This window comes from Triticum aestivum, chromosome 2A (assembly GCF_018294505.1).
Source record: "Triticum aestivum cultivar Chinese Spring chromosome 2A, IWGSC CS RefSeq v2.1, whole genome shotgun sequence".
Classification (NCBI taxonomy): domain Eukaryota; kingdom Viridiplantae; phylum Streptophyta; class Magnoliopsida; order Poales; family Poaceae; genus Triticum; species Triticum aestivum.
Genome location: NC_057797.1, coordinates 145,873,205 through 145,944,049, shown reverse-complemented (window position 1 = coordinate 145,944,049; position 70,845 = coordinate 145,873,205). Strand labels below are relative to the sequence as shown.

At 48.1% G+C, this 70,845-nt stretch overlaps 2 protein-coding genes across 5 annotated transcripts; both read left to right on the top strand.

Moving 5' to 3' along the window:
• The first annotated feature begins 24,072 nt into the window (after nt 1-24,072).
• Nucleotides 24,073-29,013, top strand: LOC123188059 (EID1-like F-box protein 2). 3 transcript variants are annotated; one of them, XM_044600088.1, is made up of 4 exons: nt 24,073-24,798; nt 24,893-24,946; nt 26,718-27,552; nt 28,690-29,013. In XM_044600088.1, the coding sequence occupies exons 1-3, from the start codon at nt 24,129-24,131 to the stop codon at nt 27,530-27,532; spliced, it is 1,539 nt and encodes a 512-aa protein (XP_044456023.1). In that variant the 5' UTR covers nt 24,073-24,128; the 3' UTR covers nt 27,533-27,552; nt 28,690-29,013. The 3 variants fall into 3 exon arrangements, with proteins under 3 accessions (XP_044456023.1, XP_044456021.1, XP_044456022.1); XM_044600086.1 differs by lacking the exons at nt 24,073-24,798; nt 24,893-24,946 and adding an exon at nt 26,211-26,489; XM_044600087.1 differs by lacking the exons at nt 24,073-24,798; nt 24,893-24,946 and adding an exon at nt 26,211-26,489 and having other exon boundaries at nt 28,560-29,013.
• Nucleotides 29,014-30,111: 1,098 nt separating this feature from the next.
• Nucleotides 30,112-52,333, top strand: LOC123188058 (DNA annealing helicase and endonuclease ZRANB3). 2 transcript variants are annotated; one of them, XR_006494327.1, is made up of 26 exons: nt 30,112-30,563; nt 31,769-32,092; nt 32,431-32,563; nt 33,659-33,834; nt 34,213-34,286; nt 35,030-35,065; nt 35,140-35,230; nt 35,397-35,456; nt 36,319-36,523; nt 37,948-38,126; nt 38,519-38,620; nt 39,097-39,207; nt 39,650-39,715; nt 39,794-39,892; nt 40,271-40,352; nt 40,508-40,611; nt 40,732-40,860; nt 40,965-41,057; nt 49,759-50,064; nt 50,427-50,611; nt 50,688-50,790; nt 50,930-51,075; nt 51,296-51,375; nt 51,447-51,601; nt 51,753-51,824; nt 51,924-52,333. XR_006494327.1 is itself a non-coding variant. In XM_044600085.1 (25 exons), the coding sequence occupies exons 1-25, from the start codon at nt 30,222-30,224 to the stop codon at nt 52,020-52,022; spliced, it is 3,480 nt and encodes a 1,159-aa protein (XP_044456020.1). In that variant the 5' UTR covers nt 30,113-30,221; the 3' UTR covers nt 52,023-52,333. The 2 variants fall into 2 exon arrangements, 1 of the variants encoding a protein (XP_044456020.1); XM_044600085.1 differs by lacking the exon at nt 51,753-51,824 and having other exon boundaries at nt 30,113-30,563.
• The last annotated feature ends 18,512 nt before the right edge of the window (nt 52,334-70,845 follow it).

Below are 70,845 nucleotides of genomic sequence, written 5' to 3'. Positions count from 1 at the left end.
AGCACTGCCGCTGCCGCAGCTCACCACCGACGCGCTCCCCGCCGTCCCCTCGCCCCTCCGCAGAGTTCCCGAGCTCCGCCGCGACCCCCTCTCCCTCCTCACCGAGCAAGCAACCCGGGTGAGCTCCGCTTCATCGCAATCGCCGTCGTCTTCAAGCTCCGGCCGACGAGATCGCCGTCGTCGCTCCGGCTGCCCCAAGCCTTCCCCGAGCTCGCCGACGACACCGTTGGATCCGCGGTGAGCTCCGCCGCCGTTCCCCTCTCTTCTCCCCCTTGTTTCTGCGTCGTAGCGCCGTTCCCCACCACGGCCGAAGCCTCTCGCCGCCGTCCATGTCGCCATCGCCATCTCGGCCCGCCTCCGCCCAAACCGAGCATCCCATCGTGCTCCCAGTGCCACGAGGGTGCCGCCGAGCCCCTCAGGTGGCCTCCCCGTGCCCCGCAGCCCGTTCCCGCTCGAAGCCGAGCTCCGGCCGCCGCCGCGAGCTTTGCTCCGGCGAGCTCCGGCCTCCCCCGCTTCTTCCACCTGCCCCACCAGATGCGCGAGAGCCCGGGCTACGCCCGGGTGCTCTCCAACGCCGCCCCCGTGGCCTGTTTCACGGACGCCGCCGCGTCCAGCGGTCGCCGCCGACGACCTCGCCGGTCTGACGAGTGGGCCCCGTCGGCAGGTGATTAGCTTAGTGCTAATCACCGTTAACTAACCCCCCCTGCGGCTGACAGTGGGCCCCAGCGCCACTAACTTTTAATTAGAACTAAACTAACCTCGGTTAAACCCCCCCTGTCACTGACGTGCGGACCCCACACGTCAGGTTTGACCCCAGCCAGCCGCAGTTGACCGCTGACGTCGTGCTGACGTCATGCTGGCGCAATATATGATTTCTGAATTTAAATTAAATCAGAAAATTCCAGGAATTGTTTTAAACTTCAAAAATTCATAACAATTCAACCGTAGCTCAGATTAAAATAATTTATATATGAAAAATTATCAGAAAAATGCAATCTTTCCATCTGTACTAGTTTAATGCATGACAAACCAACTTATACATGCTGAATATGAGAAAACACATTATGGCATATATAGGAGCTTAATTTGGAGATGCATTTGAACCTTTGGTTCAAATGGACTTCAAACCAAATGATTACTAGTTGCATTAGCTCAACAGCATCACATCTACATGCCATGTTCATGCATCATATTGTTGCATATGATTGTGTTTGATTGCCGGCACTGTTCCTTCTCGATAGGTCCTGCTCCGAAGTCTGTTCCAGAGTGCCTATCTATGAAGTAGTGCCTTCCTTGCTGATCTACCAGGCAAGCAAACCCCCTTGTTCATTTCGATAAAACCCTACTCTCTCGCTCCTGCTCTCAGTTATTGCATTAGGACAACAACGGTTCATCTGCTACTTTGTGCTGCGGTAGTTGAACCCATTCCTCTGCATGACCTGTCATTGCCACAGTAAATAGTTGAAACCCACTAGCATGTGTAGGAGTTGATTGAAGCCATTGTTGTGTTCCTACCATGCTATGCCTGCTATTGCTTAGAGTTGTGTCAGGTCTGGTTCATTGGGAATGAATTGGAGTGTTACGATATGTTCTGATGCTGAGAGTGAGGTGTGTGTGAACACGATTTGGTAAAGGTAGGGGTGAGAGGCCATGTAGGAGCACATGGTGGGTTGTCTCACTGGGAACGTCCTTAAGCACTGAGTTCTATGTATGTTGTCCAATGACTCGATACTACCACACATTGGGTTCCGGTAACTCGACCCCTCTCGACTTATTAACCAACTTGGTCTCTGTCCAGGAGTCGCAACTAGTTTCTGGTGTTTGTAGGTAGTGCTATTTTTCTACCAAGTGGCACCCGGCAGGGTGGGCTTGGGACAGACTAGGCACACGTGGCCTGGTGTACCGAGTGGCACCCGGATGGTGGGCTCGGGAACCCTGTACACATCGTTTGGGGCCGTAAGCGACACCCCGGCCGGATCTCCTTGCGGATGGAACCCGAATAGGCGATAAACCTGGGCTAGAGTCTTGTGTGGTTAGTCAGGTCGTGGCCGACACCCTCGCCAGGCTTCCGCTTGAAGGTTGCCGAGATACATGACGTGTACATGGCGGTAAGTGGCGAGAGCGTGTGTGAAGAAGTACACCCCTGCAGGGTTAACATGATCTATTCGAATAGCCGGGTCCGCGGTTATGGACTTCTTGGATGCTTACATGGTACATAGATAACCTGAAGTGGATACTCTAAAATGCTCAAGACAAGTGTGAGTGCTATGGATGGCCTTCTCGTAGGGAGACGGGGATGAATCCATAGTAGTGTATTGTATGGTGATTAGTGGACTCGTGTACGTTGTCTCACCTCCAGAGTTTCTGGTAGTCGTAGAACAGGATAGCCACAGAGTCAAAGCTGGCTTGCTGCAACTAAACCCCACATTACCCTCTTGATACAAATGCATGTATGATAGGATCTGATGTAAGTCTTGCTGAGTACCTTTGTACTCATGTTGCTTCATTTATGTTTTTGCAGCGGAGACTTCGGTCTTACTAGTGTTCTCGTGGACTTCGACTAGTAGCTAGTACCTCAGCTACGATCTTGATCGGATGTTGTAGATAGTCAGGCTCTTCAGCCTTTTTCATTTGTAGATGTCTGTACCCAGACATGTAATGCTTCCGCTTGTTGCTTGTATGCCCTGTATGATGGGTTTTGTGACCCCTGTTTGCAATAAATGCTATGATGGCTCTTCTGAGCCTTTATCTATATGATTGTTGAATTATGCTGTGATGCCATGTTGTACAGCACATACTTGCATGTTATGCGTACGTGTAATGTGTATTGCTATGTGTGGGATCTGACTATCTAGTTGTTTATTCTTAGTAGCCTCTCTTACCGGGAAATGTCTCCTAGTGCTTCCACTGAGCCCTGGTAGCTTGCTACTGCTCCGGAACACTTAGGCAGGCCGGCATGTGTCCTTCTTCGATCCTGTGTCTGTCCCTTCGGGGAAATGTCACGCGATGAATACCGGAGTCTTGCTAGCCCGCTACAGCCCGGTTCACCGGAGTCCTGTTAGCCCAGTGCTACAGCCTGGATTCACTCGTTGATGACCGACACGTTCGATGCTGGGTCATGGATGCCTGTCCCTGTAAGTTAGTGCCACTTTGGGTTTACGACTAGTCATGTCAGCCCGGGCTCTTTATCATATGGATGCTAGCGACACCATCATATACGTGTGCCAAAATGCGCAAACGGTCCCGGGCAAAGGTAAGGCGACACCCGTGGGGATACCGTGCGTGAGGCCGCAAAGTGATATGAGGTGTTACATGCTAGATCGATGTGGCATTGAGTCGGGGTCCTGACAGTGCTGGTATCAGAGCCTGACTGCCTGTAGGATTACCAAGCCAAACCGGTCGAAGTTGAGTATAGAAAATCTTTAGTTACGTAAGGGAATTGATTGTGGGTTGGAACGTAAGGCTCTTTTTACTCCTTATACCTCATGACCTTCTGATCTGAGTCGTCCTATCTTTCCGATGGGATTAAGGAACTAGGCTTCTCTTCCGTCTATCAGGATCACGTGTTACTACTCCGTAGTCCCTTAGGATTGGTTGATCAGAGTCATACCCTAGTTTTCGAGTATTTCCGGTGTAGTCTGTTTAGTATGATCTCAGAACCTTGAGTAATGATGATGAGTATGTTACCACCCCATTTCTAGTAGGATGTCTCATCCTGAGCATTTTACTGCCGTTATGCTGCCGGAATTTTCCCAGGAGTTCGAGAGATACTAATTCCTTGTCCTACATTCTACAGTCCATAGTTGATGCTGACTCCGTCCTTGGTTCGTTTCTCAGGATGTCATCAGCTAAGCGAAGTTCCGTTGCTCGTAGCCAGAACCACGGAGATGGTAGGGATGAGGATCCTCCCGACCAGCCTTCGTTGACAGAGTTCATGTTAGAAATGGAGAGGAACAAGCGTGAGTCTAACCGTTTGTTGGCACATATCGAGGAGAACACCGCACATCAGTTCAAAGGGTCTGCTACCATTCATGATTTCATTCGCTTGCACCCACCTACCTTTCATCATTCCATCGAGCCACTCGATGCAGATGACTGGCTCCGTAGCATCACTCATAAGCTGCATTCCGCGAGCGTAGCTGAAGATGACAAGGTCACTTATGCCACATACCACCTGGAAGGTCCTGCTAGTCTTTGGTGGCAGAACTATGAGGCTTTGCTTCCAGCTGGCCAGATTCCTACCTGGAAGGATTTCACTGAGGCTTTTCGCGAGCATCACATTCCCCAGGCCCTCATTGATCGCAAGAGAGAAGAGTTCTGTAGTTTCACCCAAAATAAGATGGCTGTTGATGCTTACAGCCGAGAGTTTGAGAACCTCGCCCGCTATGCCACAGAAGAAGTGTCCACGGACGCTAAGAAGCAGGCTAGGTTCCGGAAGGGTCTCAACCCCAAGTTGCGTCATGATCTCCACCTGCATCATTGTGATACATTCCAAGCTCTTGTGAACAAAGCCATTAATGCAGAGACAGCTCAGCTCACTTACAAGGAGTCTCGTAAGCACACCCGTGATTTGGGATCCTCCTCTGGCTCTAGTTCCCAGAAGTGCCGGATTTGGGTTCCAAACTCCGCTCTTCCTTCCGGACATACACCGAGGCCATCCTATGTGGTGCCTCCCCCAGCTCAGTCATATGTTCCACCCATGCCTACTGGTAGACCGCTTGTCAGTGCGGGTCCACGTCCAACCTCAGGGACTTGCTTCACATGCGGGAAGCCAGGACACTATGCACGTGATTGCTCTCAGACTAGTTATGCTCCACCCCAGCCCGAGAAGACTGTTGGTTGTATTAAGCCATCACGCAAGATGATCAGTGTCAAGTCAGTTCCCACTGAACGTGGACGTGTGCATCACGTCTCAGCTAAAGACGCTCATGATGATCCAGATGTCGTTCTTGGTACACTCCTTGTCAATTGTCACCCAGCATCAGTTCTATTCGATACTGGAGCATCTCACTCCTTCATTTCTGAAGGCTATGCTCGTTTGCACGACATGTCATTTTGCGATATGCCAACTCCGCTTGAAATCCAAACCCCAGGGTCTAGATGGCAGACCACCAGAATCAGCCATGGTAACGAAATCCTTGTTGATAGACTTGTATTCCTTGCATCACTTGTAGCCCTCAAGTCCTCAGATATTAACATCATCTTGGGTATGGACTGGATGACAGCTCATCATGCCAAGATTGATTGTTACACAAGATCTGTTCAGCTTACACACCCATCTGGCAAGATAGTCACCGTCTCCACTAGAGTTGCAAAGCGTCAGCTCTATTCTCTTAATGCCAGCCCTCTTCCAGACCTTGAAGATATCCCGGTAGTCCGTGACTTTCCGGATGTCTTTCCAGAGGAACTGCCAGGTGTTCCACCTGACAGAGATGTAGAGTTCGTCATAGATCTTATCCCAGGAACAGCTCCAATCTCCCGGAGACCTTACAAGATGGCACCCTTAGAACTAGCCGAGCTTAAGAAACAACTTGATGAGTCCTTGCAAAAGGGTTTCATCCGTCCTAGTTCTTCTCCTTGGGCTTGCCCCGTCCTCTTTGTCAAGAAGAAAGACGGTACGGACCGGATGGTCGTAGATTATCGTCCCATTAATTTGGTCACGATAAAGAACAAGTATCCGCTCCCCAGGATCAACGACCTGTATGATCAGCTCGCTGGATCCTCAGTCTTCTCCAAGATGGACTTAAGGTTAGGCTACCATCAAATCAAGATCAGAAACGGGGACATTCCCAAGACAGCTTTTGTCACTCGTTATGGCCAGTACGAGTACACCGTCATGTCCTTTGGCCTAACCAACGCTCCAGCCACATTCTCCCGCTTGATGAACTCGATCTTCATGGAGTACTTAGATAAGTTCGTCGTGGTTTACCTCGATGACATTCTTATTTACTCGAAGAACGAGGAAGAGCATGCCGAACATCTTAGACTTGTGTTAGAAAAACTCAGAGAGCACCGCCTTTATGCCAAGTTCTCCAAGTGTGAATTTTGGTTGCCAGAAGTGACCTACTTAGGCCACGTAATCTCTGGTAAGGGCATTGCTGTCAATCCCGAGAGAGTTCAAGCCGTTCTCGATTGGACTCCACCTGAAATAGTCAAACAAGTTAGGAGTTTCCTTGGTCTAGCCAGCTATTGTCGCCGCTTTGTTGAAAACTTCTCCAAAGTAGCCAAATCCCTCATGGAACTTCTCAAGAAAGATAAAAAGTTCGAGTGGTCCCCACAGTGTGAGTACAGTTTTCAGGAACTGAAAAGACGCCTGACTTCTGCTCCCATACTTGTGCCACCGGATTTCACTAAAGACTTTATTATCTACTGCGACGCCTCACGACAGGGACTAGGTTGCATTCTTATGCAGGATCGTCATGTGATTGCCTATGCATCTCGACAGTTGCATCCACATGAGGAGAATTATCCTACACATGATCTAGAGCTTGCAGCCATAGTCTATGCACTCAAGACCTGGCGACATTACCTTCTTGGTAAACGTTGCGAGATCTACACCGATCACCAGAGTCTCAAGTATATCTTCACCCAACCGGATCTGAACCTTAGGCAAAGACGTTGGTTGGAGTTAATCACAGATTATGATCTAGGGATTACCTACACCCCAGGCAAAGCCAATGTCATGGCTGATGCTCTAAGCCATAAATCCTATTGCAACAATCTCATGTTGCAGCAAGGCCAACCACTTCTCCATGAGGAATTCTGTAAGCTTAATCTTCACATAGCTCCTCGCGGATTTCTTTCTACCTTGGTGGCGAAACCTACCCTTGTGGATCTTATCATAGAAGCCCAGAAACATGATACGGGGATTACCCGGATCAAGAGAAACATTAAGAAGGGAGTTGGTGGATGTTTCTCTATGGATGATCGTGGTGTTGTTTTCTTTGAGAATCGCTTGGTGGTTCCCAAGAAGCAACATCTTCGGCAGTTGATTCTTAAGGAGGCGCATGAATCTCCTCTCACGATTCATCCCGGTAGCACTAAGATGTATCAGGACCTACGCCAGAGGTTATGGTGGACTAGGATGAAGAGAGAGATCGCCGACTTTGTTGCTAATTGTGACGTATGTCGTCGTGTTAAGGCAGAGCATCAAAGACCTGCTGGCACCCTTCAGCCTTTAGCTATTCCTGAATGGAAATGGGATAAAGTTGGTATGGACTTCATCACCGGCTTTCCCAGGACCAAGAGAGGAAATAACGCTATCTTCGTAGTCGTTGATCGTCTTTCCAAAGTGGCTCACTTCCTTCCTGTTCGAGAAAATATCACTGCTAGTCAGCTCGCTGACTTATATATTTCTCGAATAGTATCACTTCATGGTGTTCCACTAGAGATCAATTCAGACCGTGGCAGTCTTTTCACTTCTCATTTCTGGGAGAGCTTCCAAACTGCCATGGGAACCCATCTTTCCTTCAGTACCGCTTTCCACCCTCAGTCGAGTGGTCAGGTGGAACGGGTCAATCAAATTCTCGAAGACATGCTTAGAGCTTGCGTTATCTCATTCGGTATGGATTGGGAGAAATGTCTTCCTTTTGCCGAGTTTGCTTACAACAATAGCTATCAATCCAGCCTCAAGAAAGCTCCTTTTGAGGTTCTCTATGGACGAAGATGTCGAACACCTTTGAACTAGTCAGAAACCGGTGAAAGACAATTCTTTGGACCGGACATGATCCAGGAGGCAGAAGAGCAAGTTCGCGTCATTCGTGAGAATTTGAAAACAGCCTAGTCTCGTCAAAAGAGTCAGTATGATCGTCATCATAAGGATATGACTTATGAAGTTGGCGAAAAAGCTTACCTTCGGGTTACTCCCATGAAGGGTACCCATCGTTTCGGTATCAAGGGCAAGTTGGCTCCTCGTTACATTGGTCCTTTTCGCATTCTCGCTAAACGAGGAGAGGTTGCCTACCAGTTGGAACTACCCCCACATCTTTCTCGAGTTCATGATGTCTTCCACGTCTCTCAACTCAGGCGTTGCTTCTCGGATCCCATCCGCGGAGTGGACCACGAAACGCTTGATCTCCAAGATAACCTCACATACCGAGATTACCCGGTTCGCATTCTTGATCAAGCAGAGCGTGTCACTCGACGTCAGAACATCAAGTTTCTCAAAGTTCAGTGGCCTCATCATTCCGAGAGAGAAGCTACTTGGGAGCGAGAAGATCGTCTTCGACTGGAGTACCCCGCTTTCTTTCCGTCGACCCCTGAATCTCGGGACGAGATTTTTTCAAGTGGGGGCGAGTTGTCACATCCCTAGTCTGGTATGACTTAGACTAGCTAGCCATTTGTGCATCATATTTAAATTTCATTTAAATTTGAAATGAGGATTGGTGGAACCCTCAGAATCATTTTTTGAAAATGACCCAAATAAAAATTTCTCCAAAAGGGTCCAAGAAAATGCTCATGTTGCCCTCTGAAAATATTGGACAGAGATAAAAATCAAACCAATATTTTTAGGAGCTCATGGATATTTAATTTTGGCCATTTGGATTAATCCGATAACTATTTGCTTTGGATATATATTGTTATATATATGAAATATGGTCCAAAAATTATGCCATTTATAAAGGAGCTCTGGAATAATATATCTAGCTCCTGCAAAAATTGGCATAAGGTAATAAGTTGATTTAGTATTTTATTAAATCAAAACAAATGTCAGAAAATTTAGAAAAAGAAATTAAAACAGGAAAACCTTACCTGGGCTTCTGCCTGGCGCCTCTGGCCCAGCAGCAGCAGGCCGGCCCAGCCAGCAGGCGACCCAGCCCGTCTCCTCCTCTGTCGTCTTCGTCCTCGACAGAGGGAGGGGAGCGTGCCCGGCGCGCGCGCGCGCCACCGCGCCACGCCACCAGTCTCCCTGCTTGCCTGGCGCCTCCTCGTCGCCCTGGAACGCCGGACGACGCCACGCAGCCACCCCGACCTCTCTCGCACTCTCCCTCGCCCTCCTTCTCTCCCCCTGCTCTCTCTCTCTCACCGAAGCACTGCTGCCGCCGCAGCTCACCACCGACGCGCTCCCCGCCGTCCCCTCGCCCCTCCGTAGAGTTCCCGAGCTCCGCCGCGACCCCCTCTCCCTCCTCACCGAGCAAGCAACCCGGGCGAGCTCCGCTTCATCGCAATCGCCGTCGTCTTCAAGCTCCGGCCGACGAGATCGCCGTCGTCGCTCCGGCTGCCCCAAGCCTTCCCCGAGCTCGCCGACGACACCGTTGGATCCGCGGTGAGCTCCGCCGCCGTTCCCCTCTCTTCTCCCCCTTGTTTCCGCGCTGTAGCGCCGTTCCCCACCACGGCCGAAGCCTCTCGCCGCCGTCCATGTCGCTGTCGCCGTCTCGGCCCGCCTCCGCCCAAACCGAGCATCCCATCGCGCTCCCAGTGCCACGAGGGTGCCGCCGAGCCCCTCAGGTGGCCTCCCCGTGCCCCGCAGCCCGTTCCCGCTTGAAGCCGAGCTCCGGCCGCCGCCGCGAGCTTTGCTCCGGCGAGCTCCGGCCTCCCCCGCTTCTTCCACCTGCCCCACCAGATGCGCGAGAGCCCGGGCTACGCCCCGGTGCTCTCCAACGCCGCCCCCGTGGCCTGTTTCGCGGACGCCGCCGCGTCCAGAGGTCGCCGCCGACGACCTCGCCGGTCTGACGAGTGGGCCCCGTCGGCAGGTGATTAGCTTAGTGCTAATCACCGTTAACTAACCCCCCCTGCGGCTGACAGTGGGCCCCAGCGCCACTAACTTTTAATTAGAACTAAACTAACCTCGGTTAAACCCCCCTCTCACTGACGTGCGGACCCCACACGTCAGGTTTGACCCCAGCCAGCCGCAGTTGACCGCTGACGTCGTGCTGACATCATGCTGGCGCAATATATGATTTCTGAATTTAAATTAAATCAGAAAATTCCAGGAATTGTTTTAAACTTCAAAAATTCATAACAATTCAACCGTAGCTCAGATTAAAATAATTTATATATGAAAAATTATCAGAAAAATGCAATCTTTCCATCTGTACTAGTTTCATGCATGACAAACCAACTTATACATGCTGAATATGAGAAAACACATTATGGCATATATAGGAGCTTAATTTGGAGATGCATTTGAACCTTTGGTTCAAATGGACTTCAAACCAAATGATTACTAGTTGCATTATCTCAACAGCATCACATCTACATGCCATGTTCATGCATCATATTGTTGCATATGATTGTGTTTGATTGCCGGCACTGTTCCTTCTCGATAGGTCCTGCTCCGGAGTCTGTTCTAGAGTGCCTATCTATGAAGCACTGCCTTCCTTGCTGATCTACCAGGCAAGCAAACCCCCTTGTTCATTTCGATAAAACCCTACTCTCTCGCTCCTGCTCTCAGTTATTGCATTAGGACAACAACGGTTCATCTGCTACTTTGTGCTGCGGTAGTTGAACCCATTCCTCTGCATGACCTGTCATTGCCACAGTAAATAGTTGAAACCCACTAGCATGTGTAGGAGTTGATTGAAGCCATTGTTGTGTTCCTACCATGCTATGCCTGCTATTGCTTAGAGTTGTGTCAGGTCTGGTTCATTGGGAATGAATTGGAGTGTTACGATATGTTCTGATGCTGAGAGTGAGGTGTGTGTGAACACGATTTGGTAAAGGTAGGGGTGAGAGGCCATGTAGGAGTACATGGTGGGTTGTCTCACTGGAACCGTCCTTAAGCACAGAGTTCTATGTATGTTGTCCAATGACTCGATACTACCACACATTGGGTTCCGGTAACTCGACCCCTCTCGACTTATTAACCAACTTGGTCTCTGTCCAGGAGTCGCAACTAGTTTTTGGTGTTTGTAGGTAGTGCTATTTTTCTACCAAGTGGCACCCGGCAGGGTGGGCTTGGGACAGACTAGGCACACGTGGCCTGGTGTACCGAGTGGCACCCGGATGGTGGGCTCGGGAACCCTGTACACATCGTTTGGGGCCGTAAGCGACACCCCGGTCGGATCTCCTTGCGGATGGAACCCGAATAGGCGATAAACCTGGGCTAGAGTCTTGTGTGGTTAGTCAGGTCGTGGCCGACACCCTCGCCAGGCTTCCGCTTGAAGGTTGCCGAGATACATGACGTGTACATGGCGGTAAGTGGCGAGAGCGTGTGTGAAGAAGTACACCCCTGCAGGGTTAACATGATCTATTCGAATAGCCGGGTCCGCGGTTATGGACTTCTTGGATGCTTACATGGTACATAGACAACCTGAAGTGGATACTCTAAAATGCTCAAGACAAGTGTGAGTGCTATGGATGGCCTTCTCGTAGGGAGACGGGGATGAATCCATAGTAGTGTATTGTATGGTGATTAGTGGACTCGTGTACGTTGTCTCACCTCCAGAGTTTCTGGTAGTCGTAGAACAGGATAGCCATAGAGTCAAAGCTGGCTTGCTGCAACTAAACCCCACATTACCCTCTTGATACAAATGCATGTATGATAGGATCTGATGTAAGTATTGCTGAGTACCTTTGTACTCATGTTGCTTCATTTATGTTTTTGCAGCGGAGACTTCGGTCTTACTAGTGTTCTCGTGGACTTCGACTAGTAGCTAGTACCTCAGCTACGATCTTGATCGGATGTTGTAGATAGTCAGGCTCTTCAGCCTTTTTCATTTGTAGATGTCTGTACCCAGACATGTAATGCTTCCGCTTGTTGCTTGTATGCCCTGTATGATGGGTTTTGTGACCCCTGTTTGCAATAAATGCTATGATGGCTCTTCTGAGCCTTTATCTATATGATTGTTGAGTTATGCTGTGATGCCATGTTGTACAACACATACTTGCATGTTATGCGTACGTGTAATGTGCTATGTGTGGGATCTGACTATCTAGTTGTTTATTCTTAGTAGCCTCTCTTACCGGGAAATGTCTCCTAGTGCTTCCACTGAGCCCTGGTAGCTTGCTACTGCTCCGGAACACTTAGGCAGGCCGGCATGTGTCCTTCTTCGATCCTGTGTCTGTCCCTTCGGGGAAATGTCACGCGATGAATACCAGAGACTTGCTAGCCCGCTATAGCCCGGTTCACCGGAGTCCTGTTAGCCCAGTGCTATAGCCTGGATTCACTCGTTGATGACTGACACGTTCGATGCTGGGTCATGGATGCCTGTCCCTGTAAGTTAGTGCCACTTTGGGTTTACGACTAGCCATGTCAGCCCGGGCTCTTTATCATATGGATGCTAGCGACACCATCATATACGTGTGCCAAAATGCGCAAACGGTCCCGGGCAAAGGTAAGGTGACACCCGTGGGGATACCGTGCGTGAGGCCGCAAAGTGATATGAGGTGTACATGCTAGATCGATGTGGCATTGAGTCGGGGTCCTGACATTTTTGCCAAAAATGTTGGGTGTACATCTGTACACCCATGACCAACTATGGATCCCTGGCCCGAACCTGGGTAAAATCACTTGTCTCTCTTACCATCACATCTAGACTACTAGCTCAGGACCCACTACCTGAGATCTGCCTGAATCGACTCCGCCGCTTGGCCCCTCTACCAGTTGCTTCCGACCGTGATACGGTCACGCGGCGGCAACACCGCCTCGATGGGGAGCTCACCAAGATCAGCAAGCAGTGACCTCTCAACAAGACCGCCATCGCCGCCACTGGTATGGGCAAGGGCAAGGTTCCCCGGTCTGGATCGACATTCGATCATTTAAATTATGACCGAACTTTACTGAATTCCATTGTGTTTGATGTAATTTGTCTATTTTGTTTAAATTTGGTTTGAAATCTATGCGGGCATGGTTCAATGTCCGGCTCCCACATCCATGTCAGCGGACGGATACCATGTCCGTTTTAAGGGTCTGTGCTGGAGATGCCCTTACCATCAAGGCATACGGTTTTTTTAGATTTTGCCAACACTTTATTGATCACCGATAATGTTTAAGGGAATACAAGTTGGGCCATGAGGAGAAATAAGCCACACATGGCGACCCAAGCATAGCAGCGTGTTTGGCAAGATTATGTGCTTCAGTATTCGAAGCTATATCGGGAAACTGAAGTTAACCAACATGAAAGTGCTAGTGATCGACTAGAGAGGGGGTGAATAGGCGATTTTTATGAAAGTCTTCAAAACATGGAGGTTTAGAAGACAAATGATAGAAATAAACCTATTCCCATGCAGCGGAAGGTAGACTACACTAAGCAAGCCATAGTCAAGTATTCAATGAAATGAAAGCATAGACTAATAGCAGCTAGGCAGTATAGATCAGGATGGAAGATAGCATGAAGCCAATCAGAACAAGCAGTCACATAGTGAAGACAAATAGATAATGCAAACAGGCAATGACTTCACAAGGACCAATCTGCAAATAAAGAGATGGGAAGGATAGAACCAGTGGCTCGTTGAAGACAATGCTTTGTTGGACCAGTTCCAGTTGCTGTGACAACTGTACGTCTGGTTAGGAAGGCTGAGATTCAACTCAGAAGACCGCGTCTTCACCTTATTCCCCTTGAGCTAAGGACACCCAGTCCTCGCCCAATTACTCTGGTAAGTCTTCAAGGTAGACTTCCAAACCTTCACAGACTTCATTCACCGGCGATCCACAATGACTCTTGGATGCTCAGAACACGACACCTAACCGGCTGGAGGATTCACAGTCCTTGTCGGTGTCAAAACCGGCGGATCTCGGGTAGGGGGTCCCGAACTGTGCGTCTAGGCCGGATGGTAATGGGACTCAAGGGACACAATGTTTTACCCAGGTTCGGGCCCTCTTGATGGAGGTAAAACCCTATGTCCTGCTTGATTAAATATTAATGATATGGGTAGTACAAGAGTAGATCTACCACGAGATCAAGGAGGCTAAACCCTAAAAGCTAGCCTATGATATGATTGTTGTATGATGAAGTTGTCCTATGAACTAAAACCCTCCGGTTTATATAGACACCGGAGAGGGTTAGGGTTACACAAAGTCGGTTACAATGGTAGGAGATCTTGAATATCCGCATCGCCAAGCTTGCCTTCCACGCCAAGGAAAGTCCCATCCGAACACGGGACGGAGTCTTCAATCGTGTATCTTCATAGTCCTGGAGTTCGGCTGAAGGTATAGTCCGGCTACCCGAACACCCCCTAATCCAGGACTCCCTCAGTATCCCCTGAACTAGGCTTCAATGACGATGAGTCAGGCGCGCAGATTGTCTTCGGCATTGCAAGGCGGGTTCCTCCTCCAAATTCTTCATAAAAGTTTTGTAAACACCAAGAGTAGTGTCCGGCTCTGCAAAATAAGCTTCCACGTATTGCCATAGAGAGAATAATATTAACACCAATCTAATCTGCTGAAGTATTCCGCAGCGTGACATCACACTATGGCCAAGCCTTTATTTGAATCGTTTTCACTTCTCCACCTCAGCGTGTTTTGCGAGGCGGTTTCCTTGGCACGTCTTGTCAAAGCAGAGATCGTGTCCCCTTTGTTTACGGGATTCTCGTTAATACGGACGTGGGTAACCCAACCGTGCCACTTATCACGGCGCTTGGGAGGCAAGCGAGTTTTACTAGGCTGGTGGGGACGCATAGTCGCATCCGCCCATATAAGGGGAAAAGGATCCACCTTTTTACCTACGCCTTCTTCCTCCTTTGCCTATCCATCTTCTACGCACCCGAGCTCCAGCGCCCAAGCCCGCACTTCCTACCTCAACCCTCTCCAACAATGTCCGGAGCGGGAGGCAAGTGGATGGTCTCCTCCGTCACGGAGGGCCATGTCAAAAGGTTAAGGAAGGCCGGATACTTGTCCAAAGACATCGCGCACCGGCTTCCTGAGGAGGGGCAGCTTCTCCCCACCCCAAGGACCCATGAGAGGGTAGTATTTCTTCCCCACTTCCTCCGCGGACTAGGTTTTCCTCTCCACCCATTTTTCCGCAGGCTCATGTTCTACTATGGACTAGATTTCCACGATCTGGCCCCGAACTTCATCCTCAATATCTCGGCGTTTATCGTCGTGTGCGAGGCTTTCCTCTGCATTCGCCCCCATTTCGGCCTCTGGCTCAAGACCTTCAACGTCAAGCCAAAGGTGGTGTGCGGCAACCAGGCGGAGTGCGGAGGTGCCATGGCGGGAAAAATTGCCAACGTCCTATGGCTCAAGGGCTCCTTTGTGGAGACCTTGAAGGGGTGGCAGTCAGGGTGGTTTTACATCACCGAGCCACGCGATCCGAAGTGGATCGCAGCCCCTGAATTCCGATCCGGACCCCCTACGCGGCTCACGTCCTGGAAGGAGACGAGCTTGTCATGGGGCGACGAAGAAGAGTTGACCGGACTGCAAAAATGCATCCAGTCCCTGGTGAACAAGCAGCTCAAGCTAGTCAACGTAATCCAGGTCATGCTCGTCCGCCGGATCCTTCCGTGTCAAGAACGGGACTTCAATTTGTGGGAGTTCAACCCGGTGCAGCACCGCACTCTGAGCAGGCTCTTCGACACGACGTACGAAGATGTCTGGAGGGGGCTAACCAAAGGCGCCGAGGCTCCCACATCCGCCTCCGAAGACCGCGGATTTAACTCGCAGCGTCCTCCTGGCGAGGTAAGATATTTCCATCCTTTACATGATGTTAAGTTTTTTCATAGTTTGACTCTATGCGAGATCTAAACTCCCTCACCTTTGACAGGATTGGCGGGAGAAGTCCGGACAGATTAACTGTCCGGCTCCCTTGCCCGAAGACCCAGCCCCTGCTCTCCTAGAGAAGCTGCTGGTTCCGGCACCTTATGTGGTGCCGGAGAAGAAGGCCATGGGGACTCTAAAGAGTTCCCGACATATGGTGGTGTCGGACTCGTCGTCCGACGAGTCCGAGGCGCACTCCTCCCGTGAAAACGAGGAGGAGGAAGAAGAAACCTCTCCCCCTCCAGCGGGGGGAGGAGAGAAGAGGAAGGCCGCCCCAGTAGGGGAAGCCGAGGGGTCCAAGAAGAGGAAAACCCCTCCACCGGACTACGTCCCCGACGCCGACGAGGACGAAGAGGAGTGGCCGGATAGGGCCAAGCGTCCAGTGAGATCGTAAGTGTTCGGATACCAGAGTAACTCGTGATATTCCTTTTGTTGCACAGCTTTCCCTAACGTCGGATATAATCATTCAGTCCACCCAAGAACGGGCTCGATGAGTCGTCGAGCGGCTCCCTGGATTCATCGGACGTGAATTCAGTTCCGCCCGCTGCTTCCCCCTGTGCTGCGAATGACGCTGAAGTGGCGTCGCGACAAGCTCCGGGGCGAGAGGAGGTGGTCCAGGAGGAGCCGCGAGGCGACCTCCCGGACTCCAGGAGTGAAGGGGACAAGACCCCCCTGGGCTCCAAGTCCGGCTTTAAGCCGGACACTGCGCCGGAATCATCAACGGTTCCGGACCGCGGTAGGCGAACTCCTGCCAAGAGGAGCAAGCCTACTGAGCCGGCGTCCTCCGTCCAACCGGAAGCGCTGGACAATCTGCTGGAGGAGCTCAAGGGCGCCTCCATCGACGAGGAGCACCGTGCCATCATGAGTACGGTGGTCCAGAAGGTTCGGTCCACCAAAAGCGGACTGAATGAAGCTTGTGCTAGCCTTCTAACAGGCTTCGAGGTAAGTAAAAATATGTAAAAATGTTACCGTATAGACAGTAGGCCCTGATGCTCTGTTTGGCATTCGAAAAGAAAAGCCAAATAGAGGATCTATTAAATATCGCAGGAGTCTAAGTAAAAAGGAGTCAATATACGTATGCAGGCTTCGCTGCTGGCCACCGTCGCACTGACTGCGGAGGTGGGTGCCCTGAAGCAGGGCCTCGAGCGGACCGAGCAAGAGCTCGGCCTTGCCAAACGGCATCTCGAGGAGAAAGAAGGTAAGAGATACCTTATAGAAAAAATGCCTATAGGAAGGCGCAATTGCAAAAAATGACAGGAGTATACTACTTATTGTAGGGGCCACAACTGAGGTGGAGACCCTCAAGCAGGCGCTGTCCGAGGCCGAGAAGAAAGCGGCCACGGAGCACGCCGAGCGGGAGAAATTTGAGGCGCACGTCGGCGAGGTGTGGCAAGAGCTTCAGGTTCTCATGCAAAAACATGAGAGTTTGGAGCTCAACTCGAAGACGCGAGCGTCCGAGCTTGCTGCGGCCCTTAAAACTGCCAAATTTGCCAAGGCCGAAGCCCAGAAGGCCCTCCAGGAATTGGATGCGGTGAAAAAGATAGCGGCGGGTAAGGCATTCTATATGCAAAGCAGACATATAAAAGTAAACTACTTGTTACTTACCCGAATCCGGAGCTCTACAGGGGCATTCGCAGATCTTCCCCACAGCGTATCCGATGCCGCCGCATTCTACCGAGCCGAGGAAGCCAGCTTGACGGAGAAGGTGTTCTGGTCTCAGTACGCTGAGGCCGGACACCCTGTGCCCTTGAGCGACCAGCTGAAGCAGCTGGTCGAGCTCCACAAGGCGGCCGAACAGGCCCTGAAGGGCTTCATAGTTCGGCTGTGGCCTGGAGAGGCCCTGCCTGGGAGCTACTTCGGACTTGTGCGGCGGCTGGTGGAGGCTTGTCCAAGGCTCGAGGTCATCAAGCGCTCCGTCTGCATCGAAGGTGCCCATAGGGCCCTTGCCCGTGCAAAGGTGCACTGGGGTAAGCTGGACGGTGAGAAGCTTGTGAAGGACGGGCCGCCGCCGGGGAAGGAGCATCGCAATCCAGAGAACTATTACAAGGATGTTCTTGCTGGTGCCCTCCTTGTGGCGGATGAATGTACCAAGGATGTAATTTTTGAATGAACTCGCTCGTGTTATCCTGTGCGCTGAAAACTTGTTCATATGCGCTAAGCAATGCTTGAATTTAAAATATTACTTTCTGTGCGGCCGTTTATCCAAAAATTGAGAGATGGCCAGTCGTCGGCTTCTGCCCCATGCCACTAGTGCTGGGGTGTTCGGGATAAACCTGAGCGCTCTTTTTCCCATGATTGGGTCCGTCGAGGGAGTCGGTCAGCACAACGAACAAGGCAATCGGACTATAATGCTTGAACACTCTCACTTAGCCATAGAACTCTATAATTTTAAATTTCGGCGAAGCCCCTAGTATTCGGAAGACCGAGTTTGGGGCACTATCCACGCCTTGGCCGGACAAAGTCGGTTCCTCGCTCGAAGCGGCATAAGCCTTTAAGGAATCGAAAAACCTCTCGAACAGCGACCGGTCTCTCGCCTCATCACGATAGTCAGTTTTAGCTTTCTCCACTGAGGTGCTCGGCCCAGCTCAACTGGGGCACAATCGTAGTGGTTCTCCTTGTGCTGCCTTAGCCGATATAGCGGAACGTAAGGCACCAAAACATAGGAGCCGAGCAAACCCAACTATTGACCCAAATCATGATTCGGAGCCGATGCATATAGTGCTATAAGTTCGGGGTGCCGCACTTGTGAAAGTGGACGGACTTCTCATGCCATATTGATGGGTACTGAAGCCCCTGGCGTATTTTGCCGTACCACAGTGTATGGATGCAACGTGTTATTAATAAACATATATATAAAAAGAGGGTAATGCAAAAAATAGACAAAAAGCTATGCATTGTTTGTAGAAAGGTTGCTATGAAAGAGGAACGATACAAATAGTGCGATAAGCGAAATAAATTGGACTATTTAACATGTCCTGGCCAGGGGCAGGCCGCGGAATTGTATTAAAAAAACAGGTATACTACTCGCAATAGAGACCACCTGGGAGTTCCATGATGCGGCGTGGCTTGTCTGCTTCCCTGGATCTTGCATCGCTTGTGCGGCAGTTGAATTGCCGAACGGGTCGTCCGAAGTATGGAGTCCTGAGAGTAAGAGAAAAAAAGAAGGAATCCGACAGCCCCTGGTGCGGTTTAAGCCGTATTTTGGGCGTGCCGTGATAGTGCCCCTTCCCCTGTGCCCATGGTATTTCAAGAGCGTAGTTATGTACGCGAAGCGCTGGTTTCGCTATATCGCGAGGGCTAGGGTTGGGGACGCATTGCTACGCTAGCTCGAAACGTGCCAGGCGGTCTTGTTGTAGGGTGCTCCGGGCGCGCTTGACAGTGTCTGGCTTTTTGAAGGCCGAACTGGAGAACTGCCTAGAGAGGCTGCTTTGTACTTCTGCTGCGAGCGCTGCCGTGTGCTCCTCCATTCGGAGGGAGCGTTCAGTGTTCCCATTGACTGTGATTACTCCTCTAGGGCCTGGCATCTTGAGCTTGAGGTATGCATAGTGCGGTACCGCGTTGAATTTTGCGAATGCGGTTCGCCCGAGCAGTGCGTGATAGCCACTACGGAACGAGACTATGTCGAAGATTAACTCCTTGCTTCAGAAGTTATCCGGAGATCCGAAGACCACTTCTAGTGTAACTGAGCCTGTATAGTTGGCTTCTACACCTGGTATGACGCCTTTAAAGGTCGTTTTGGTGGGCTTGATCCTCGAGGGATCTATGCCCATCTTTCGCACTGTATCCTGGTAAAGCAGGTTCAGGCTGCTGTCGCCGTCCATGAGGACTCTTGTGAGATGAAATCCATCAATGATTGGGTCTAGAACCAATGCGGCGAAGCCGCCGTGACGGATGCTAGTGGGGTGGTCCCTTCGATCAAAGGTGATCGGGCAGGAGGACCATGGGTTGAACTTTGGGGCGACCGGCTCCATCGCATATACGTCCCGTAACGCACGCTTCCGCTCCCTCTTGGGGATGTGGGTTGTGTATATCATGTTCACCGTCCGCACTTGCGGGGAAATCCCTTCTGTCCACTATTGTTCGGCGGCCTGGGCTCCTCCTCGTCGTTGCTATGCAACCCCTTGTCTTTGTTTTCGGCTCTTAACTTGCCTGCCTGTTTGAACACCCAACAGTCCCTGTTGGTGTGATTGGCTGGCTTTTCGGGGGTGCCATGTATCTGGCACAAGCGGTCGAGTATTCGGTCCAAACTGGACGGGCCCTGAGTTTTTCTTTTGAATGGCTGTTTCCGTTGACCGGATTTGTAGCCTCGGAATCCGGCATTAACTGCCGTATCCTTGTTGCTGTCGCTGTTAACGCGGCGCTTTTGTTTGTTCCGACGCGACCTGTCACTTTTGTCATTGGTATTCGAATTACCAGTGTTCTTGGTTAAGTTGTTATTGCGAGCTAGCCAGCTGTCTTCTCCCGCGCAAAAGCGGGTCATGAGTGTCGTGAGGGCTGCCATAGATTTCGGCTTTTCCTGTCCCAGGTGCCGGGCCAGCCACTCGTCACGGATATTATGCTTGAAGGCCGCTAAGGCCTCTGCGTCCGGACAGTCGACTATCTGGTTTTTCTTTGTTAGGAACCGTGTCCAGAATTGCCTGGCCAATTCTTCTGGCTGCTGAACTATGTGGCTTAGGTCATCGGCGTCCGGTGGTCGCACATAAGTGCCCTGGAAGTTGTCAAGGAATGCGGCTTCCAGGTCCTCCCAAGAACCGATTGAGTTTGCTGGCAAGCTATTAAGCCAATGCCGGGCCGATCCCTTAAGTTTGAGTGGGAGGTATTTGATGGCGTGTAGATCATCGCCGCGGGCCATGTGGATATGAAGGAGATAATCCTCGATCCATACCGCAGGATCTGTTGTGCCATCGTACGATTCGATGTTTACGGGTTTGAAGACCTCAGGGATTTTATGATCCATTACTTCATCTGTGAAGCATAGTGGGTGTGCGGCGCCTCTGTATTGGGCTATATCACGACGCAGCTCGAAGGAGCTTTGTTTGTTGAGTTTGGCCCGGCCGGATTCATTGCGTCCGGAGTGACGATCACCGTCACGTGCCGTGGGGCGCCTGCGCGATCCGTAGATCGATCTCGTTTGCCTTGCCTTGTCCTCCAGGATGTCACGCAGGTCGGGCGCATTTTCCCGTGCCTTAGTATGCTTGACGCGGTGCCGGGGCATGGCTTGAGTGGAGGGCCAAGAGGCCTCTCTGTCGCGGCCACGAGGTGGCCGGTCGGCCATGTCATGCGCTGGTGATGTAGGTGTTTTCTCCTCTAGTCGGGGTAGCAGCCTACGCTTTGGGTAACTCTTGGAGGGGCGTTCGAGTTCATACTCTTCGGCCGCAAGGACTTTAGTCCATCTGTCAGCTAGCAAATCTTGATCAGCTCTAAGCTATTGCCGCTTTTTCTTGAGGCTGCTTGCCGTGGCCATGAGCCTGCGTTTAAAACGCTCTTGTTCGGCAAGATCCTTTGGCACGACGAACTCGTCGTCGTCGAGGCTTGCCTCGTCTTCGGAGGGAGGCGTATAATTATCGTCCTCAACCTCTTGGTCCGCCGCCCTCTCATGAGGGCTGGCTTCTCTGTCCTGCTGTGCCGAATTTTGCTGGAGGGGGTATTCTTCGGCGCTATTCAGAGTAGTATTATCTCCCATGCCGGAATCACCGTTTTTTCTTTGGCGGGATTTAGAGCGGCACCGTTGACGCCGGCGCTTGGGCTGTTTCTTAGAGGTATCGTCCACCGCTGTTCCATCGCCATCTCCATCCTTTGGAGTGTCCACCATATATATGTCATATGACGAGGTGGCCTTCCAACGCCCTACAGGTGCTGGTTCTTGTTCGTCTCCTGCATCGTCGTCCATGCCGTCGATGTCTTCGAAGTCGAAGTCAAGCATGTCGGTTAAGTCGTCGACAGTGGCTACGAAGTGGGTGGTGGGTGGGTTTTGAATTTCTTCATCGTCCATATCCCAACCTTGCTGACCGTAGTCCGGCCAGGGCCTCCTGATAAAGAGAGAGACTTTAGAGAATTCAGGATGTCGCCGAAGGGCGAGTGCTGAAAGATGTCCGCGGCGGTGAACTCCATTATTGGCGCCCAATCGGATTCGATCGGCGGGGGCGCGGGGGGCTCGGAGTTCGGAGAGGAATCCGGCTCCTCGGAGTCACGGGCCATGCGGAGTGCGGGGATGGAGTTCGGCTCGATCGCCTCTGAGATCGCAGCCCCTGAGGCAGCGTCCAACCACTGATCCTCGATTGGCGCAGTGGGCTCCAAATCAATGGTCGGAACCGATGCGTGTGCGGCCTCCAAGGCGCTGTTCGGCGGCAGAGCTATATCATGCCCATCGAGACAGTGCGGCATGCTTGGCTGTGGCTCGAATCCGTCGAAGATCAAGTCCCCGCGGATGTCAGCTGTGTAGTTTAGGCTTCCAAACCTGACTTGATGGCCAGGGGCGTAACTTTCGATCTGCTCAAGGTGACCAAGCGAGTTGGCCCGTAGTGCGAAGCCGCCGAAGACGAAGATCTGTCCGGGGAGAAAAGTCTCACCCTGGACTGCATCGTGGTTGATGACCGAAGAAGCCATCGGGCCTGAAAGCGACGACACAGAGGAACTCTCAATGAAAGCACCAATGTGGGTGTCAAAACCGGCGGATCTCGGGTAGGGGTCCCGAACTGTGCGTCTAGGCCGGATGGTAACAGGAGTCAAGGGACACAATGTTTTACCCAGGTTCGGGCCCTCTTGATGGAGGTAAAACCCTACGTCCTGCTTGATTAAATATTGATGATATGGGTAGTACAAGAGTAGATCTACCACGAGATCAAGGAGGCTAAACCCTAAAAGCTAGCCTATGGTATGATTGTTGTATGATGAAGTTGTCCTACGGACTAAAACCCTTCGGTTTATATAGACACTGAAGAGGGTTAGGGTTACACAAAGTCGGTTACAATGGTAGGAGATCTTGAATATCCGCATCGCCAAGCTTGCCTTCCACGCCAAGGAAAGTCCCATCCGGACACGGGACAGAGTCTTCAATCTTGTATCTTCATAGTCCTGAAGTTCGGCTGAAGGTATAGTCCGGCTACCCGAACACCCCCTAATCCAGGACTCCCTCAGTCCTCAAGTGTAATAAGTCTTCAGATCACACAGACAGGTAGACTTCAGTGATGCCTAACACTCTTTGGCTCTGAGTGTTTAGGGCTTTGTCCTCACAAGGATTTCTCTCTCAAAGGCTTCGAGGTGGGTTGCTCTCAAATGACAAAAGCCATGCACTAACTCTGAGCAGCCAACCAATTTATGGTGTAGGGGGTGGGCTATTTATAGCCACTAGGCAACCCGACTTGATATGTCTGAAATGACCCTGGGTCATTAAGGAACTGACACGTGTTCCAACGGTCAGATTTCAAACACACACGACAACTTTAGTTGAGCTACAAGCAAAGCTGACTTATCCAGCTCTGGATAAGATTTGCTCTCATTATCTTCGCTCGAAGACATAGGATTTTGGTTAAGCATCACTTCAGTCATTCTGACTGGTTTACTTGGACCCCACTTAACAGTACGGTGGTTCCTATGACTCAACAAAGAAGAAAACTAAACAACTAAGTCTTCGTGCTCCATAGTCTTCACACAATGTCTTCTCTTGTCTTAGACCTTCACATACCACCTTTGTCTTCAATGTCTTCATACATTTTAAGGGGTCATCTCCGGTAGGTAAACTGAATCAGTGAGGGACTACTACCTGTGTTATCCTGCAATTCTCACAAACACATTAGTCCCTCAACTAGGTTTGTTGTCAATACTCCAAAACCAATTAGGGGTGGCACTAGATGCACTTACATAACAAAAACATTATATCAGCATGATGAACAAGAACAACATCTTTGACGTAGGATAATTATCTGTTGAAAGAGCTAAGGAATGCATAATTTACAGTTTGCCCGAAAGTTTTGATCACCTGTTGCTCCTTGATCTGACCCAAGCAATACGTTTGATAATGAAGGTTTAAACGTGAGTTTTCCCTCATCTGGGTGATCTGGGTGTTTGGTTGGTGACCATTTTTTTCAGCGGATACATGCTACTAGAAGGGAGTAGTAAGCGTCCAACACCCCCGATCGAGGCCCAAGCACACGTCGGCTTTAGGTTCGAACAGACGACTTTGAGCAGATTTGCAAGTCTCAGTTCAAACGCTGGTATATCCCGTGAACTTTACTCTTAACAATTTATCTGCAACCATAATGGCACGGTGATATCTTGTTATATCCCGTAAACTTGAGGAGTCCTTCGCTCCAACACCTGATTTTGCCGCTGCCGCCAAAACAAAACGAAGAGTCCCTGGTGATGCGATCGGCCAGCGCTGTTCAAACGCCCTATCTCGTCCCCATTCCCTCCTATAAAATGGCCGCCATGCACCCCGTTGGTTCTTCGCCAGACCGCAAAACCCAGTAGCCGATCGTAAGCCTCCGCGCAGCGCATGCACGAGATGGCGCCGTCCAAGCCCGCCGCCGCCTTGCTCCTCGCCTTGGCCGTCCTGCTCGCGGCCGCGCAGCCGTCGTCCGCCATCAGAGTCAAGCCCGCGTGCTCCCCGGTTGTTATTCCATCGCCACCTCCCCCCGCAGCTTCCCCACCGCCGCCGCCGACCCCGGTGATCAGCAACCCGCCCCCATCCGTCCCTGCTTCCCCGCCGCCACCGACCCCAGTGATCAGCAACCCACCGCCATCCGTCCCTGCTTCCCCACCGCCACCGACCCCAGTGATCAGCAACCCACCGCCATCCGTCCCTGCTTCCCCGCCGCCAGCGAGCCCAGTGATCAGCAACCCAACTCCATCCGTCCCTGCTTCCCCACCGCCGGCCACGGTCTCACCAGCTACCCCGCCGTCGCAGCCCACGGAGTGCCTGACGCCGTTGATGGGGCTGACGCCATGCATGGGCTACCTCACCAACACCGGCGTGGCGACGCCCCCGGCGGCGTGCTGCGGCGCCTTCAAGTCCCTGGTGGACAACGCCCCCATCTGCCTCTGCCACGGCCTGAACGGTGACATCAACAAGATCATGCCCGCGCCCATGGACTTCATGCGCATGATGTCGCTCCCCGGAAACTGCGCCGTCCCGCTGCCAATGCAGACGATTGCCCAGTGCGCCAGTAAGTCATCGTAGCCGGCCGATCGTCAGTATTTTTGGCACTGTTATTAGCATGATTGGAGGAGGATATTGACTTTTTGTCTATGTTATGACAGCGGCATCTGTGCCACCACTGGACCCTCCTACCGCCCCAGCAGCCCCATCCCCAAGTAACTACTGTTCCCTTTGGAAGTTCTGCCTTCACTAAATAATTTGGCCATGCTTGCTAGTGTTTAATTTGTCGTATGATCTAGTCTGATACGTGTTTTCCCCCCTTTGCAGAGCCATCACTGTAGAAGCCAGAGTTCCGAGTAGTTCGAGGAAGCAGTAGAAGCAAGAGGATCCATCGATATGAAGTCCGGTCGAGATGATGAATTAGCTGTCAAAAATCACAAAATCTAGTAGTTTGAGTATAGTGAGGGATAGGATATATTTACATGTTAGGTTAGTGTCTTATACTACAAGTGTGCTGGCGATTTAGATCTACAAAGTACCTACAAAGTACCAACGCGTGCACATTCTTGATTCTGTCGGCCGGGGGTTTGCTGCTGCGGCGGAGTTTCCAGGTGCAGCTGCCGTATGGTGAATTCTATGAAATGCTACAAGAGCAATGAAATTTGCAATGATTTGAGTTTGAAAATGATTCGCACCCAAGATAAAATGATCTGTTAGGATTTCTCCGAAAATCCGTTGCAATGCTCCGTATGCGTTTCACTTGCCGATATTAAGAGCATGTGTTACGCTAGACGTCTACGAATACGCATTCCCCTCCCTCAACGTTAGTGATTAATTAATTAAGACACCGATAGCCCGAAAAATCAGCACCCGTTGCACTAAACGATTTATTTTTTTGCAGAGAAAGGGCCAAGCACCCGCCGCCTTATCCTGCGCTGATGTCGTGCCTGACTCCATAATCCAATGGATGATATAACTGACGAACACTCAGAAAGTCTATCCTACCGTCAGCTGTTAGCGCCACGCGTTAGGCATGCCTTAATAAGGTGGCATTTTCTTATCAAAGACATGCACTTCATTAGATTCTACTTAATGTGGATTTGTCTTTTGAGTGATCAAGGGAGAGTTTGCGTGGCATGAATGTGGGTAAAGAAATTTGTTCACAGGCTGATAAAACTATATCTACGAGTCAGACAAAATCCGAGAAAAAAATGACTAAGCTTTTTTATGCGGAAATTACCAAGCTAATAAATAAAAGTAACTAAATGAACCCCTGCAGAAAATAATAAACAAATTGATGAAAACGGCGAAAGGAAACACACATGAACTCATCCATCCCCGAATGACCACACGAAAACCGTACGCTTCCTCTCGGGTCGGTCGAATCTCAGCCCTCCATCCACCAGCCGAACGATCCGGGCCGTCGAAAGCCAGTCTCCACCCCGCCGCAGCCGCCAGACTTTTTCTCCCCTCCGCCCTCCCCGTCCCTTTCCTCTTCATCCCTGATCCCTTCCTTCCGCACGCCGCTCCCAAGCTCCTGCCCTACCCGACCTCCAATCCCACCCAATGCGGCTCTAAAAATATCTCACTCGCTCCGCCACCGCCGACCCCCAGACCTACCGCCGCGCCGTAGCCCGGCGTCGCCGCCTCCGCCTCTAGCGCTCCCCGCCGCCGCGGCTGCCGTCGCCGTCCCCGTTCTACCCCGTCGCGTCCCTGCTGCCCACACCCCGTCCGCGGCCTCGGCCAGTGGTTTTCGAGGTATGAGCTTCTAGTCATCCGGTGATCGATTCATCAGGATTAACTTCGAGAAATTTCGGGTGCGCGCGCGGCGCATCATCTAGATCCGCCGCGGTGCCGGAGCGATTGGCTGTAGCTCGTAGCTGCCGAGGGCGGATTAACCTCTATCTGATCTGTTATAGCAGTTTGTAAGCAAGCAGCGATTGAATGGAATGCTCTTCGTGTGACTGAGTTGCTAAATCCGAGCAGGAAAGAAGGCGGGGGCGCATGGGGAGGTAGGCGTCGGTCGCTGCTGGAGTGAATTTTGGCTGCCGGAAATGGTGCTGGTGGTGAAGCAGCACCGCTGCACGCACTCGGCGTCCTGCTCCTGCACCAAGGGCCACCTCAGCGAGGACGCTCTGTTCCTCGTCTTCCGCCACATGAACTGGAACCCCAGGCTGATCGCCAACCTCTCCTGCGTCTGCAAGTGGTTCGACGAGGTCGCCAAGCAAGTGCTGTGGAAGGAGTTCTGCCATGCCAGGGCGCCCAAGATGATGCTGGATCTGCATTCCGACGGCAGCCACATTGTCGACGGCAACTGGAAGGCGCTCGGGAAGCTGCTGATCTACTGCAACGGCTGCACAAAGGGGGGCTTGTTCGGAAACATCCATGTCCCCGGACACTTTGTGTTCAGGACGCGCTTCTCAAGGACCGCAGGCAAGAGCTTCCTGCCTCTGCAGTGTAGGATGGATGTCTTGTATGTGTCCGATCCGTGCGAACATCTTGACCAGGGGGAAGAAGGTGACCTGGGTTTTTTCCGTGGCATCTTCAAGTCGTTTGCCACTTCAAGGGTCAAGAAGATCCTGATTGAGAAGCAGGCTAGGTTCCATCCAACGGAGGTTTGCCCCTATTGCAAGGCTAAGCTATGGAACATGCTGCATGCTGATATGATGCCGGCGAGTGCTTCCGCCAGGCTGGGTGCTTACGATGATTCCGTGGAGTACTTTGTATGCCTGAATGGACATGTTATTGGATTGGGTACCCTGTTACCTCTCTCGGATTCTGAGGAGGCACCGGAGGAGTAATCATCAGGAACAGTGATCAGGTGATGATATGCTATGTTTTCTTGGTTCCTGTCATTAGTTTAACTTTCAAAGCGCAGCTTAGCCTTATCTTCAAAGGTTCATTTTTTATTGCTTACTTGTGAAGATAATCAGATAGATTTCTTTACGATATCTGTTGGTATACAGACTGATAGCTTTTAATTTATGAAGATGCAAACTGAAACTCAAGCTGCATATCCATTGTTTGGTCATGCCGGCAGATTAACTCTTCAATTTCTTTAAGAAGACCAATTTCTATGGGCTGACTATTTGAATGAACAGAGTCATAGAATTAACAGTGTTCAATTTGTATTGTGTACATCAAGGTGCTACATGGCTAGTTCAGTTTTATTTTAATCTTGCATACGTGTGGTTTACCAAGCACATGATATTTACATCCTGAAACCCCAAAGGAATCAGCGAGCAGTTGCTGGAACATTGTGTAAAAATGCTTCTTTTAGATTCTGTACAAAATTTCATGCCCGGAAAGTTTCAGAGAAATTAATATTTAAAATTGGTCTCATACATTTACATCATTGTTTTTGATACACTGTTCAAACAACGATCAGTGGCTATGTTTATATCAGTAAGAAAGCTCACTAGGCTGGCTCTACCCCTCATCTACTAATCTTAGTGCATGGTACTTCTTTAAATGAAGCCGGGATCATGGCTGTAACTAAATTTGGGAATCACAGAATTTCATTTGCCCATGTTTCTGTTAAATCCACAAGCATACTAACCGTTTATTCTTAGACCAGCCATGTTTTCCAGCTGCCTGTCCCTCTTGTTTCTCTCTGTAAATTTTTGGGGAGAAAACGTCACTGCTTATGTATCTATAAATGTGTGATGTATCAACCTCATAGTTTTCTATACCTATATTTTAGCTAATAAAACAAATTTTGGCGATAAAACTGCCAGTTAGAATAAGACAGCATAAATGTAAGCTTACTTATGTGATGATAGTGCAACGTATCAATAACCAGTACATTTATCTTTTGATGATGAACAGAATTGCAAGAGTCTGTTCAACCAGAGCAGGCCGTTCAACCAAGACCATAATTGGCTCCCATTTTGGACTGAAAATATGTTTCTTTTGAAGCAAAGAAATATGTTCTGAATATAGCCGTTGTTGGTGACAGGTTTGCAAGATGGAGTCCTGGGGAGAAGGCATGGGCGCGGCAAAGCTGCAAGGCGACAAAAACGTGCAGCTAGCTTTGCATCTAACCGCAGTGTTGTCCGTACTGGTGCATCAGATGAAAATGCTGTTTCTCTGTGGTTCTTCTCTGTTTGTTGATCGATTCTCTGTTGTTCTCGTCATTGTAATGACCATGCCGACCTTTCACTTTGTCCTTCATGTGCAGAGCATATGTAGCAAGGTGTGATGAGACCGAGTTGTAAAATTGGTGCCCATATTGGACCTCATATATTCATGTGCTGTTCCTAACCGTATTGTTTTGTTTCTACCGACCTGATTCGTGTCCTGCTGCTATAGAAATTTGGGGACGGAGGAGTCGACCTATATGCTCCTTCGATATGGACAAAACTTGTCTGATGAACAGGTGTATGGGTTGATGCTATTTCCAACTGCATAACTGATGTGATGTTGTTGAGATTTGTTTTAACACTCTAAACTTACATCGACCTGTACTGTTGCTTATGCCAGAGCATGTTTATCATTTTCAAAGTTTGCTGATTCTTTATGTTGTCCAACGTTGAAAATAGCAGCCTCGTTTACTTGTTTTAGGCCTTGTACAATGGGAGAGGCTTAGAGAGGTGCTTAGAAAAATAAACCGATTTTTTCTGAAGCACCGGTGCCTATTTCTATAGGAGAGGTGCTTAGTTAAGGGTCTACCCTGTACAAATAAGCACTGGTGTTTAAGGAAAGCCTGGTTTATTTCTCTAAGCACCTTCCTTAAGCATCTCCCATTGTACAAGGCCTTAGGAGGCTTGGAGTTTGAGTTCATGCAAGTTGCACGATTTGTATTATGAAGTAAACGCCATATTGGTCACATTTTATACTATAATTTATGCACAGATTTGTATTGTGAAGTTACGCGAAGTCGTGAAGTACTCCTTTTATAAAGAAATACTTCCTCCGTTCTTAAATATAAGTCTTTTTAGAGATTTCAACAAATGACTGCATATAGAGCAAAATGATTGAATCTATACTCTAAAATGTTTATATAATCCGTATGTTGTAGTCCATTTGAAATGTCTAAGAAAACTTATATTTAGAAATGAAGGGAGTATAAAACTTTTTAGATTATACTCCCTCCACTCTTATATTAAGAGATGGAGGGAGTATATTTTTGCCCGCATCCCCAAGTTCTTTGGCTCTTTCCTGTGCTTTCTCTGCAGTGCAGTACACAGTTTCCATTGCTCTAGATTGTTTTTTTCAGTGGAAGATCTTGCGCTCTAGATTTCTTTTAGGAGACGGTCTAGATCTGCTTCCTGGTGGTATCGTCGTAAAGTTCGTCGGAGGCGAGGGGGCCCGGCCCAGCCCAGCCCAGCGCGGCGTATATGAAACACGGGCTTGGTGGCCCAATATATCCTTCGTCTAGCCGTTCCCCGCTCCCCGTGTTCCGTTCCCCCCAGCGGCGGAAACGGCCGTCGTTCCTTGTCAGAGAACCCCACGCCTCCGCAACCCCTAGTGCTAGTGCGGGCGTGGTCCATGGAGATCGCGGCGGAGCCCGTGCGGCTCACGGAGGAGCAGCGCCGCCGCATCGAGGCCAGCCGCCTCGCCGCCCTCGAGAGGCTCAAGCGCTCCGCCGCCGCCGGCACCACCGCCGAGTCGCTCAGGCTCGCCAAGTGCCCAAGAACCGCCCATCCTCTGCCCCCGCGTCCCTGCCCGCCGCCGCAACCGCTTCCGCCGCCCGCGCCTCCGACGGGGTTCCGGGCGGTGCTGGAGGTGTGCAGCCCCGACGAGTTCCAGGTGACGGTGGGCCGAACGGAGGGCAAGGCTTTCCCCGGGGAGGCCGACTGCCTGCGCGCCGTCGAGGACTGCGTCGCTTCGGTACGATCCTCGCGTTCTTGAATTCTTGTCTAGTGCACGCATCTCTTGCCGATTCGGGCTCCGATTAGGGATCTAGTTCTTTCTTGGCGATGCGCGAGTAATTCCGTGCTTTCTTGACTATACTAAGAGTTTCTCCAAAAAAAATCGTATTTCTTGGCGAAACTTTGGTGTTTGCGTGTTTTCTTGACCATTATTTGTTCTTTGATTCGACATGCCTGAATCGCTCCGGTGGTTATTTGCCCATTCCGCGTGTCTGACAAATGGCCGTTCTTTAATTTGGGTTCTTGGCCAGTTGCTCGTTTTACAGCATTTTTTTGCCAAATGGATATGGATACTGTATTTCATATGGATTTTTGTCAGAAGGTTTGGTTCACTCATAGCCTAGTGATCTAATCCCCTGTGTGCCATCGCCAAATCAACCCATTCATACCTTCACATGGATAATCGCCTTAACGATCTTGCTCCAAACATACTCTAGCCAATCTTCTGTCTGTCTTATGGCTCTATGCAATAGAATGCTAGACACAAACATTGGAGGTCGAACCCTGACAATGCCCTGCCTTTTGGCTTAACTGCCGAGCGTTGAAGAATTTGCTTGGCCTTCCAGATATCAGCTTTATGGGCAATTGCTGGTACCTACGAATGCCACAACAAATATTTGAGTATATAAAGTGCCAGCAACTAATATTTCGTCCATATTTCAGTGTCACCTTTTTAATCAGTAAATGATTGTGCCACTAAGTTATCTTCACAGTATTCGCTGTTCTATAAAACATACCTTTTGGACAAGAATATATAGTCAAACTATTGATATTTTGATTGATAACATCTTTGCAAAATGTTTAGATTAGATACTTGAAAATCCTATGTGTGAATCTGCTTCAGAAAGTACTTCTGCAGTATTCATTTTTGGATTTTATAGATATATTGCAATAGAAGTTAACGATCCAAGATGTATTTTGAAGACCGCAAAGATGTCTGAAATGGCAGCTTTTATAGGACTGAAGGGAGTAAATGGTGATTATATCACATTTTAGAGTAATCCTTTTGGGGATCGAATAATTTGTGGATGCTTTTAAGCATAAAATGTAAACTTCCGCTGTAATAATTATTTTCATCTGGTTCTTACTTCTTAGTCCCTTTTCTGGATGATAAGCCTTTTGGTCTAGAATCTAAACTGATATCTTCCCTCTTATTGTTGGTAGGCTGTACCATTCTCCACAACACAAAGTCAAAGCGGGCATATTTCTTCTGTCTTTAAACTGGTGCACTATGAGCTGGTGTTGCAATGCTTGAGGAAGTTGACTGGCGTTGTTGTGCAAGATATACCTTATAGAACAAGGCGTGCTGTTCAAAATGCTGGCACAAACTGCGGTTCTGATAAAGAAGTTGACGAGCTTCTCATGAAGCTGCCACGTCGATTACAAGATGCACTTCTACCCTTCCAACTTGAAGGTGTGAAATTTGGGCTTCGGAGGCAAGGGCGCTGCCTTATTGCAGATGAGATGGGGCTTGGCAAGACTCTCCAGGTAAGCACATTATATTTTGTGTATAATTATTGTGCAGATAGTTTATATGCATAAAATTGTTTGTTCCACGGTGTTACAACTTGCAAAATACAGTAAATTGGCATATGGATATTGAGCACACTGATATTGAGCTTGCATCAATACATTTTGGGCAGTAACCGATTGGAATTTTATGTCTGTTTTACTGAACAGTTAATTATATAGCACTTGCCTTTTAGACCTTAATGAAGAAATCATCATATCTGCTTTTGAGCGTAATTTCCCCCCACATGTTGAAGCAGTATTATTTTTCTTGAACAGAATGGGGAAGTAGTATGTTCTCATTTATTTAAATGCAGGCAATTGCAATAGCTTGTTGCTTCAAGGACGAGGGCCCTCTATTAATAGTGTGTCCAGCTGTTCTGCGTTATACTTGGGCGGAGGAATTGGAACGCTGGGATCCTTCATTTCTTCCAAAAGATATTCATCTTGGTACTGATTCAGAGTTTCATTATTCAAGAGTTAATTTTACTGATGTCAAACCTGGTATTATAATTCTTGCATATCTTTAGTGTATCTAATTTGATCCTGAATGCTTGTGAAGTTACAACGATCTCCATATTTATTTCATCAAATTTGAATTGCCTACCACATGTGCCATGTGGTAACAATCTCCATATATGAATTGCATATTTTGTATTTTATCCATACATATTCGAAGTATCGAATTCTTTTGGCCCAGATATCATTCATTTGTTGCATCAGCGTCAGTTTTGAAATATTGCAGTAAAAACAGTTGCAGGACAAAATTGCATTCCGTATGAACATTCATAGATGGACCAGATCACTCTATACCTAGTTTCAATGGATCATTAGTCCAATATTGCTTTTCATAAGTTGACCTATCCTTGGATCTTAGTATCTTACTGAACATAGAATCATAAAATAAATGGAAAATGTTCTCGGTTTACATTTTTAAAACAATAAAACCTACCAAGTATGTGGCAAAATGATTTAAAAAAGCGAAGAACATTTAAACTGAACCTAATGTGACGCCATCTTTAACAAAAATGTGAAGCATGAACTATATATGTTTGCTCCAAGCGTCCAACACATATACCGTTCATGACTACAGAACTTAATGCACAGTAAAAAAATTAACTTGTGACTAACATGCATGATTTGATTCCCCCAAGAAAAAAAGGCATGCATGGCTTGATGAGGTGGCATGCTTTGCATGGATATATTTGCAAAATTGTAACTTATGAGTACATGCATGATGATTTGAAGATGTCACACAATTTAGTAAATCAAACGGCTACCAATGATTGAGGTGATATGGAGGCACGCATGTGGAGAGTAATCTACTAGTGGGGGCTAGCTATTTAGATATGTAGAAGATATGTAAAGATTTATGTTGGTGAAAATCATTAATCCTATTCCTTGTCCCTCGTATACCTGCATCTTCAATTTTGGACACTGCTCTATTGCCTTGGCTTTCAGCTTTTCAGTGTTTATTTTGTATAAAGAATACCAAATTTGACTGTAATAATTATATCTGTATTTTTCTCGTTCTTTTTTTTTCAGTGTTTGGTCGACGAGACAGTCTTGAATATTTAGATTTTTGTCCGAAGGTCGTTGTTATTTCATACACGATGTTAAGCATCCTTCGGAAAAGTATGATTAATAGGAGATGGGCACTGATGATCATTGATGAATCCCACAATATACGCTGCACAAAGATGAAAGAAGAAAATACTCAGGTGATACTATCAGGCAACAATTGAATATATCAATCCCAATCCAGGAGGGAGAGTGTATTTGACACATCATATTTTATTATTCTGTAGTAATCATAACATTGTTATGCTTGGTTACTCTCTTTGATGAAAAAAGTGTTTTTAAACCTGCTTCGTGTTTTCATCATTCCATTGTGCTTTCTTAATTTAAAATACTGTAAGAATGCAGAACCACTGAAACTCTGTTGAGCAATCTTTTTCTTATCACTTCAGCCACCTTATTTCAATTTAAGGCGCCTTCTCTGATAATTTTATTTATAATTTGTAGTCTTACTAGTCTGATGCATCAACATTCCGCTTGCTTTACCAATGATCACTTCTACTCTCTTGTGACCGTGACAGACAAAAGCTGTACTGGAAATAGCTTTCAATATCAACCGCATTGTGTTGCTTTCTGGGACACCCTCTTTGTCAAGGTTGTACTAACTTCTAAAATATATCCATTGATTCTTCTCAGGGATCCTTGTGTTGTTGCGCTATTTTTGTTGTGGACATTTAAAACTATAAACAGGCAAATGGATTTATGGTATATGAAATATTTTATGTATGCCATTAGATGATTTCAAATGTTAGGATTAGAATCAATCTCAAAGCACTTCCATTTTAGTTAAGAATTAGAAAATAATTGTAGTTTTTTAACTACCATTTTCTCCCACTGTTTTGACTTTAGAAAATATTACTAAAAGGTCTTTGCCAGTTTTCTCCTTCTGTTTTGAACATCAAACTAAGACCAGTGATCCATGAGAAACATGTCAGTTGCATATGTCTCTTCAGTATATGGTTACCTGTTCATTTTTTCTAATAGGGACCTAAAGGTGTATACTGATTTGCTGAATTATTTGTACTGCATATTGGTTCCACGTCCCTTACCAATTATTGTTACATCTGTATCTTCTATTTTCTTTGCGTAAGCTGAGCTCAGTGTCTGTATTGTGGGTGTTAAAAGTGCCCATCCGTGTCTTTGCATTCTGTATTGTGGGAGTACTTTTTACCCTGCGCACGATATATCTGACTGATTGGTACTGATGTGTGATTTTGTTGTGATACAATTGCATTCCAGAAAATTAGTTAAATCATTTACTACTCTGGACTTCACTTACCATATATGTTTGTTTGTCAGATTTAACTAATGGTTTCTTTTTTTCCTAGGTGACAATAGACCTTTTGACATCTATCACCAGATAAATATGTTATGGTAAGAAAAGCAGAATGTCATCTTATTGTGTTGGGCATATTGATCTTTTCTGACCACTCCCTCTTGGTTTTCAGTCCCCGTTTGCTTGGAGATGATAAATTTGAATTTGCAAAGACATATTGTTCACTGCATGTTGCTCAAAGCTCCCAGGGTAAAATTTACCAGGTATCTATATCTTGTGATTGTCCCTATTGTCAAGGAGATTGGTAGATCGCTTCAAAACCTTGCAGACTTGCACTTGCAGTTAATTTGAGCAAATAGTGTCTGACTATCTATTAGTCTATACAGAAATGTTTAAATATTTAAGTTCTTCACATCGTTTCACGTCCAGGACTTCTCAAAAGGTGCTCGTTTGACAGAGTTAAATGTTCTGCTCAGCCAGACTCTGATGGTCAGCTCTTTCTCTCTCAGCTATTAAAGCCTCTTTGTATAGCTTTCTGTGATTATTGTATCCATGGTACTGTATCTTGTTACTGCTATCCAAACTGCTCATGAACTTATATGGTCACTGCATATTTGGCCTAAGTTCTGCTTGATGATATTTGTTAATTGATTTTGATCAGCTTGGCAGTATATACAGTTTTTATATGTATGAACTTTGTTCACTTGATTATGTATAGAGTCTGCATGGCAGTATGTTATGGAATGCTGTACTCTATGCATGATGAAATTATTTATGTTGTACTCCATCCGTAAAGAAATATAAGAGTGTTTAGATCACTAAAGTAGTGAATTAAACGCTCTTATATTTCTTTACAGAGGGAGTAGAAACTATCCTTTACATGGTTGATGATGTTTTTACCAATGAACGTGTGTTTACTACAGAAGCATGTTTAAGAATGAGACTAGCTTCAGTGCGTAATACTCCATACATTCTCTTATAGATATTGTTTAGAATGCGTGCGATGGAACTTCAACAACTGTGTCCACAAAGTATATTGATGTGTCACATGAAAATTATATTGCTAGATTTCTCACTTGAAGTGCTTCTATATGATCCCATTTCTTAAATATTGTACCATATGATTAGAAAATTAATGGTGCAATGTGGGTATTGGAGGGAGGTCATGTTGATGTCTGAAATGAAAAGCAGAGGAGAATGAGGGTAGTAAGTTGCTAGCTATATGGACTAAAGCCCGGCGGGTCGTTTTGCTTCCTGTCACAAGCCATGTAACTGCAATGATGTGTTAGGCTGATATTTGATGGTTTATCAATTTCAGATCTAATGGCTGGAGTTTGCTTCTGTGCTGCAGATTAGGCGCTTGAAGGAGCATTTGTTAAATGAACTGCCGCCCAAGCGCCGGCAGATCATTAGGTTAAAGTTGAAGGCATTGAATAGCAGGACAGCCACCTCTATTATCCAAGGGGATTACAATAGCACATATAGTAGCTCTGATGCTCCTATAATTGCCTCTTCTGAGATAAGCAATGACTGTGAAGAAGCAAAAGAGGGAAAAGGTAACATTCATGCTGCTAATAGTAGCAGATGTCAATCGCATATGTTAATCTTACCAACATGATTACCTTCTATGAATTTGCCATGAACTGGTGTGATGTCGAATAGATAGTTATATTGGCCTAAAGCAAGAGGACTGGCTGTAGATACTAAAACTAACCGGTCATTTTGTTGAAGCATGTTTGTTGCATTAGTCATTGCTTTGCATATGCAATACCAAATGTGCCTGGCCTCCAGCTGTGCAGATTATGATGCTGTCATTGACTATCTGAAATGCATTTGCAAAATCTAGATCAATGGGGGAACCCTTTGCTAATGTTATACTGACGGTAACAAAAAAATATCAACACTGTCAATACAAACATTCCCAACATTTTCTTGATTTGAACTATAAGCTTTGACGTTAGCCTATGTTTATAAAGCGGTAAAGCGAAGCGAGGCGCTAGGGGGGCGCCTCACTGCTTAAGCGATAAAGCGTAAAGCGAGGCGACGCTTTACACAGACTCTGAACCTGATGGGCAGTATAATAGAGCACCATTTAGTGAGACATATATATGTTGATTCTAATCCACCAGTGAGCCCATATATTCTGATCCATCCACTAAGCAGTAAGCAACTAGCCAATTGCTATAAGAGAGGCAGTAGCACCTAACAGCAGAGGAGTTGTGCATAGCATAACACACAACAGAGCAGAAAAGGCTGGTGCAGATCTGAGGAAGCTGCTGCCAGAGGAGAGAGGAAAGAGCTGAAAGCCTGGATATTTGCACGCTCTGGTTTTGGTTCTCTCTCTTTCTTTCCCCTCCTGTAACTGTTTCACATGTGAGCCCAGCCCTGTTTCCCTGCCAGGAATCTCTGTACCCTGCCTGGCAAGTCTAAGGCGTCCTCTCTGCCTTAAAGCGCCAATCAGGACGCCTAAGCAGGCGCTTCAGACGCTTTAGTGTCTAAGGCGGACGCCTTAGACACATGTCTAAAGCGAGTTGGACGCTTTGAGCCTGGAGGGCGCTCTAACGCTTAAGCGTCGCTTAAGCGACGCTTTAGGGACGCTTTACAAACAGAGACGTTAGCATTGTTTGTACTCCATGTATATCAAAAAGTTGATGGAATCATGGAATTGCAACTGTCTATTTTATACTACCAATGAATTTCCACTGGAAGATTCCAATTCTACCTTATTCTAATGTATTGAATATAAATTGTCACCTTCAAAATTCCAAACATTTATCTATATGACCATAACCTACCATTTTTGGATCTGATATATTCTGTTCCTCAACTCGTAAATAATTCTTACTATGACATGGTGAAATGTATCAAAACTGTTACTGAGAGATGATCAGATGAAGCAAATGTTTTTCGTCGTTTTAGCATTTAAGATGATGCTTCTAAGCTATGTGTTACTTTCCTTGTTTTTTTCCCATTTCCTCAGATGATAGTTGCAAGAAATCTCCAAGGCATTTCTCCCCCCAGGAAATTGGCATTGCAAAAATACCTGGGTTTAGTCAGTGGTTCTCAAATCATTTGATGCATGATAATCTGGACGCCCAGTCTAGTTGCCAGAAAACGCTAATTTTCGCCCACCACTTGAAGGTTCTAGATGGAGTGCAGGTAAGATTTACGTTTACAAACTATGATGGGTTTTTTATATGTAATTTGAATACTTAAGTGGTGCTTCAACCAATTTTGTTCTTTATGTATTAAATAAGGAATAAGAATCTCAATAAGATTCAATACTCAAAAGTCGGCACTTTACAAGTAATTGAAAGAAATTGAGTGACATTTGTTCCTGAAAATTACGGCTTACTGGACCCACATAGTCACATCAAAAGTTAGAGAGATGATAATATCTTGTCCAGCATATTTTGGTAAGGGTCTGAGGACCAGTGGTAGAGCACTTCCTAACGTTTCTTTCGGTGGCTGCTGCTAAACTCAAGTGTCTAATTATATGACTTCTAGAAGAAAAAATATTTCTACTTTTGACTCAAGTATTCTCTATCCAGGTGTTCCTCTCTGAGAAGGAGATCAAGTTTGTTCGCATTGATGGCAGCGCACTTCCTAGAGAAAGGAAAGAAGCTGTTGATTCTTTCCGTTTGAATCCAGAGGTTTTCATTTCCCCTTGTTTTATTCATCACTCACCACTGTTAGAGTATGAGTAATTTTGTGAAAATAGTACAATTTCCATAAATTTGTTTGTGCAAGTTTAAATGTTTTGACAAAAGAATGTCAGCTATAGGTATGTGCCGGCTCTCTATCCATGAAAAATTTCAAGAACAAACTGAATCATTTTTCTAGATACCAAATTTAAAGCTATGACATGCAACAGTCTGAATTAAACAGTTAATCTGCCATTTTTGTATCTCGCAAGCAGGACTGAGTCTGTTCTTAAAAAATTGTATGGATATAGAGCATGCCCATACCTACGCCTGAGAAGTTTTACTTCTATATGTGATTTCTACAGAATTTGGAAAAAAAATCACGGCAGGGAAAAAATCCCTTGTACCTAGTCCATATGATGCTACGCTTCTTATCTTGCATACTGCTTATCCATCATTGAGTTATTTTACTCTTTGCTAAATAGGTCAAGGTTGCAATAATAGGAATTACTGCTGGTGGTGTTGGTTTAGACTTTTCATCTGCTCAGAATGTTGTTTTCCTGGAGCTCCCAAGATCGTCTTCAGACTTACTTCAGGTACTTGTTTTTTCCAACCTTGCACATACATTTTCATTTCAACCCATAGGAAGTGCAAAATTAAACCAGGAGAATTTTTTTGATATCTTGGTAGTTTTGAAGTATACAATGTTAAACCAATCCAGCTGTTCTTGTGAACCTACCCGTGTAGTGAAGTGTTCCGACAGAGTCCTTGAATTTATGCCCATATGTGTCCACTTCACAGTTTATGTGCAGTCTTGAACACATGTATGGCTCACCCTCTTTTACTGTTGTTTCAAATTTATGTCCACAAGTGTAATGAAGTGTCACCGCAAAGTCTCTGAATTTATGCCCATGTGTGTTCACTTCACACTTTATGTGCAGTCTTGAACACATGTACAGTTCACTCTCTTCTACTGTTGTTTCAAATGTTGTTGTAACTACTAACTGCTACATTTAATTGGTGATAACATCATAATAGGCCGAGGATAGAGCTCATAGGCGTGGTCAAACAAATGCGGTCAATATATATATATTCTGCGCAAAGGTTAGCTCCTTTCCTGTTTCCCTGTAGTGTATTTAGTAATTTTGGTAATTAGAGCATTAAATTATTTTGTTCCTGCAGAACACATCAGATGAACCACAGTGGCTTCGCTTGAACCAGAGTCTGTTCCGTGTCTCGTCTATGGTGAATGGGAAGAAAGATGCTATAAGAGAAATTGAGGTAAGTCCATAAGTGATTGGGTTTGCAACTGGCTGCGTCGTAGGTGCTAATTAATTTCAGAAAGGCGAGTGAAACATTTGCAACTGCATGAAGCACACTTGTGGAACATTTGCAACTGAGATAGTGTTGAAACTTTATTTACAAACTGAGAAAATATTTTACATGTACGGAGAAGCCTGGTAAAGTGTTAGAACTCAGATGAGACCTGGTTGATTGTATCACTGCTGGCATCAGTTGGTTTACTAGGATCTTGAGCAAGATTCTAGGACCAATGCACGCAATTCAGTTATTCTATTAGGCTTTATTCATTCATCATTCCTTCCCTCTTTGTAAGGTTGATCAAGTTTATTCATTCATCGTTCCTTCCTTCTTTGTAAGGTTGATCAAGTTTACCACCTTGGGGAAATCAGTAACACTAAGGAGAGACCAGAAATTGAGTTTCTTCCAAATTGTGGTGCAGGTAAAACATTAGGAAAATCAGCATCAGATGATTTAACTAAATTTTTTGAATGGAAAGTTTTTTTTAATGGAATCAACAATTAGCTCTAGCTGATTAATTGATAGAGAGACTGAGTTATTTAAGCCTTATACAATGCTCTTCTGGTGAATCAAAAGGTCTTTTGGAAAGTGGCACTATGTCTGTTGACCATCTTCCTGGCATCAGCGATATGGAGCTTGAGTCAGATTTCACTATTAGGACTATTCCTCTACAGATTGAGGTTCAAACAAGATGCCCCTCTTAATTTTTTTGCCATTATTCACTGGACTCTCTTATCATTCATTCAGCATTCCCATGCTTGATTTCCAGCTGATTCTGCTTGTGCACCTTACCCTCTTAGGATGAAGGCCTTCATTCAGGAATGCAATATACTCCAGGTCCAGCAGTACATGAAGATACAGTTTGCAATAGTTTTTCTATTTCACCAGCTATCTCTGGCTCTTCAAGTACACGAAGTAAATCAACGAAGGTAATTAAAAAAATTCTTGCTGGTATTATATTATATTGTATTTTGTGCAATGTGTCATTTTTAGTGGATAATACAATGTATCTTATGCTGCTCAAATACAACAGGTTCGTAGGAGCTTTTGTGAAAATCGTGATACTTTAGGTCTTCCAGGAACTATTTCAGATGGCCATATTCGAGTGGAGTATCTGCGTTTCGAGGTTAAAAATTCTTCCACTTATACTATCTTTTGTCATCTTTGTGTTTACATGTTTTTTTGAGGAATCACCGGGGGGGGGGGGGGGGGGGGGGGAGAGGATCCCCACCTGTATATATTACTCAATCGGCCAAAAGGGGCCCAGCAGAGACAGATTACAGATTACAGGGGCACGGCAAGCCGTGTGGTAAGGTAGCTAAGCCAAGACCTGGCAGCTACCTTGTCAGCATGATCTCTCAGGCGATGCGAAAAAAGCTCAAAGTCAGTTACAATGTTCTGGGTGGTAAAACGAGAAGAGTGATCTTCAGAACGGAAGACAACAGCATTGCGGGAGTCCCAAATTCGCCAGAGCACTACCAGTAGCACTTCCGGCCACACCCTGCAATCAAGCTCATGCGGGAGCTGAACCATCCAGAGATCCTGGAATCTGGGCGTCGTGGGGAGGCCTAGTTGTGCCCAAATCTGCACAGCACGCGGGCAGTCGAGGAACAGGTGAGAAGTGTCTTCAGAAAGAGCAGCACAGCGCGGGCAGCTGGCGGAGTCAGACATGTGTTTGTAGGACAGGTTCGCTCTAGTGTTTAGTCTGCCACGAAACAAGAGCCAGGCAAACAGTTTAAGCTTGTGCGGCGCTCTTGATCTCCAGATGAGATCAGCGTGATCGTCCTCCAGGTCTTCATGCATCCGAATCTTGTATGCTGCTTTGGACGAGTAGCTTTGCCCATGCAGCAAAAACCTTTCATCCTGGCCAACCGTCAACCGAACATCCTGCAACAACAAGCAAAGAGCATCTAGCTCGCGCGAGGCGGCCGAGGTTATCCTGTTTGAGAGGTTTGCCTGTATCCCGTCTTGCATGATATGTACCACTGGGATGAAGATATTTGTAGAGTGGGAGTAAAGGCTCGGAAAAGCAGTGGCTATAGAGGTTGGCAATAACCAGGTGTCAAGCCAGAAGAAAGTCTTCTGACCATTATTGGTGAGGACAAAGGTGATCGGGAGGAGTATTTGAAGCTGTGTTTGGATAATTTTAGTTAGGAACGAGGGGTTTCGGCATGATGCCAAGTGGGAGAGGCTGCAAAGGTGTTGTTTATCTACCCAGTCAACCCAAGGCAGGCGGATGGTATTTTCATGGGTTAGGTATTTGTAAGCAAACTTCATAAGGAGACAGTCGTTCTGAACAGCTAGGTTCTTGATGCCTAGACCACCAAAAATTTTTGGTTTACAAACGTTTTTCCAAGCAATCAAACATTTGGATCCCGTGCACATCTCCTCAGCAGCCCAAAAGAAGGCGCATCGAATGGCATCCAGAGCTTTTAGCGTTTTCTTTGGGATTTTGAAAACCGACATGAAGTACGTAGCGAGAGAGTCTAAGACAGAAGAGATGAGCACAAGCCTCGCCGCACGATTGAGCAATTTTGCGCACCGGCCCGAGAGGAAAGATCGGTAAGAGGAGAGGAGGGGCTGGAAGGCCGAGGGGGGGGGGAGCTTAGTGGGGGATAAGGGTAGGTCGAGATAGGTTTGGGGGAAGCTAGAGATCGCACAACCAAAGATTTGGGCAATTGCGGAGGCGGTTGTGTCATCAACATTCATGGGGACAAAAGTGGTCTTGGCAAAATTTATACAGAAGCCAGTTGCCAAGGCAAAATCATCGAGAAGCTGCTTGAGTTTGCGGGCAGCAGTGATGGAGGCATGGGCAATGACAAGGGTGTCGTCGGCATATTGCAGAATGGAAGGCAGAATATCATTGTAGACCGGGTGGTGTAGCTCGTTTGTTGGATCAGAGGCGGCAGACAGGATGAGCTGTTGGAGAACATCGGCAACGATGATGAACAGATACGGCGAGATGGGATCACCCTGCCGAAGGCCGTTTTTACACTGAATCCAGCTACCAGGTACCCCGTTAAGAATGACAGCAGTTTTACCGGTAGAGAGCAAGTCCTCAATCCAGGAGCAGAACCGATCTGGAAAGCCCCGATGGCGAAGTATTTTGAGCAGGTAAGGCCACGAAATGGAGTCGAACACCTTCCTGAAATCAAGCTTGAGGACCATTGAAGCGGCTTTTCGTTTATGGCAACAGTTTAAAGAATCAGCAGCATAGATGAAGTTTTCAGCAATACACCGTCCAGATATAAATCCAGTTTGGTCACCGTGCACGAGTAGTGGGATGTAGGTTTTTAGGTGATTGGTGAGGAGCTTGGCGATGCCTTTGATTGGGCAGTTTTGCAGAGAGATTGGGCGAAAAGCATGCGCGGAGTTAGCACCATCTTTCTTTGAGAGAAGCACAATGAAAGATTTGTTAAATCGCTCCGTTTGAGAGGTTAGTTGATAGAAGTCATGGAAGAAAGCAATGAGATTGCGCTTGATGGAATTCCAGGCCGAGTTGTAGAAGCAAGGCCCAAAACCATCAGGGCCCGGGCTAGCGTTGGGGTTCATGTGCAGGAAGGCCATTTTGATTTCGTCAAAGGTGAAGGGGGCATCAAGATGTCGAAGTTGGGTCACCGGGGTAGCATACAGGTGAGATAAATCAAAGTTCCACGAAGTAATCGCCGGACGGCCTAACAGATTTTGGTAGAAGTCTTTCAGAATAGAAGCTTTTTGATCATGAGCAAGGAAGTCCTGATTCTGGTATCGTAACAAAGGGATCTGATTTTTTCTGAAACGTTGAGAGGCGGAAACATGAAAAATTTTTGTGTTCTTGTCCCCCTAGATGGCGCGTTTGACTTTGGCCCGCTGCCTGATTGCTATCATGCGATCCCGGATGGCTTGATGAAGGGTACTTTTGAGAACGATTTGCAGGGATGACTCAGCAGCAGAGAGGGAACGTGATTCTTCCTTGGCATCGATTAGCCTAAGCACCGTCTTGCACCGTTCCTCCCTGATGGATGGTGGTCTGAGAGTTTTAGCCCATTGCTTTAGGCGCGAATGGCGGGTTTGAAGAGTTTGGGCCAGGTGGGAAGAGTCCGGTGGGCTGGAGTGACTGTGTTGGGCTGCTGCCTGAGCGATTATGCGTCGGCAGGCCTGGTGAAGGGCCCAGGACCGTTCAAACCGAAAAGGGCGGGAGCGGGGGATGGAGGTAGAGATGGAGACGACTAGTGGAACATGGTCAGAAGTAAAGCGTGGCAAGGAGGTGAGCGAGGAGTTTGGGAAAGAATTGTTCCAAGCAAGGTTGAAGAAGGCACGATCTAGGCGTTCCAGGACAGGCGAGTCTTGATTATTTGACCAAGTGAATTTCCTGTCCAGGAGGGGGAGTTCTAGTAGCGCAAGTTGGTCCAACGTATCATTAAAGAGATTAGCCTCTAGCTGATGAAAATTAGAGTTGTTTTTCTCGTGAGGGAAGCGAATGAGATTGAAATCGCCAAGGACTAACCACGGGGTGTTATCAGGGGGGGCAATACTTTTAAGTTCGCCAAGGAAGTCACTTTTGAGAGCTCGGGTAGTGGGAGCGTAAACGTTTGTGACTACAATGGGGGTTTGACACGCGATAGATTGAAGCGTAACAGAAGCACAGTACGAGTGGTTGACGTATGTTTGGACCGAGAGGGAAGAGGTGGAGACAGCCGTTAGCAACCCCCCAGCCGTGCCCCGTGCGGGGAGGGAGCTAACAAAATCGAGGGAAGAGGGGAGAAAGGATCTGATTTTTTGCGGAGAGGGGGCTGCCAATTTGGCTCCTTGAAGGAGAAGGAGGTTTGGTTTGAGAGACAGTAATTCAGACAACACTTCAGTACATTTTCCATCATCACCTAAACCTCTTACATTCCACGAACAGAACAACAAATTCAAACTAGACATAGATCACAAAAACAGACACCAAACTTGGGACGAGATACATGATAACTAGGGCCCAGCCGTGGGTACAAACACCCGTGGGAATAGGTAAAGCTAGTAGCAGACACAGACTACAACAACAACCAATCATCTTCATGCAGCTAAACATAGATCACTTGGCAGAGGCACCAGCAAAAGAGGCCACGAAATCAGCCTCATCAGGAGAGGAGCCACACTCCAGAGCCAGAGCGGCCAGGGCATGGGGAGAGCCCAACTGCGCAGCATCAGGGTACAGGCGAGCGGTACGCACTGCATCCTCGAAGTCGCGAGCGGAGCGGCCCAGCATCAAGCGCTTGGCTTTGGCCTTGGAGGCTTTGTCCTCCATGGTCTCCTTCCTGTATGGCTCCAGCTCAGCAAGACGAGCACTCCGCCTGACATGCAACACCGAGCTAGCCCGCTTGCGGTACGCACGCTTCTTCTTGGCAATGGCCTCGTGCACCGCCGGCTCAGGCTCCTCGTCCAAGACCCGCAGAGGGGGCTGAGCCAGAGGTGCAGCAGCCCGGGGACGGCGAGAGTAGACCACCGGAGGAACAGATTGAGGAGCCAGCTCCAGCACCGGCATGGCGGCAGTAGCAGTACATGCGGCAGCAGGAACGGGGACCACCGAAGGCACACAGCTGGGGGGGAGGGCAGGCACCGGTGACGCAGCAGAAAGCATAGAAGCAATGATCGAAGGCACCGGATGGATGGCTGGGGCGATAGAGACAGGAGGAGGCACAACGGGCTGCATGTCAGCAAGGATAGAGTCAAGTATGACGGGGGGAGCCAGGCCAACCCTAGCAAGGGAGGGGTACTTCATCGTCGGAGGAGCTTAAAGCTAGCTCCACAAAAGCATTAGCGGCAAGCGAGGCATTTCTTGAGGGGGAAGGAGGAAGGCCCTGAGGGAATTCTGGGGAGACGGTGAACGGCCCAAAAGCAGCCATGGCGGCAGTGGCACACTGGAGACCGATCGAAGGGTCTGGAGCAGGCGAATCCGAGTCGGAAGCGGAGTCCGAGCCAGAGTCCGAATCCTCATCAGAGGAGAAGGGAGATGGGTCACTTGGGCCAATACGAGAGACCTTGCCATGCTCGAATAGTTGGACAACTAGGATATCTAGATTGGGAAGCTGGACTATGAGAGCATCCGGCAGAGAAGTTCCTTTGAAGAGGGCGACATGAGCCCGGATGGAAGTGCGCTCATCGGATAGCAGGCAGTACTGGTCAATGGAGAAGATTTCGCCCAGGAAGTTGAGGTTGAAGTGGACACCCGAAGGGTGCTAGAGCTCAAGGGGGAAGCCGATGGCTTCTAACTTCGTGAGATCGTCCTCAAATAGGGCAGTGGAATGGCCATGGTTTTCAGCAGGCTCGAACGAGATGGTGTTTCCATCAACATGCATGGGGCCACGCGTGATGACGGCGTGGCGAGCAGCAGCAGTGGGGAAGGAGACCGGTCCAGCGCCACGGAAAGACGCCGCAACACGGAATACAGGTGGGAGGCCCACTGTTGTGGTGCGTGGGAGGCGTCAATGTCAGGCGGGAAGCGTGGCGGGGAGCGTGTGTTGGGCGTGGAGGGGAAAGGTTGAGGCGGCGAGCAGTAGCAGCAGTTGCGTCATCTAAGTCATGAATGGCTTTGATGAGGTGGAGCTGGATCCTGACCGCGGCTCCATCCACTGGGTTGGAGAGATCCGGGGGAGGGGAGTTGAGATCAAAAGTAGCCTCCGGGCAGATGAGGTGAGGCTCGATGGAGGGGGAACTGAAGTGGCGCGGGGCGGGGTTGGAGGAGGCAGCATCATGGATCTCCACCTCGAACGAGCCGAAACGAAGCGTGGAGGGGCCTGCGGTGCTGACAGGCGGGTTGGTTGGAGAGACGACAGCGCCGGCGAGCTCAGCCATAGCATCCATGGGGCTGAAAGGATAGAAGGCAGGATTAGCACGGGGAGTAGGGGAGGGCGGCAATTTGGGAAAACAGGGAAGAAGGCGACGAGCTTTGCACCTGAAGCTACGATGACTGGAGCACCAGCAGCGGGCGCAGCGGACTGGATCCCTGCAGTCGAAGACGATGTCGTCCGCCGCGAGACACCGGAAGCACCGCCGGCGACTCGTCTTCTTGCGTTTGGAAGAGGCGGGGGAGGAGTGGTAGTGTGCTGTTGCCTTAGCAGGGGGGTGGGGTTGGGAATATATAGGGGGGGGGAGGGGATGGAGCTGGCCTTGGGATGCAGCAGCACGTCTCGATAGGAGGGGGAAGGAGCGGGGGTCGAGGCGCGCCGCGGCATGCCGCAGGTTGCGTGAGAATCTTCAGCTGCCACAGCTGCATGAGGAGGGCAAGGTCGCTTGTCATGGCAGAGGGGATAAGGAATGGACAGAAGCGGGGGTGAGAGGATGTGGGGGGCGCATGCGTGCGAGGCCACGCGCTGACCGGAGCGACCAGAGATCGCTCGAGGGGCTCGATGGGCAGGACCAAAGTTCAGACTACGACTTGGGAGTTGTCGCGCGGCGAAGAGATGGTTTGCGGGGGGGGGGGGGCAGGAGGCCAGGGTCAGGTGAGAGCGGCAGGGCATGGGTAGGCTGAGTGGGGCCAGTCGGTGGAACCGTTGAAGGGGTGGTCCGGTTGTCAGTGGCGTGAGGTGGCAAGGGCGGGGTGGGCACAGTTTGGGCGGCTATCTCGTAGTCTGAAGCGGACGTAGGCGAGGCCATAGTAGGCGTAGCCTTCTTGTCTCGGGCTGGGCGGGGGGTGGTGACTGGAGAGACGCCGCGAAGATTGCATGCAGCGCGGGGGGATTTTGTGTCTCCAGAGGGCAGCACTGTAGCGGCGAAAAGGGCGCCGGTGGATTCATTTGTTCGACCGAGGGGCCAAGATCGGCACATGTACCAGCAGAAGGGCAGTGGTCAAACATGTGCTTGCGATCTGCACAAGCGGAGGCGTGAGAGGGGCCTGGGGGGGTACGTGCGTGCATGAGGGGGGGCCAGCGTGCCATGCAAGCGAGAGGAAACCATGGGGGCACGAGCCGTGCATGTAGGCAAAGCCGGGGATGCATGGGTGGTGGGGTCCGATGGATATGAACCATGCATGTTGGGGAAAAGGGCAGGGGGGAGGAGCCGTAAGTTTCCGGTGCCAAAGCAGCGTGCACGCGAGTTGGCTCCACATGCACACATACTGAATCCCTTAAATGCGAGGAGACAAGGCCCGGGGAGATGAGAGATCTAGACGGGATAGCAGGCGATAGCGATCTAGCAGTAGCAAGCGTCGAGTCTTTGCAGTGAGAGTTTGATGAGAAACGACCAAGAATCGATTGGGCACTGTAGTTGGTGTCACGAGTTTTCAAGGACAAGAAAACCGTTGAAGGGCCGTCCTCCTCTACGACAGAGTCAAGGTCAGACTGGGCAAGTTGTTGGGTTTCAAACAAGCCTAGTTCGAAATGAGAGAAGGCGTAGGGAGAGCGGGAAACCAGTCTCGTCCTAACAGCTACCGAGGAGACCCAGGTGCAAAAAAGATGCTCGTCAATGATTTGCACGTGAAAAACATTAGTATTGGAAAAAAGGTGGTCTAGGGCATCCGACACCAGCTTAACAGTTGGGACTACCTGCTTAAGAAGCTTAACTGATACCCATACTTCTACATTTGGGCTAAGGTGAGGGGTTTTGGGGTTGACCGTAATGTCGATGTGGAGATCATGCAAGAGCCGGCTACGAAAGCGAAAACCTGGACGAACAGGACGTACCTTAGCGCCTCGGCGATGCAGGGGCTCAGAGCTCGTGGTCACAGGAACCAAGTTGAGGCGGGAAGTCGAGGAAGCAAGGCTGATTCCAGCCGCCGCACAGGCCGCACTGCCCGCCGGCGACGGGGGCGAGGTCGACGGTGGAGGGGGAAACCGGAGCAGAATGCCACGCCGCCAGAAATCACCAAAGCTGGCGATAAGGCAGGCGACGTCCTTGGAGGCAACGGTGAAGGAGAAGCGTCCCTCCCCATCAATGGTGACGTTGAAAGCCTCATGATCTCCACCGAAGAGACAAGCCAGGATGAGAGCAAAGAGATCAGCCCCCACATTAAAAGGGAACTGGATGATCCTTGCATACGAGCGACACCCATGAGCCGAGTGCCCAGCCTGGAGTGACGGAGGAGCGGAGGCAAGACCATGCAAGGCGCTCGAAGGCAAGGCCAAGATCTGACGAGACATGGAGGACAGCGGCCAACGGGCGGCAGGAGAGCGATGCCGCCGGCGGTCGCACGGGGGTGGCTAGGGCTAGGTCGAATGGCAGCACAACAAGGGAGACGAGGCGCCGCTTGAAGACGGCAAAGCGAAGGACAAGGTCAGCCACCTCCCTTGAGGCGACATGGAAGCGGAAAAGGCGATGCGAAATCTTGTGAACGAAGAGCTCAAAGGCAGAACCGCCATAGCATGCGTGGAGGAAAGCTGCGGCAAGGGTTTCATCAAGGTGAGCTGCCGAGCCAGCAAAACAGGCTAGCAAAGGGGTCGCAGAGGCTAGGTCTGGGGTGGTGATCGACGAGCACAAGGAGCTCAGCAAGGTTTGAGAACGAGCCAAGGCAGCATCGTTGCTAATGCAGAGAATGCCCTGTAGCGCAGTTTGGCTGGACTGGACGAACCGCGGCAGCGCCGGCAGGGCGGCGGCAGTAGAGAGGGGCAAGCGGGATATCCCGTTGGCCGGAGCAGGAGTGGGTGAGGGCTCACCGGAGGCCGGCTGCACCGGAGTAGGGGGTGGGAGGGCTGGGGGGCGTGGGGGAGCGTGGGGGAGCCGAGAGAGAGCCATCTTCTGTGGTGGGTTCAAATTCAGTTTACATGTTGTATTACTGCTTGTCCCAACTTGCAACATTATTTTCATATCAGTTTGCTTTCTTTTGCCATCTAATTCTTCAAATTCCTCCGATTTGTCATCATCTTTCACAGGTTAGCCATCATACAGGTCGAATCCACTTGTACATTTGTGTTCCAGGACATGATTCAAGACCCAGACCACTTTTTCAGAATTTTCTGCCTGAAGAAGTAGAATCACCTTTATGCTCTAGTAGTGACAAGAAAGCAAGTAGGCAGCTCTTGACTAATCCAGCATTTTGCAATATGTTCAAAGCATTTGTAAAAGAATGGTTAGAACTAAGACCAATTGATCAGAGGAAACTCCTGGGAAAGCCGTTACAGCTTCCATTGAGCCTTGAGTTGTGCTATCTGACAAATAGCATCAGCCACAGTACACAAGTATGCACATCTTGACTTTGACACTCTTTTCTTTGCAAACTCAATTTGTTCCAGTTACAAAGATTGCAAATACGGTGCAAAACAATGCCTGGTATCCACGAGATTACGACTATACATCTATGTCATGCAAACTTCTTATGTCCTAGAAAAGTATCCCAATATCTGCTTAAGTTTGTATAAGAATAAGTCTGAATTTTCCATTTGCACTCCAGTCTTACCTGAGTTAATACTTACGCTACAGACATGAGACATGATCTTGTGCCAAACTAAGAACAGATGACATTTATCATAGAATAAATACTTGGCTTGTTCCTTGATTTGATGGTGTCCTCTTTTATGTCTGTTGTGATCGACTTTCTTAGGGATTGATTAAAGGGGGGAGTAAGAGGCGTATAGCTCCATTGAGTGTTGTCAGTGATCATTTGCCTGAAAATGCTGAATGGAGAAAGGTGGTTTTACGTCGTGGCACGACTAAAGAGAGAGAATACACTCAAGGCTGGACTACTGATGATGAGCCTCTCTGCAAATTATGTCAAAAACTTTGCAGGTAATATGACTCGCTGATGTACTTGTTCTGGAGCCAATCATGTTCTGTCATAACAATGCTCTTTGTTTTTGTTCAGTGGGAATCTTGCGAAATCACCCGAATATTTTGAAGATCTATTCTGTAAGCTTGATTGCTTCCGGTTGTACAGATTGAGAACCAACCAGAGTGCCCTGCGGCAGGTATGACTTACTTTTACCTTCTGCCATTAACATAGCCCTGATGTGGAAATAAGGCTAATTTGCCATTTCTACAAACAAAAATTGTGAATTGTACAGTATGTAATGGAGTTTCTGCTTGTTAAATACCTTTACTTTACAGGCACTGTTTCAAATAGAACATGGTATATGTTCCCAGTGCAAGCTTGACTGCTGCAAGCTCGTCAAACATATTAAACCCCTCAGCAACCAAAAGAGAGAAGCACACATCAGGAGTGTTGCTCCAAATATTGCATGTAGGAAGAAACTGTAAGTGCTACAACACTCTGATACTATGCATTTCCAACCTTTTGGCAGCTTTTACATGCTTCACTTTGCATATCTAGCACAGTTTAGCAGAGCACTCTGGTCTGAACAGCTGTAATACACTAACAGAACTCACCAAATATTGACGAAAATGGGAATTTCCATCATTATTAATCTGACGGTTTCATGTGGGTTGTCTTATTAATGCTGTACTGGACCACAGGCTAGCAAAGCTTGTCGAAGAGCCAACACAGGGAAATGCTTGGCACGCAGATCATATAGTACCTGTGTATAAAGGAGGAGGTACAGTACATGTACAGTTTCTATCTTGTTGGCTCATCACTGCATGTCCTAATTCATGTGGTTTCTGGCAGGGGAATGCACACTCGAGAATATGAGGACGCTTTGCGTGGCTTGTCATGCTGAGGTCACCAAAGATCAGCAAAAGGAGCGAAAAGAAGCAAGAAAAGAAGAAAGAAGGAAGGCCGAAGAGCTTCTGAGAAATGCTGTGAATCAGCTGAAGGATGATGTTAGTAGTTCCTCTGGAGTTCAAGTATCTTCTAGCCTTTAAATTTTCGCAAGATTTAAGCTCTCTGGATAACCACATGTCTTTTCTGTGTTAAAAAGAAGTGATTTTCTCCTATATTTACTTCTGCAACTTCCAACATTCCATTTCATAGAGGCATGACTGACACCATCGATTCTTCCGCAAATGACACGTTCAGAAGTCAGTTGATTAAGTTGTAAATAAGGTTGATTTTTGTAGAGTTGTTCCATATTTTTGTGACATGCACAGTTCTAGTTCACTGATAATACTCTTGATGTTGACATTCAACTTTTTTTTGTTGTAGGCATGTGAAGCGACAGAAGACGATGATTCTTGGTCGGTTACAGTCCCTGGCAGTGCCTACTCAGCAGTACCGCAGGCTCCTCTTACGCCCAGAAAATAGCATGTTATGGCACTAGTACACCTGGGACGGTTATTTTGTGGTCTCATTGGACAGATGTTTTGTGCATGTGTTGAATGCGATACTCATGTAGAAGTATGTATTTCCCTTTAGTTGCAAATCTGATACCATCTTCAGTCAACCTTTTGTTGTCAACTGAAGAAGGTTGGTAGAATTATGCAACCCAATTGCAACCAAGTCAGCTACTGTCGCAAAACTCTTACATATACTTGGAGGCAATATTGTGGTATGCTGCTGCTGTAAGATTTGTTTCAATTCATTTCAAGAATCTGGACACTGCCATCCAGTTCCAGGAGGTGCTGAGGCTAAATGTGGATGGCTCATACATCGAGGGGCAGAATCATACGGGCTGCTGGGGTGTTGTCGTGCGTGACAATGAAGGTGCTGTTGTTGCTGCAAAGGGAGGGGGAAGAACTGACCGTGTATCCAGTGCTCTTCATGCGGAGCTCCTCGCAGCGTGTGGTGCTGTGGACCTTTCACTCGTTTGGAGCGGTAAGAATATGCCCGGAGCCTGGTGACCGAATGCCATCTGCTCATGCATGTATGGTGCAGTGTACGTATGGTTTATCTTGATCGGTGCACATGAGACAAGGTTTTAAAAGGCAGCACCCGGAACACATCCTAGAAGGTAAGATTACAGGTGGAGCCAAGTGAAATATTTTCAGTACATCACAATTTTAAGAGAAGATGCACCCTGAAAATGCATGTAGCCCTTAGATCGTCAGTGGTCTCAATCCTCTGCAGCATAGGTGAACAAATGTTGCAACAACAACCACTGCTTAGCGAGCACAGGGAAGAACCACTGCCAGCTGCTTTCGGTGTCCCTAGGCACACCAGCACCCCCGTGGCTTTCCTCATGCTTAGCTTTAGCCACACGCCCACCTCCCTGTGATTGGGGCGCAGAGAACCTGCGCATAAAAAAGATTTTTAGGCAATCATGCATTGCTCGCTGTGCACACCATTTCTCCATGACAGTAACACATGCAAGGGTCATGTAGACAGATAACATATCACTACACTTGTGTATTTCTCAAGCTAGGATAGCAAGTAGTACTACCCACCATTTTAACATGACAGTAACACAGGCAGATTTCTCAAAAGAGGACAATGCATTTACTTTTAACATACCTGCTGTTACATCAGCTGGGGGAGCGGCCCTTGATGCAGTGCACGACTTGGCCATGTCCAGCAGGAGCCCTCTGGTGAATCCCAAATACTTAAGCTCAGGCTGGTCAATAACCATTTTGAGACATGGCAGCTTGCCCCTCGAGGATGTAATGATTGTCCTGAGCACCTCACAGCATAGGCCTGTCGCTGGCTCGCCATCGCATTGTTCTTGGACTAGCGATGCAAACAAGACTGTATCGCAGTGTGCTTCCATTCCCAGCATCAGGTAACGCCAAGGTCATAAGGAGGAAGAAGAGCCAAACTACCATTCTGTATGGTAATCGATTGTGATGTCAATAATAAGATGAAAGATTTTTAATGGGCGTTTGTATTCACTTTTGAGAAAATCGTTACTCCACGATACCTATATGTTCAAAATCCCCAAAACGGAAGCATATACCCTTTGTATGTCTAAATCTCTAATGCGGCGCGTGATTAATAACATGATCAAGGATTGTGACTTAAATTCTTCTCCATCCACCGCGGGTGCTTGTCCTCGAATGAAGCTCCCTACACCCGCATCGTACCACCACTAGCTTTCTGAACGTGCATCGCTGTGTCGAAGGAACACGATATGAAGAACAACGAGCTCAAGTGCCAGTACCCTTCATGAATTTGGCGCGGACAGGAGGGTCGTTTGGGATTTGGTGCGGGGTAGGAGTAGTTTTGGTAATGTACGGTTTAGGTGCTCCAGTACCAACTTCCACACCCAGTGATCCAGAGATGAGACCAGGCTCATCCACTCTCGGTGTGGAATTTCACTCGGCCAATTCATGCATGCAGGTTCTCTAACCTATTCGTGGCAGTACCCAGCCATGAGCTCAGAAGACGTTACCAAGCGATTGAGCATGAAGTCTTGTTGGGGGTTGGTAATGCATGAGTGTATCGGGGAAATACCATTATGTTTTGTTTTCCTCTAATATTTCATTTCAGAGTATCCAACAGGCCGGACACTAAAACAGAAATGAAACATACTAACGCTACAACATTGGACCTTTGTCCTTTGACACTCTAATTCTTAAGGAGGGTGGATATATATAGGGCACTAACATGCAACATTGTGAGCAAGACATGAAATGAGAGTGTTGATCAAGTCATTCAAGAAGCGTTTTATTGTTTCCTTTTTATCATGTGTGTACACGCTGTCAAATCGTGTGATCATTCTATTTTTACGGTTTGTTTCCTTTTGCAGGAAGAGAAGGAAAAATCATGTGACGCCCCAAGACCGGAGTTTCAGATGCCTTCCATATGTTTCGGGTTTCGCCGTGTGTTTCATTTGTGCCTGCCCTTTTATTTTTGCATTGCAACATGTCATCATCTCATAAATCTTTTGCAACTCAAATAAATAAACCGTATGGATTTTCAGTCCATTTAAACCGAGGGAATTCACATGGTGATTCTCTTTACAACATATCCTCTCGATATTTAGAGAGCTATAGTAAATATTCCAATCATTTGGATTTACCGCAAACACAATTGCAATATAAAACTCTCAGGTCTTTTCTGCTTCGAGTTGCTCCTCACACCTTGCCATATATTCTTTCATCATTTTCCGAAGCTCCACCTAAATTCTCAACATTTATGGACCTTCCTTTTACCGAGTCTTAGTTCAAACCCATTTGAATTAAATTCAAATGAGTTTGAATTTATATCTTTCAATCTTGGCCATTTCATTTTTCTTCGAACGAGCTTATTTTTGTGAGTCCAAAAAAATTAACCACATGCCCTAATTCTTCTTCCAACCTTCTCTTGTCTTCTTTCCTTTCTTCTAGTTCTCTGTTAACCAAAAGAGAGAGGAGGAAGAGAGAAGCCCAGCCGCCACTTGTGTCCAGCCAGGACCATTTTGGCCCAAGGCCCAGGCCACCGCAAGCCCTTCAGCCAGGCCGACCCATCCTGCCACTTGTGTCCAGCCAGGACCATTTTGGCCCAAGGCCCAGGCCACCGCAAGCCCTTCAGCCAGGCCGACCCATCCTGCTTCATGGCCTGCTAGGCCCAGCCGCCTCCACTAGTGCCACAACCCTAGACACCAGGGAGCCCGACTCTCTTCTCCCTCGATCCATTCCCCTCGCGCCGTCGGCCTCGCGCTCCCTCGATGCCATCTCTCTCCCTGCTCGATCTCTCCCTCCTTCGTTCCCGCACGCCGCCATCTCTCTCTCGCTCCTCCCTCCTCTCGATCCTTTTTCCTTCTCCCCACGCCTCCTCATCTGCAGAGCGCCACAGCGCCGCCGTGGCCCTGCCGGCCCGGAGCGCCGCGCGACGCGCCCAGTCTCCATGGCCACGCCTCTTCGCCGCCCGGACCCGTCGTCCTCAACGCCGCCTCTCCTGCTCGTTGACCGCGCCGCCAGAGCCCTGCATCGCGCCAAGCGTCGCCAGCGCCCCCAAGTCCGCGTCGCCAAGTTCCTCGACCTCGCCGGAGCACAGGACCTCCTCGGCCGCCGCTTCGCCAGGGATGTCGAGCGCCACCAGCAGCAATTCTGGCAGTCCCCGTCGCCGAGTCCCTCCCCGTGACCCGTCAAGCCGCCGCTCTGTCAACCGCGGGAAACCTCCGATGCGCCAAGTCCATCCAGCCGCCGCTGCATGTGCCCTCGCCTCTACCGCGCCTCCTCCTTCTTCTGCTGCTGCAGTGCAGGCCACTACAGTACCGCCCCAACCTCCATGAGCAGCGCCATGAACCACAGCTATTTGTACCGGCTTCCGAACCGCAAGACCAAGAACATCCACCAACCTGAGCGTTCCCTGGACACGTCAAGGTCGACTCCATCGCAAAGAACGACTACATGTTTGACCCTGGATATCGGATTGCAAAACGCCAAGTACCCCTTCAGTTCGGCAAGACCGGCAAGTTCGTCTTCACTAAACGTTCACACGACCGCAACCGGGACCTTGTTCCGCTATGTTTTGGACACGCCGAGTTCCTCGAAGGCACCGATGCCTAGTATGTCTCAAGACCCGGATCGACAAGTACCACGACGTCCGGAGCCCTCAGATCCATCAAGTTCATCTACCCTCGTGTGTACCACTACCGTCGCCCCAAAGACGTTGGAGTCATCAAGTACCTCTCTGAACGAACGTGTACGACTACAGCCGGTGTGCATTTTTGTCAAGTCCGACTACGGCAAACGACTACATGATGGGACGCCAAGTACCACTACACCCGGAGACCTCAAACCCGTCAAGTCCAACAACGATTGTGTACAACTACCCACGACGTGCATGTTGCCAAGTACCCTCTCCGGATCATCATGTTCGACTACCGATAAACATGTACCACTACCGTCGCCGAGATCGCGAGAACCTCTACCGTCGACCCTAGAGCATGAGAGAACGACTACTTCCACTACGGAAGTCCCGAGAACGTCTACTTCCCCTTCTCCACTTCGAACTTGATCCGTTCCGATAATGCACGCTCCGAAAGGTATAACCGCCGAGACGATGACCCGTGGAACGAATGCATGTTGTGTGATGTATGAGATGCACCCGTTGTCTGCACCGTGTCCGAGTTGTCACTTGCTCGGTCCTCCTCTTTTACCGCTAACCCGTGGGGACCCGGTATCCGGGAGCACCCCACCATCCTTGCATGACACGCCCCCGTCACTTTTCCTTTTGCACCGGCATCTCAATCGAGTTACCGGAAACCGGGACGTTGCCGTGGCACCGTTTCGTTAACGTTGTCGTGGCACCCCTTTTCATTTCCGCCACGATGACAAATGCTTCTTAATATGCTCTTTTCAACATTTTCATAAATATTGCATAAACTTGTTCCTGTCGTCCGCATCATGATAACAACATTTAAAATTTTTAAAATTGTTGTTGCATTAAATTGCCAAATGCATATGGTGATTTACCGGATTTGTTGTTTGTTATATCCGGCCCCAATTAAATTGTTTAGGTAGTATAGTTTTGTTATGCTTCACCTCTTGCCATGCTAACCAACATTTAATATTGTTGAGTACCTAAACGAGAGAGAACTAAATAAGTCATGTGGTGTTTTCTTCAATATGCAACTCCGTGGCATATTGAGCTCCACTTAATTTGTAGTGTTGTTTGTTGCACTTTGCCATGCCATGCTTCATTAAACCAGACATGCATCATACTTGGTTGTGCATCATGCCATTTTATGTGATGGTTGTTTACTATGTTGTTTGCTTCTTTTCGGTGTTGCTTCTTCGGGTTAGTTCCGTTAACGTCGCGTTTGTGAGGATCCGTTCGACTACGTCTGTTTGTCTTCTTCATGGACTCGTTCTTCTTCCTTGCGGGATCTCAGGCAAGATGACCATACCCTCGAAATCACTTCTATCTTTACTTGCTAGTTGCTTGCTCTATTGCTATGCCGCGATACGTACCACTTGCTATATCATGCCTCCCATATTGACATGTCAAGCCTCTAACCCACCTTGTCCTAGCAAACCGTTGTTTGGCTATGTTACCGCTTTGCTCAGCCCCTCTTATAGCATTGCTAGTTGCAGGTGAAGATTGGAGTTTGTTCCTTATTGGAACATGGATATTTGTTGGGATGTCACAATTTCTCTTATTTAATTAATGCATCTATATACTTGGTAAAGGGTGGAAGGCTCGGCCTTATGCCTGGTGTTTTGTTCCACTCTTGCCGCCCTAGTTTCCGTCATACCGGTGTTATGTTCCTTGATTTTGCGTTCCTTACGCGGTTGGGTGTTATGGGAACCCCTTGACAGTTCACTTTGAATAAAACTCCTCCAGCAATGCCCGACCTTGGTTTTACCATTTGCCTACCTACCACCATATACCTTCCCTTGGGTTCTGCAGACTCAAGTGTCCTCTTATTTTAAACCCCCCCGGGCCAGTGCTCCTCTGAGTGTTGGTCCGAACCGAGCTGCCCGCGGGGCCACCTCGGGGAAACTTGAGGGTTGGTTTTTACTCGTAGCTAGTCTCATTCGGTGTTGCCCTGAGAACGAGATAGATGCGACTCCTATCGGGATTTGTCGGACATCGGGTGGCTTTGCTGGTCTTGTTTTACCATTGTCGAAATGTCTTGTAACCGGGATTCCGAGTCTGATTGGGTCTTCCTGGGAGAAGGAATATCCTTCGTTGACCGTGAGAGCTTGTGATGGGCTAAGTTGGGACACCCCTGCAGGGTTTTGAACTTTCGAAAGCCGTTCCCGCGGTTATGGACAGATGTGTATTTGTTAATATCCGGTTGTAGAGAACTTGACACGTAACTCAATTAAAATGCATCAACCGCGTGTGTAGCCGTGATGGTCCCTTTCCGGCGGAGTCCGGGAAGTGAACACGGTTCTTGTGTTATGTCCGACGTAAGTAGTTTCAGGATCACTTCTTGATCTCTTCTAGTTCACGACCGTGCTTTGCTTCTCTTCTCGCTCTCATTTGCGTAAGTTTGCCACCATATATGCTAGTGCTTGCTGCAGCTCCACCTCATTACCTTTTCCCTACCCATAAGCTTAAATAGTCTTGATCGTGAGGGTGTGAGATTGCTGAGTCCCCGTGACTCACAGATTTCTTCAAACAGTTGCAGGTGCCGATGATAACCGTGCAGGGGACGCAACCGAGCTCAAGGAGGAGCTTGATGAAGATCGTGTTCATTGTGTAGTTTCCTTTCTAGTTGATCAGTAGTGGAGCCCAGTCGGGGCGATCGGGGATCTTTCACATTAGGGGTGGTCTTCTTTTATTTGGTTCCGTAGTCAGACCTTGATTGTATTCTGGATGATGTAATGCTATATTCATGTATTGTGTTAAGTGACGATTGTAAGCCAATTCTTTATCCCTCTCATATTCAGTACATGGGAAGTGTAAAGATTACCCCTCTTGCGACATGCCTACAATGCGGTTATGCCTCTAAGTCGTGCTCCGACACGTGGGAGATATAGTTGCATCGTGGGTGTTACAAGTTGGTATCAGAGCCTTCCCCGACTTAGGAGCCCCCTGCTTGATCGAATCGCTGGCATTGTTGAGTCTAGAAAAATGTTTTGAGTCTTATAAGATTATATATATTGGAGAGTAGGATTATTTTTACTCCTCAGTCTCTTCGTCGCTCTGGTGAGGCCTCCTGACGTAGAGTTTTGACTCTTCTCTCCTCAAATTTCACTAAAATTTTTTAGGATCACACGGGTATCTTGGAATCGTTCCGATGGTTTTGTGACAAGAACATTGTTCTTGGTGCCTCCTGACATTTAGGGGTTGTGGCAATGTCCCGGGGAGTTGAGCTCCGAGGTGTTGTCGTCACAATTTTATCGTTGCAGTTCTGGAATACCTGAGTTTTGCCGACATCGAAAATCTCTTTTATGCAGTTATTGGTGAGATAACCTCGACGCCACCCAGTACTGGGGAGGGAGTTCGAGAGTATTGCCATAACTCGTATAACGTATGCTTTTCAAAGGTTGAGGTAAATGATTTCCGAAGGTTTCTTGGTTATGTGTTGAAGGATGGATACAGCTGGATGTAGGATTTGCTAGTTTTGGGTGAGATATTATGCTTCCCCTATATCCCCCACACCTGATTGCATAATCAGAAAGTTTTGGGAGTTTATAAGTGGGAATTCAAGTAGCCCTTAGGATATCTTTCCGACAGATGCATGATATGAGATTGGGGTTCGACGTCTAGTGGTCCGCCTATCCACGGTTGGTTTTACAGTGGTCTCGTTGTGTCTTAAAGAGTCCTTGGCTATGCTGAATCAGGGACGCTTCGTATGTCAAGTGCACTGCCTTGTACATGATGGTGCTGTACGATCGAGCCCGTGTGGGCCCCACCACAAAAACTTCGGACGAAATCTCTATCATATGTTTGTTCTGGCTTTTTTTGCAAGCCAATCCTTTGTTTTGTTTTGATTGTGGTATTCGAGTTGCTTCGAAGTCAAGTGTTGATTCCATACCTTTCCTAAGCGGTGTTCTCATGTTCCTATGTGAATACTAATCCTTCTCGATCATCGAGTTTGTCATTTCAATTTCTTCTCAACCGGTGTGCTTCTCTTCTAGTGGATCCGACCATTCCTACATTCGCGAGATCAATTCTCAATTCTTTGCAACGGTGTTTGTTTCATCGTCTCCAAGTTGACTTTGTTTTCCCGCCCTCCCACCCTTTTCCTTTAAGGACTCAGATTTTCTTATCAAGTATCCATCTTATGGATGTGAAGTTTTCTTCATGCTTTCCGTCAATGTTCTTATCCGGTGATTCTCATGAAGATTCTAACGGAGCTTCTAGTTTATCATTCTTCGTTCTCTTTTCTTGTCCGGTGGTCCAATTCAAGCTTTGTTGATCATATCCTTTTCCTCGTTTCAAATACCTTCTCATGCCGGTGCACACCCCTAATCATCCACTTCTCGTCTATTCATTTGTTCCGGAGTGCTGAAGTTATCTCAGAAGGCTCATCTTGTCATTCAAGATCCGTTTAACTTATTTTGAGGTTGTTATCTCAGTCAAGCCGTTTAATTCATCCGGTGCAATCTCCTTTCCAAGTAATTGTTCTACGGTGTATCTTTCAGTGGGCCCTAACCCACGGGTATTTTCTCAGGATCTTACCCGACTCTTCTATTTTCTCGGAGCTATTCCCAAATCTTATAAAGTTTGACGTAAGAATGAATTTTCATCAGTCAATTGCCTTCCCCAATATCATTTTTTCAAATTCTTTTCATCGTCGGTTCAACCTTTCTAATATTCATTCTCTCGGAGTATCTCAACAATTCATGGTGGTGTTTCTCGTCATCATTCTCAACATTTGAAGACCAAAGAAGAGTTTCTCTCAAATCTTGGTCCGTTCTCTCTAAGATTCATGGTGCTAGCCTTATGCCATCCTCTCATAATGGTTTTTCGATCATGAGAATTCTTTTCACCCATCCAAAGCATTTCATGAGTTGTTTCCATTTCTTTCCTACGAAGGTCATCTTTTCAAATATAATTCATTCCAGCCTTTAGCTCTCGTTCTCCAAATCTTACCGGTGCATCGCTCAAGTATTCTCTAGTCAGTTCATGGGCTCTTCGTTTCACTTGTACCAAATTCCCTCAAGCATCTTAGTTCATTTGCTAATTCTTCCCGGTGTTTCTTTATCTTTTCTTCATTTTTTTTCAAATCCTACCGGTGGTTCTTCAAGATTTTCCTCCTTCGTTTATCATATCAATTTATTCGTTGTTTCAACCCGACCGGTGATTCGTTGAAGACCTTCTCAAGTTTATGCTATATCTCTCTTAATCCTTTTCAACGAGAATAAGTGGTATGCCAAATCCGTTGCTTGTCATCAATCCAAATTGGTGAAGGATAAGCATAATGTAATTCTTATTCTTGTTTCATCGAGTAAATTCTATTCCTTATTCCGGAGGTTCATCAAATTCTCTATTTCAATTGTTTTCATCTTTTCTTTTCCGGAGTTCCAAGTTTTTCCGCATTATCTCATCGCAAAGCTCCATTTAATCATTCCAAGGCTTCACCTTATATTCTCAACTTCCCTTTCCTTCTATCATCCTTTTATTACCGGAGTTCTTCATGGAGGCTCTACATGATGGTTCATCAAGGATTTAATTCCTTCTTGAAATGTTCATCAAGATTCTTTTCACAGGAGCTCAAGCATTCTTTATCTGGCATTCTGAAGTGCAAGTCTTTCTACCTTATCTTTTGAAGTGGTGTTATGCCATTCTTGACAATTTGAGTTCATGTTTCATGATTCATATGTTGTTAAGAATGAGGTATTTTAAATCCATCAACCTCTTTGTTGGAGTTATCTTGTGTCATGTTTCACCTAAAGCTTTCCCTAAGGATTGTTGCTATTTATGGTGCTCATAAATGACCCAAGTTCATCTTTTATCCTCCCGGTGAAATAAGTTTCTCGTTTCCTTGTTGATATCAATCCAATCTATTGTTTCCTTAGTGGCAGAAATTCACCTCAAGAATTTCGAGATGTTTTCCATAAGCCCACAACAAGCTTACTCTTTTCGTTGTTGGTTTTCCAACAACTCTGTTCGACCCTTATCCTAAGGATGCCTTTTCTTCAAGCTCACTTGTGGCATAAGTTGACCTTTTCTTTTCCATCCTTCCATTTCAATGATCTATATTCTTTCTTCTTATGGAGGCATTGTGATGTTTCTCTCTTCTCTTATCATCTCAAGTTGTTAAGATCATGATCTTTTCATGCTTATCCTTTTAACCGGAGTGTTGTGCCCTCTGCTCTAGTTCTTTTCGCCTTATCAAGTCTTGCATCTCTTTTCAACCGGAGTGCTGCCCGAATTTGCTCTTCCTTGTTCCTCTTTCCTAACGGAGTGCTTTCAACTTCGTTCATCTTTGTTGTATTCTTTCTTTAAATTTGCTCAACCTCGCAAGGTTCTTTGGTTTCACTCGTTTGTCAAAGAAGCAACTTAGTTTTACCTCTTCTCTTCCTCTTCCTTTTCCCTCCGGTGCCATCCTAGATCTCGGGACAAGATCCTCTCGTAGTGGTGGAGTGTTGTGACGCCCCAAGACCGGAGCTTCGGATGCCTTCCATATGTTCTGGGTTTCGCCGTGTGTTTCATTTGTGTCTGCCCTTTTATTTTTGCATTGCATCATGTCATCATCTCATAAATCTTTTGCAACTTAAATAAATAAACCGTATGGATTTTCAGTCCATTTAAACTGAGGGAATTCACATGGTGATTCTCTTTACAACATATCCTCTCAATATTTAGAGAGCTATAGTAAATATTCCAATTATTTGGATTTATCGCAAACACACTTGAAATTTAAAACTCTCAGGTCTTTTCTGCTTTGAGTTGCTCCTCACACCTTGCCATATATTCTTTCATCATTTTTCGGAGCTCCACCTAAATTCTCAACATTTATGGACCTTCCTTTTACCGAGTCTTAGTTCAAACCCATTTGAATTAAATTCAAATGAGTTTGAATTTATATCTTTCAATCTTGGCCATTTCATTTTTCTTCGAACGAGCTTATTTTTGTGAGTCCAAGAAAATTAACCACATGCCCTAATTATTCTTCCAACCTTCTCTTGTCTTCTTTCCTTTCTTCTAGTTCTCTGTTAACGAAAAGAGAGAGGAGGAAGAGAGAAGCCCATCCGCCACTTGTGTCCAGCCAGGACCATTTTGGCCCAAGGCCCAGGGCACCGCAAGCACTTCAGCCAGGCCGGCCCATCCTGCTTCATGGCCTGCTAGGCCCAGCCGCCTCCACTAGTGCCGCATTCCTAGACACCAGGGAGCCGGACTCTCTTCTCCCTTGATCCCTTCCCCTCGCGCCGCCAGCCTCGCGCTCCCTCGATGCCATCTCTCTCCCTCCTTCGTTCCCGCATGCCGCCATCTCTCTCTCTCGCTCCTCCCTCCTCTCAATCCTTTTTCCTTCTCCTCGTGCTTCCTCATCTGCAGAGCGCCACAGTGCCGCCGCGGCCCTACTGGCCCGGAGCACCGCGTGACGCGCCCAGTCTCCATGGCCACGCCCCCTCGCCGCCCGGACCCGTCGTCCTCAACGCCGCCTCTCCTGCTCGTTGACCGCGCCGCCGGAGCCCTGCATCGCGCCAAGCGTCGCCGGCGCCCCCAAGTCCGCGTCGCCAAGTTCCTCTACCTCGCCGGAGCACAGGACCTCCTCGGCCGCCACTTTGCCAGGGACGTCGAGCGCCAGCAGCAGCAGTTCTGGCAGTCCCCGTCGCCGAGTCCCTCGCCGTGACCCGTCAAGCCACCGCTCTGTCAACCGCGGGAAACCTCTGCTGCGCCAAGTCCATCCAGCGGCCGCTCCATGTGCCCTCGCCTCTACCGTTCCTCCTCCTTCTTCTTCTGCTGCAGTGCAGGCCACCGCAGTACCGCCCCAACCTCCATGACTAGTGCCATGAACCGCAGCTCTTTGTACCGGCTTCCGAACCGCAAGACCAAGAACATCCACCGACCTGAGCGTTCCCTGGACACGTCAAGGTCGACTCCATCGCAAAGAACGACTACATGTTTGACCTTGGATATCGGATTGCAAAACGCCAAGTACCCCTTCAGTTCGGCAAGACCGGCAAGTTCGTCTTCACTGAACGTTCACACGATCGCAACCGGGATCTTGTTCCGCTATGTTTTGGATACGCCGAGTTCCTCGAAGGCACCGATGCCTAGTATGTCTCAAGACCCGGATCGACAAGTACCACGACGTCCGGAGCCCTCAGATCCGTCAAGTTCTTCTACCCTCGTGTGTACCACTACCGTCGCCCCGAAGACGTTGGAGTCATCAAGTACCTCTCTGAACGAACGTGTACGACTACAGCCGGTGTGCATTTTTGTCAAGTCCGACTACGACAAACGACTACACGATGGGATGCCAAGTATCACTACACCTGGAGACCTCGAACCCGTCAAGTCCGACAACGATTGTGTACAACTACCCACGACGTGCATGCTGCCAAGTACCCTCTCCGGATCGTCATCTTCGACCACTGATAAACATGTACCACTACCGTCGCTGAGATCGTGAGAACCTCTACCGTCGACCCTAGAGCATGAGAGAACGACTACTTCCACTACGAAAGTCCCGAGAACGTCTACTTCTACTTCTCCGCTTCAAACTTGATTGGTTTCGATAATGTACGCTCCGAAAGGTATAACTGCCGAGACAATGACCCATGGAATGAATGCATGTTGTGTGATGTATGAGATGCACCCGTTGTCTGCACCGTGTCCGAGTTGTCACTTGCTCGGTCCTTCTCTTTTGACGCTAACCCGTGGGGACCCGGTATCCGGGAGCACCCCACCATCCTTGCATGACACGCCCCCGTCACTTTTCCTTTTGCACCGACATCTCAATCGAGTTACCGGAAACCGGGACGTTGCCGTGGCACCGTTTCGTTATCGTTGCCGTGGCACCGTTTTGTTATCGTTGCCGTGGCACCCCTTTTCATTTCCGCCACGATGACAAATGCTTCTTAATATGCTCTTTTCAACATTTTCATAAATATTGCATAAACTTGTTGCTATCATCCACATCATGATAACAACATTTAAAATGTTTAAAATTGTTGTTGCATTAAATTGCCAAATGCATATGGGGATTTACCGGATTTGTTATTTGTTATATCCGGCCCCATTTAAATTGTTTAGATAGTATAGTTTTGTTATGCTTCACCTCTTGCCATGCTAACCAACACTTAATATTGTTGAGTACCTAAACGAGAGAGAACTAAATAAGTCATGTGGTGTTTTCTTCAATATGCAACTCCGTGGCATATTGAGCTCCACTTAATTTGTAGTGTTGTTTGTTGCACTTTGCCATGTCATGCTTCATTAAACCGGACATGCATCATACTTGGTTGTGCATCATGCCATGTTTATGTGATGGTTGTTTACTATGTTGTTTGCTACTTTCCGGTGTTGCTTCTTCGGGTTAGTTCCGTTAACGTCGCGTTTGTGAGGATCCGTTCGACTACGTCCGTTTGTCTTCTTCATGGACTCGTTCTTCTTCCTTGAGGGATCTCAGGAAAGATGACCATACCCTCAAAATCACTTCTATGTTTGCTTGCTAGTTGCTCGCTCTATTGCTATGCCGCGATACCTACCACTTGCTATATCATGCCTCCCATATTGACATGTCAAGCCTCTAACCCACCTTGTCCTAGCAAACCGTTGTTTGGCTATGTTACCGCTTTGCTCAGCCCCTCTTATAGCATTGCTAGTTGCAGGTGAAGATTGGAGTTTGTTCCTTATTGGAACATGGATATTTGTTGGGATATCACAATATCTCTTATTTAATTAATGCATCTACATACTTGGTAAAGGGTGGAAGGCTCGGCCTTATGCCTGGTGTTTTGGTCCACTCTTGCCACCCTAGTTTCCGTCATACCGGTGTTATGTTCCTTTATTTTGTGTTCCTTACGCGGTTGGGTGTTATGGGAACCCCTTGACTGTTCGCTTTGAATAAAACTCCTCCAGCAAGGCCCGACCTTGGTTTTACCATTTGCCTACCTACCACCATATACCTTCCCTTGTGTTCTGCAGACTCAAGGGTCATCTTATTTTAAACCCCCCCGGGCCAGTGCTCCTCTGAGTGTTGGTCCGAACCGAGCTGCCTGCGGGGCCACCTCGGGGAAACTTGAGGGTTGGTTTTTACTCATAGCTAGTCTCATCCGGTGTTGCCCTGAGAACGAGATACATGCGACTCCTATCGGGATTTGTCGGCACATCCGGTGGCTTTGCTGGTCTTGTTTTACCATTGTTGAAATGTCTTGTAACTGGGATTCCGAGTCTGATCGGGTCTTCCTGGGAGAAGGAATATCCTTCGTTGACCGTGAGAGCTTGTTATGGGCTAAGTTGGGACACCCCTGCAGGGTTTAGAACTTTCGAAAGCCGTTCCCGCGGTTATGGGCAGATGGGAATTTGTTAATATCCGGTTGTAGAGATCTTGACACGTAACTTAATTAAAATGCATCAACCGCGTGTGTAGCGGTGATGGTCCCTTTCCGGCGGAGTCCGGGAAGTGACATGCACAGGACCTCCTCGGCCGCCGCTTTGCCAGGGACGTCGAGCGCCACCAGCAGTAGTTCTGGCAGTCCCCGTCGCCGAGTCCCTCGCCATGACCCGTCAAGCCCCCGCTCTATCAACAACGGGAAACCTCCACTGCGCCAAGTCCATCCAGCCGCCGCTGCATGTGCCCTCGCCTCTACCGTGCCTCCTTCTTCTTCTGCTACTGCAGTGCAGGCCACCGCAGTACCGCCCCAACCTCCATGACTAGCGCCATGAACCGCAGCTCTTTGTACCGGCTTCCGAACCACAAGACCAAGAACATCCATCGACCTGACCGTTCCCTGGACACGTCAAGGTCGACTCCATCGCAAAGAACGACTACATGTTTGACCCTGGATATCGGATTGCAAAATGCCAAGTACCCCTTCAGTTCGGCAAGACCGACAAGTTCGTCTTCACTTAACATTCACACGACCGCAACCGGGACCTTGTTCCGCTATGTTTTGGACATGCCGACTTCCTCGAAGGCACCGATGCCTAGTATGTCTCAAGACCCGGATCGACAAGTACCACGACGTCCGGAGCCCTCAGATCCGTCAAGTTCGTCTACCCTCGTGTGTACCACTACCGTCGCCTTGAAGACGTTGGAGTCATCAAGTACCTCTCTGAACGAACGTGTACGACTACAGCCGGTGTGCATTTTTGTCAAGTCCGACTATGACAAACGACTACACGATGGGACGCCAAGTATCACTACACCCGGAGACCTCGAACCCATCAAGTCCGACAACGATTGTGTACAACTACCCACGACGTGCATGCTGCCAAGTACCCTCTCCGGATCGTCATGTTCGACTACCGATAAACATGTACCACTACCGTCGCCGAGATCGCGAGAACCTCTACCGTCGACCCTAGAGCATGAGAGAACGACTACTTCCACTACAAAAGTCCCGAGAACGTCTACTTCTCCTTCTCCGCTTCGAACTTGATTCGTTCCGATAATGCACGCTTTGAAAGGTATAACCGCCGAGACAATGACCTGTGGAACGAATGCATGTTGTGTGATGTATGAGATGCACCCGTTGTCTGCACCGTGTCCGAGTTGTCATTTGCTCGGTCCTCCTCTTTTGCCGCTAACCCGTGGGGACCCGGTATCCGGGAGCACCCCACCATCCTTGCATGACACGCCCCCGTCACATTTCCTTTTGCACCGTCATCTCAATCGAGTTACCGGAGACCGGGACGTTGTCGTGGCACCATTTCGTTATCGTTGCCGTGGCACCCCTTTTCATTCCCGCCACGATGACAAATGCTTCTTAATATGCTCTTTCCAACATTTTCATAAATATTGCATAAACTTGTTCCTGTCATCCGCATCATGATAACAACATTGAAAATGTTTAAAATTGTTGTTGCATTAAATTGCCAAATGCATATGGGGATTTACCGGATTTGTTGTTTGTTATATCCGACCCCATTTAAATTGTTTAGATAGTATAGTTTTGTTATGCTTCACCTCTTGCCATGCTAACCAACATTTAATATTGTTGAGTACCTAAACGAGAGAGATCTAAAGAAGTCATGTGGTGTTTTCTTCAATATGCAACTCTGTGGCATATTGAGCTCCAATTAATTTGTAGTGTTGTTTGTTGCACTTTGCCATGCCATGCTTCATTAAACCGGACATGCATCATACTTGGTTGTGCATCATGTCATGTTTATGTGATGGTTGTTTACTATATTGTTTGCTTCTTTCCGGTGTTGCTTCTTCGGGTTAGTTCCGTTAACGTCGCGTTTGTGAGGATCCGTTCGACTGCGTCCGTTTGTCTTCTTCATGGACTCGTTCTTCTTCCTTGCGGGATCTCAGGCAAGATGACCATACCCTCGGAATCACTTCTATCTTTGCTTGCTAGTTGATCGCTCTATTGCTATGCCGTGATACCTACCACTTGCTATATCATGCCTCCCATATTGACATGTCAAGCCTCTAACCCACCTTGTCCTAGCAAACCGTTGTTTGGCTATGTTACCGCTTTGCTCAGCCCCTCTTATAGCATTGCTAGTTGCAGGTGAAGATTGGAGTTTGTTCCTTATTGGAACATGGATATTTGTTGGGATATCCCAATATCTCTTATTTAATTAATGCATCTATATACTTGGTAAAGGGTGGAAGGCACGGCCTTATGCCTGGTGTTTTGTTCCACTCTTGCCGCCCTAGTTTCCGTCATACCGGTGTTATGTTCCTTGATTTTGCGTTCCTTACGTGGTTGGGTGTTATGGGAACCCCTTGACAGTTCGCTTTGAATAAAACTCCTCTAGCAAGGCCCGACCTTGGTTTTACCATTTGCCGACCTACCACCATATACCTTCCCTTGGGTTCTGCAGACTCAAGGGTCATCTTATTTTAACCCCCCCGGGCCAGTGCTCCTCTGAGTGTTGGTCCGAACCGAGCTGCCCGCGGGCCACCTCGGGGAAACTTGAGGGTTGGTTTTTACTCGTAGCTAGTCTCATCCAGTGTTGCCCTGAGAACGAGATACATGCGACTCCTATCGGGATTTGTCGGCACATCGGGTGGCTTCGCTGGTCTTGTTTTACCATTGTCGAAATGTCTTGTAACCGGGATTCTGAATCTGATCGGGTCTTCCTGGGAGAAGGAATATCCTTCGTTGACCGCGAGAGCTTGTGATGCGCTAAGTTGGGACACCCCTGCAGGGTTTTGAACTTTCGAAAACCATGCCCGCGGTTATGGGCAGATGGGATTTGTTAATATCCGGTTGTAGAGAACTTGACACGTAACTTAAATTAAATGCATCAACCGCGTGTGTAGCCGTGATGGTCCCTTTCCGGCGGAGTCCGGGAAGTGACGTGCACAGGACCTCCTCGGTCACCGCTTCACCAGGGATGTCGAGCGCCACCAGCAGCAGTTCTGGCAGTCCCCGTCGCCGAGTCCCTCGCCGTGACCCGTCAAGCCGCCGCTCTGTCAACCGCGGGAAACCTCCGCTGCACCAAGTCCATCCAGCCGCCGCTGCATGTGCCCTCGCCTCTACCGCGCCTCCTCCTTCTTCTTCTACTGCAGTGCAGGCCACCGCAGTACCGCCCCAACCTCCATGACCAGCGCCATGAACCGCAGCTCTTTTTACTGGCTTCCGAACTGCAAGACCAAGAACATCCACCGACCTGAGCGTTCCTTGGACACGTCAAGGTCGACTCCATCGCAAAGAACGACTACATGTTTGACCCTGGATATCGGATTGCAAAACGCCAAGTACCCCTTCAGTTCGGCAAGACCGGCCAGTTCGTCTTCACTGAACGTTCACATGACCGCAACTGGGACCTTGTTTCGCTATGTTTTGGACAAGCCGAGTTCCTCGAAGGCACTGATGCCTAGTACTCCCTCCGTCCACGAATAAGTGTACTTCTAGCTTTTGTCCTAAGTCAAAGTTATAAAAGTTTGACCAACTATATACAAAAGAGTAGAAACATATATGGCATCAAATTGATATATTATGAAAGTACATTTCAAAACGGATCTAGTGATACTAATTTAGTGCCATAAATGCTGCTACTTTTCCCTATAAAGTTGGTCAAAGTTTTAAAGTTTTGACTTAAGACAAAAGCTAGAAGTACACTTATTCACGGACGGAGGGAGTATGTCTCAAGACCTGGATCGACAAGTACCAGGACATCCGGAGCCCTCAGATTCGTCAAGTTCGTCTACCCTCGTGTGTACCACTACCATCGCCCCGAAGACGTTGGAGTCATCAAGTACCTCTCTGAACGAACGTGTACGACTACAGCCGGTGTGCATTTTTTTCAAGTCCGACTATGACAAACGACTACACAATGGGACGCCAAGTACCACTACACCCGGAGACCTCGAACCTGTCAAGTCCGATAATGATTGTGTACATCTACCCACGACGTGCATGTTGCCAAGTACCCTCTACGGATCGTCATGTTCGACTACCGATAAGCATGTACCACTACCGTCGCCAAGATCGCGAGAACCTCTACCGTCGACCCTAGAGCCTGAGAGAACGAGTACTTCCACTATGAAAGTCCCGAGAACGTCTACTTCCCCTTCTCCACTTCGAACTTGATTCGTTCCGATAATGCACGCTCCGAAAGGTATAACCGCCGAGACGATGACCCGTGGAACGAATGCATGTTGTGTGATGTATGAGATGCACCCATTGTCTGCACCGTGTCCGAGTTGTCACTTGCTCGGTCCTCCTCTTTTGCC

Bases quoted from the DNA above. Each gene is read 5' to 3' on its own strand.
- LOC123188058 (XM_044600085.1), top strand. From the start codon at position 30,222: ATGGAGATCGCGGCGGAGCCCGTGCGGCTCACGGAGGAGCAGCGCCGC. The intron at 39,893-40,270 runs GTAAGTCCATAA...CTTCTTTGTAAG, and splicing joins ATGCTATAAGAGAAATTGAG to GTTGATCAAGTTTACCACCT. The intron at 50,791-50,929 runs GTATGACTTACT...TTTACTTTACAG, and splicing joins ACCAGAGTGCCCTGCGGCAG to GCACTGTTTCAAATAGAACA.
- LOC123188059 (XM_044600088.1), top strand. From the start codon at position 24,129: ATGCACGAGATGGCGCCGTCCAAGCCCGCCGCCGCCTTGCTCCTCGCC. The intron at 24,799-24,892 runs GTAAGTCATCGT...ATGTTATGACAG, and splicing joins GACGATTGCCCAGTGCGCCA to CGGCATCTGTGCCACCACTG. The intron at 24,947-26,717 runs GTAACTACTGTT...AAATCCGAGCAG, and splicing joins CCCAGCAGCCCCATCCCCAA to GAAAGAAGGCGGGGGCGCAT.